This window comes from Ovis canadensis, chromosome 11 (genome assembly GCF_042477335.2).
Source record: "Ovis canadensis isolate MfBH-ARS-UI-01 breed Bighorn chromosome 11, ARS-UI_OviCan_v2, whole genome shotgun sequence".
Classification (NCBI taxonomy): Eukaryota; Metazoa; Chordata; class Mammalia; order Artiodactyla; family Bovidae; genus Ovis; species Ovis canadensis.
In genome coordinates, this window is record NC_091255.1 from 63,028,133 (window position 1) to 63,088,889 (window position 60,757).

Genomic DNA, 60,757 nt, shown 5'->3' on the forward strand with positions numbered 1-60,757 from the left:
TATTTTCCATGAATCGAGTTCTCACTGCCTTTGAAAGAGGAGATGAGAGGGACCATTTGCGAATGCAGGGACCTATTCCTTAAATAGGAATATCACAGAATGCAAACCATAGCCCACAGGACAAGGACGGATGTCTCCGCAGCAGCTCAGAGGAGAAGTGCACAAAGAGGAGCGTCAGTGCAGCAGGGGCTTCGTTCAGGGGCTGCGTCCAGGTTTATATGGCATCGGGAGCTACCATGCCAGTCCGAGTCCTCTCACATCCCAGGTCCGGTCTTCAGGCACACAGAAAAGAGGCAACTACCACCAGGATGCATTTGCAAGAATGGGATGCCCTCTGCAGGGCACGCGAGGACAGGAGCCGATCTCCCTGAGGTTTCTTTCCTTCAGGACTGAAACCAGCACAGTAATTCCTATACACTCCCTATCTGGAAAGAGACGCATTCCACCTGGAACTTACGAATGTGGCAAGCAGTAAGGACTGGGGGGCCACAGGGCCATGGCTGAAACTTCTGACCAAGCATTTGGAACTCACCTGAAGCTCTAGCTAAGGACTAGGGGTATTTGGCTGCCCAAGGACATGAAAACAAACTGAGGTGGACCTGGTCTTATAGGGCCCCCATCTTCATGACAAGCAGAGCCTGTACTGGCTAGGGACTTCCCTGGTGGTCCAGTGGCTAAAACTCTGCACTCCCAATGCAGGGGGGCCAGGTCAATCCCTGGTCAGAACTAGATGCCATATGCTGCAAATAAGAGTTTGCCTGACGCAACTTAAGATCCCACATGCGGCAACTAAGACCTGGAGCAGCCAAATAAATAAATAGATTTTGTGCTTTGTTTTTTCTTTAATAATCTGTCCTGGCAAATAGAAATCCCAGAGGCCCTTGTGTCCAAACCCTCCTTATCAGATGAGAAAACCCTGTCTGAGAGTGCCAGTGGCCAGCCCAAGACCCCCTACAGAGACCAGAACCTGGGTTTCCCTTTTGTCATTCTTACTCTCCTACCCGTAGGAGTAAGCACCAACCCCAGGAGGGAAGAAGGAAGTTTGGAAGAGGACATCTGCCCCATGGTCTGACATCTGGAGTTCTCAAATTGGTTTATTGTAGGCCTGCTAGGACCTGCAAGCCAATTGCATCCTCTCATAAGAAAGTTCTGTTGTATTATCTGGGCAAATCCTGGCTTACCCCTTGTCTGTAGTTAACAAGTGCCCCCACCTCTAAATGATGCTGTGTAGACTGAGAACTCTAGGAGGGCAGAACTGTGACTTTTGCTCCTTAATACACCATAGTGTATTGGTGTATTAATACACTGCAGGTGGGGGGCGGGGCAGGGGGCAGTGTGGTGGGTGCTTTCCTGGTGGCTCAGTGGGTAAAGAATCTACAATTCTCCTGCAATGCAGGAGACACAGGAGATGCAGGTTTGATTCCTGGGTCGGGAAGATTCCCTGGAGGAGGGCATGGCAACCCAGTCCAGTATTCTTGCCTGGAGAATCCCATGGACGGAGCAGTCTAGCGGGCTACAGTCCATAGGGTCAAAAACAGTCGGACACGATTGAAGCAGCTAAGCACAAGCACACGCACCATAGTGGGTGCTTGGTATTTGCCGAATTTATCTCAGTAAGTGAGCATGACTTAAACATTCTTCATACAGCTGGGAGGATTTTACAGTGACCTACTGCAAGTCTCTCACTTGCTCTGCCTCAGGACAAACAATGTACTAGACAACTGACCAGGGACGTCTCTGATGATCCAGTGGCTAAGACTCCGTGCTCACAATGCAGGGGGCCCGGGGTTTGATCCCTGGTCAGGGAACTAGATTCTGCACGCCACAACTAAGAGTTTGCATGCTGCAACCTAAAGTTCCCGAATGCCGCAACTAAGACCCGGCACAGTCAAACAAATATTTTTAAAAGAATAGATAACTGACCAAAGTTGTAGATGCTGGGTGAAGCTGCATGGATATTGCACCAAGCTGATCCTGACATGCAAAGTGTTCCCCATGGTCCGCAATCTGCATTAAAAAGTAAACTTCAGCAAAACTGCTCTATATGATACTATAGTAGTGGATGCATGCTACTGTACATTTGTCCAAACTCACAGAACCACCAAGAGTGGACCCTGGTGTAAACTGTGGATTCTGGGGGACAAGATCGGAGTTTGTTCATAAATGTCTCACTCTGGTAGGCATGCTGATAGTGGGGAAGGTTGTGCATCTGTAGAGGCAGAAGGCATACGGGAAATCTCTGTACTTTCCACCCCAATTTTGCAATCAACTAAGACTGCTCTTAAAAATTAAGTCTATTAGGGACTTCCCGGTGGTCCAGTGGTTAAGACTTCGCCTTCCAGGGCAGGGGGTGTGGGTTTGATCCCTAGTTGGAGAGCTAAGATCCCCTAAGCCTCACAGCCAACAAAACCAAACCATAAGATAGAAGCAATATTACAACAAATTCAATAAAGACTTTTAAGATGGTCCACCTCGAAAAAATAATAATAATAAAAAAGATGCTTTCAGATCACCCAGGAGACTGAAAACCATGGTGACAGGGACACACAAGGCCAAGGCTCCCAGTGACTCTGAGGCCCTGGTAGACACAGTGAATCTCTGTGGCACTGAAGTCCCCAACGTGGCACAGACCCTGCTCCTTCCTCTGATTTTTCCCAACACCTGTGAGTCTGGCTTATTTGCCCAGTGCAGGCACTTGAAAGTACTTTATTGCCTCGAAATATTTTAAATCTCATTTTTCTTTGCATGGAATGAAATTCACTCTGCAGTCCCCTCAAGGCCGTTTTTCATCTCTTCCCCCCTGGCAACACCGGTAAAGCGTGCAGCGAGACATTTCGACAACAGGCTCTGTCATTTTCCCCATTTTCGAGCATAAGTGTTAATGCTTGCAGGCTCGACTGGGTTTAAATCGGCTTAACTGTGGATGCTTTGCCATTTCCAATAACACAGAGAGACAAGTGGTGAGAAATCTGCACGGAGGAGCAGGATATTGGAGAGAAAGACAAACGAGATGGAGTCAGCAAGTGCTGGGACCCGCAGGCCACTCTACCCGCTTGAGCATCTCAGCCCTGTGCTTTAATTTCAGAGGCACTTGGGATATTTAAACAATTTACTCTCTCCTAGAGGTTTCTGAAATCTTCCTAACCTACTCTTCTCACCTGGTAATAAATATCCCAAACATTATTGGAACTTCAATAAACCCTGGCCGCATAATGGGACACTCCCCACGTCTTGATAAAGCAGCGCTTCAACAAGCCACTCTGATGCGCTCAGTAACTAAATTCTCTTAGACTGGATCAAAGAAAAAAAGATACCTTATGTGGAACTTCCTGGGGGGTCCAGTGGCTAAGACTCCAAGTTTCAAAAGCAGGGGGTCCAGGTTCAATCCCTGGTCATGGAACTAGATTCCACATGCCGCAATTAAGGAGTTCACGTTGCAACTAAGACCCACCATAACCAAATAACTAAATAAGATGCTCTATGCCTTTGCAGCTTGTGAGATCTTAATTTCCCAATGAGGGATTGAACCTGGGCCCTCAGCAGTGAAAGAGCAGAGTCCTTACCCACTGGACCACCAGGGATGTCCCAGATATGCTCTTAATTCAACTTGTAGAATTCTTGAGCACCTGGGCAAAGGCGCTGTTGAGAGGCCATGGGGCCAAGGGCAGTTGTAAGAAGCCTTTTATGAGCTGGCTGTGCCACTTCCCTGCCCTCCTGGGCAAGCCTCCATCTCTCTGAATTCAGTTGCGAGTCACAATATTAGATGCTGACCCCCTCTCTCCTAACTTCTGTACTGAGTTTTTGGGAGTCTCCATGAAGAAGTGCTTGATGGACTTAGAAATTATCATTCTAAGAGAAGTAAGCCAGACAGAGAATGACAAACACCATACTGATATCACTTACGTGTGGAATTTAAGAAAATAATACAAAAGAACTTATCTACAAAATAGAAACAGATTCAGAGATATAGAGAACAGATTTGTGGTTGCCAAGAGAGAAGAGGGTGGAGGAGGGAAGGACTGGAAGTCTGGGATTAGCAGATGCAAAATATTATATATAGGATGAATGAACAACAAGGTCACAGGGACCAGTATTCAATATACTGTGATAAAAAAAATGGAGAAGATTATGAAAAAGAATGCATACATGTGTATAATGAAATCACTTAGCCATACAGCAGAAACTAACACAACACTGAGAATCAAGTATACAGTAATTTAAATTTTTTCAAGCAAATAAATACATTTAAAAAAAGAAGTCCTTGAAAGAGCTCTGCAAAATTAGGTCACATAAATGTGAATTCTTATTCTAGAGGTAAGGTTGCAGGAGGATAATAATTTTCACCCCAAAGCATAGAAATGGAAATTCCTTGGCAGTCCTGTGGTTAAGACTCCATGCTTCCAATGCAAGGGACCCAGTTCAATCCCTGGTCAGGGAACTAAGATCCCACCGAAGAACTCATGCTTTTGAACTGCGGTGCTGGAGAAGACTCTTGAGAGTCCCTTGGACTGCAAGGAGATCCAACCAGTCCATTCTAAAGGAAATCAAGCCTGAATATTCATTGGAAGGAGTGATGCTGAAGTTCCAATACTTTGGCCACCTGATGAAAAAGAGCCAACTCATCGGAAAAGACCCCAGTGGTGGGAAAGATTGAAGGCAGGAGGAGAAGGGGACAACAGAGGATGAGATGATTGGAGGGCATCACCAGCTCGATGGATATGAGTTTGAGCAAACCCCGGGAGATGGTGAAGGACAGGGAAGCCTGGCGTGCTGCAGTCCATGGGGTCGCAGAGTCGGACGCGACTGAGCGACTGAACAGCTAGCCACAGCTGAAACAAGAAAGCACAGACAACAGAAGTGGCTGCAGCCCCTGACCCACACAGAACTCAAGGGAGAGCGTGCAGCCCACACCTGAGCTGGACTGAGCTGGCCTGAACCCTAACTGCAGTTTTTCTGAGTGGACCACCAGGGGAAGTCCCAGCTTTTTCTTTTCCAAAAAACTGTTTTGCCAATTCCAGGTCCTTTGCATTTCTCTATAAATTTTAAAGTCAACTAGTCGATTTATACACACACACACACACACACACACACACAAATCCAGCTGAGATTTTGATAGAGATTGCCTTGAATTTATCATCAATGAGGTGAGAACTGCCATCATTAAAAATATTGAGTCTTCCAATCCATGACTGTGGAACTTCGCTCCAGTTACTTACAGCCTTAATTTCTCTCCCGCAACGCTTTGTAGTTTCCAGAAAACAAAAATTACATTTGGGGGTTAAATTTATTACTGAGTATTTTTTTCTTATTGTGACTAGAAATGCATTAATTTTATTTGCAGACTGCTCAGTATTGGTATATAGAAACACAATTGATTTCTGAATGTTGAGCTTGTGTCTTGCGGCTCTGCTTAACACATTAGTTCTAGTAGGTTTGTGTGTGTGTATTTACATTCAAGGTTACTTACATTCAAGAGTAACTCATCACTGATTGACAGTTTCGTTTTTTATCAATCTAGATGACTTTTTTTGGTCTTAGTGCAGAAGTGGCAGAAGTGTATTCTTTGCCTCTTTGTTTATTTGTTTCTTTATGGCTTTGCTGGGTCTTTCTTGCTTGTCTCGGGCTTTCTCTGGTTGTGGCGAGTGAGGGCTTTTCTTAGTTGCAGTGTGTGGGCTTCTCATTGTGGTGGCCTCTCTTGTTGCCACACGCCGGCTCTGTTGTGCTGCAAGGGCTTAGTTGCTCCAAGGCATGTGGGATCTTCTTGGGTCCGGAATCGGACCCGTGTCCCCTTCATTGGCAGGTGGATTCTTATCCACTGTGTCACCAGGGAAGTCCTACATTTTTGCCTCTCTTTTTCTCCTGATCTGAGGAAAAGAACATTCATTTTTTCACACCAAAGTTATTAGCTATGGGCTTGTCCATAAATGCCCCATTTATACCAAAGCTCTCTATTCTTACCTTAATGAGAGGTGTTTATTTTTTGTTTGTTGTTAATTATGAATGGTGTTGGGTTTTGTCAAGGGCTTTTTCTGCAGTGTGAATGGTCATGTAGCTTTGTCCTTTATCCTATTAATATGATGCATAACTGTGGTATAATAAAAAATACATCTATCTGGTCTTTGTCCTGGATTCCTGGCACAGAGTTCCTAAAATCTTTGGATATTGGTGCCTTTTAATACGCTGTCTAGGTTTGTCCACCAAATAAAACATGATTCTCAATTGTTAGGTTGTAAGAAAAAAAAAAACTCAGATTGTGCACTTTTTTTTTTTCAGTCACTAAGTGAAAGGGAAATGGAGCAGGACCCGGTGAGGCCTTCCGAATACAAAGGCCTTTCTTGTTTGTAGAAAAAGGCTTTAGTCTCCTGGGCCTACTCAAATTCCAAAGAGCAAATTCAAGAAATTACTAATTAGGGAAGTGAGGAAATGCATGGATAAAGGAAAAGCAGTCAGGAAACAATAGCTCAGCATAAAACAGAGTCCCAGTTCCTCCTCAAGGGATATACATCACCATCTGACATGCATCTTTGAATCCTGCAAGACCTAAGGCCCCTGGTCAGGCGGAGGAAGGTAACTATAGGATCAGATCCCAGATTGATAGGAAACTAAGCAATGGTAATGTTGACCTTTTTCTGACCCTTGTGACTTCAATCAGCTAAAGCTTGGACTCTGTTGACCTTTGCCCCAATTCTAGGCTGAATTCTCCAACCCCTTCATGAATAGCACCCTTAGCTGAAAGTTTCCCGGATTTTGTTGTTCAGAGAAAAACGGCTTCAGGAAATATCCCTGGTGTTCTCCTTACTTGTTGCAAACAATAAATCCTTCCTTCTCCTACTGTTTGGCTTGCTTGTGTCTTTTGGCTCAACAGCCAAGAGATAAACCTGGTTTTCGTGCAACGGAAGTTTGCTGCTGCCACGGGGGTGACCTGCAGTCTTAAGTAAGTTTCGGACACAAAACAAGTCATTTCCCCTCAGAAGTAGGCACCAAGGGGTAGCTACAGGTGCTCCTGCAGGAGGAGACCCAGCGTGAGGCAGGAGAAAGGTGGGCTCCAAGTTAGACACTTACAGCTGGCCTCCTGTTTCTCTTTCTTGGGGCACAAAGAAGTGGGCTTCAGGCTGGATACTTAACAACTGTTTGCATTTCCTGAGACAAGAGATAGATAGGCCTCCGTTCAGGCATTTACAATCAGCCTCCCTTTGCCCTCCGAAATGGAGATAACAACAGAAACAGGGTAAATAACCAGTCTTTGTCTCTTGTAAACACCTTACGGTAATAGTCACGGTGCTAGTCAAGATAATAGTGAAACAGAGCAGGACCGTGCGGTCCTTGCCCCCCACCCCACCCCCACAGGTCCTTTGCCTGCCTTTTGTCTGTGGACAACTTTAGTCAAAGAATATGTTTAATCAGAGAACTGAGAAATGCAGAAACAAAGGAAATCAAATAATAATAATGCAGTCATTAAGCATCGTCAAGGCGATTTAGTGCCTTCTCAAGGGTTATAGATCGGAGAAGGCAATGGCACCCTAACTCCAGTACTCTTGCCTGGAAAATCCCATGGACGGAGGAACCTGGTGGGCTGCGGTCCATGGGGTCGCTAAGAGTTGGACACGACTGAGCGACTTCACTTTCACTTCTCACTTTCATGCATTGGAGAAGGAAATGGCAACCCACTCCAGTGTTCTTGCCTGGAGAATCCCAGGGACGGGGGAGCCTGGTGGGCTGCCATCTATGGGGTCGCACAGTGTCGGACATGACTGAAACGACTTAGCAGCAGCAGCAGCAGCAGCAAGGGTTATAGATAGTATTCTGAACCATATCCTGTGAGCTGTCTTATAGTGAAAACCTCACCAGGTGGAAGAAGTTAACTACATGATGACCAGGCTATAGCTGTGACATTTAAGCTGCCATGATTCCAAGAACTGGCCTCAAAGTAACGGAAAACAAACTGACCCTGGAACTGAAGATTAACTGTACCTAAAACAATCAAGATAACTCCGGTCAGAGCACCGATGACCAACTTGAAGGTGACTGTCAGAGCTGACCATGCTGTTTCTACACGTAGCCCCTCCTTCTGTCTTTAAACGCTCTTGCCCCACTGGTTGCCAGTGAGGAGGAGTTGACCTATGGACAGATGTCCACCTACAGCACCCCCGCTGCCCCCGACGCCCCCGCCCCTCGCAGTTGCCGGTGTCTGAAATAAAGCAAACTTTCCTTTCCACCAACCTGGCCTGTTTATTAGCTTTTGAGCGGTAAATAGCCAGACCCTTCACAACTTTCTGACAATAGTCGTGGTAAGGACAAACAGGGGGCAAAATCCTGTTTGAGTAAAAGATTAAGGAATCTCCACTTCCCCTTTTTGGGAGAAGGGAGACACTACACATGTGCAGAAAGGCTCCTTGTCAAAAGTCAGGGGATAATGCCAGGCCATGAGTCTTGCTCCTCCCAGCAGCCTTCACTTAGGGTACCATCTTGGCTGATAGGTGTGTGTGCACCCAGGGAAGGGCCCCAGGGTAGGTCAGGTGTGGAAAAATAAACCAGATAATTGGCTAAAGGTAAACAAAGACCTGGAAGAACTGCCTTATAAAAATGACTTGCCGGCACTTTCCTGTGCTCCTCCTCCCTAAGGGGGACGCCCACACCCTTTCGCCCTTTCTCTCTACCTTGCTTCTAGCTTAACTAAACAACTCTTTTTCTGTGTGCTCTCCCACATGTTGTGCTACAGCTCTAGTAATGAACTTTGTACCTGCATTTACAGTTTTTGCCTTGCTGCCTTGCCAAGATCAAACCCAGACCCCCGGCACGGATCCCTCTGAAAGCACCGTCTAACCAACAGTCTCCTTCCCCAGCACGTGAACCGAAAACATTTGCTACCTCCTCTTTTGTTCAAATAGTGGTAACCACACAAAATAACTCGAGAAAAAACAAATCTGCTTCTTCCTTCCCGGTGTCTGTGGGATGACTCATCCAAAGACTGCTTTTCAGTTTATTTGACAATTATCCCAAAAGATCCTTTTTAAAACGTGAAATAGAATGAAACCATTTTTTTAAAAAGTCAAACAGACTTAGAATATAAACAAAGAAGATTGAAGAATTGGGAATATTTGACAACATTTCAGGGAAGAAAACAAGAAAGGAGGACCAATGAATTGAAGTTAGAAAGAAAGGCCTAAATGAGCCTCTTGTGGATCTGATGTCTATAAAACAGCAATCAGCTTTCCTTAAAATTATCCATCTCAGTTCACACAGAGTTGGGCAAAACTACTCATGATAAGAACATCAAACCTTCTAGATTTAATAGCAGTTCAGGAAACCAACCAGTCACAACCAAATGCACCAGGGAAGAGCTGATGGCATCTTCAGACCACTTGTGCACAAAGTTGAAAACAATCTCAGTTTGAAAGCCACTGTGAAACATAGTTTCTTGACTTACCAGATGAATAGAAATGTGCTTCCCAGTAATTAAAATTTAGTGTATTATGAACCAACAAAAAGAAATCACTCTCAAGAGAGTGAGAAGATAAGCCATGAGCTGGCAGAAAATATAAAGATACACCTGATAGGGACTTCCCTGGTAGTCCAGTGGATAAAACTTTGCACTTCCTACACAGGGCGCCACAGGTTTGATCCCTGGTCAGGTAACTAAGATCCCATATACCACGCAGCTCAACATCTGATAAAGGACTACTATCCAAAATATAAAAAGAACAGGAATTTAACAGACATCTCACCAGTGAAGATAGTGGCAAACCAGCACCTAAAAAGATGTTCCACATTCTATGTCATCAAGGAAAAGCAACTGCGAAATAAAATTCATATTTTATGGCAGAACCAGAAAAATTTTAACATGAAGAATTTCCTCTGCCCTTGAACCTCCTCTCTCCCCGCTCCTGTGCATTGGGCATCTGCCCTGGGCATCAACCAAACCTCCCCCAGCAGCAATACTTGCTCAATTCAAAAAAAGCAGCGCTCTCCTAGCATCAACAAGGCAATTCCTTAGAAGACAACATTCCTTGTTTATCTTATAAAATGCCACAGGAAGCCATTATGATCTGATGACACTCAGGTCTGGATTGTGTAAGCTGTCATTAATACATCATTTAAACTACAGCCCTCTGTCTCAGAAGGAAAAAAAAAACTCATATACCTGTGCCACGGGCAGAACTATTCTCAGAGCTTTCTGAGATGCTCTCTCGGGTTTTATAAAATCCTCAAATTTGGCTTGAATTAAAATTTCCATTTTCTTTCTTAGATGGACTGATTTTTGTTGAAAGTAAAGAAGTGAAAGTGTTAGTCGCTCAGTTGTATCTGACTCTTTGCAACCCCATGGACTGTAGCCCACCAGGTTCCTCTGTTCCTCTTGCCTGGAATTCTCCAGGCAAGAATACTACAGTGGGTTTCTGTTTCCTTCTCCAAGGGATCTTCCCGACCTGGGGTCTCCTGCATTGCAGATAGATTCTTTACTATCTGAGAACCAAGGGAAGCCATTTTTGTCGACCCAACTGAAAACAATGAGATCCCACTGCACACCTATGAAAATGACCAGAATCTGGAACACTGACAGCAGCAAATGCTGGCGAGGATTCAGAACAAGAGGAGCCTCTCACTCTTTGCTGGGACGAAGGCAAACGGTACGACTGCTTTGGAAGATGGTTTGATAGTTTCTTGCAAAACTAAGCATCCTCTTTACCGTAATACAATGCTACAATTGTGCTCTTTTGGTACTTGTCCAAGACAGTTGAAATTTATGTCCACACAAAACTCTGCACACAGATAGTTAGAGTAGCTTTATTCTTGTCAAAACCTGGAAGCAACCAAGATGTCCTTCAATTGGTAAGTGAATAAACTGTGTACATCCTGTTAAAAGGTAAACCAAGGCATATAAACATTTTTAAGTGTTTGAGCAAACACTGGTTTGAAACAGGAAGCATCCAATCTAGCAGATAGAAAGGTGGTCTGAGGAGCTTCACAAAATGAAGGACTTGGGCATTTCCTGGTAGTCCGGTGGTTAGAACGCCACATTTTCACTGCACAGGGCACGGGTTCAATTCCTGGTCAGGGAACTAAGATCCCATAAGCTGCACAACGCAGCCAAAAAAAAAAAAAAAAAAAGTAGAGAAAGACAGAGGAAGTAGGAACAAGGAAGTTATACTAGGCCAAAAAGCAAGTCGGTTATTGAGAGGTTATTTTTCTTTAGTGGGTGGCAGGGGTCAATATCAGGCAGATTACCTAACTAGTATTGGTCAGGCAATTCCTGATTGACTCGTTTAAGATTCCATTTCTGGGAGAGCTGAAACTGAAATTAGTCTCCGTCTGGGGACGCGGAACTTACCATGCTGCTGCTGCTAAGTCACTTCAGTCGTGTCCGACTCTGTGTGACCCCATAGACGGCAGCCCACCAAGCTCCCCCGTCTCCGGCATTCTCTAGGCAAGAACACTGGAGTGGGTTGCCATTTCCTTTTCCAGTGCATGAAAGCGAAAGGTGAAAGTGAAGTCGCTCAGTCGTGTCTGACTCTTAGCGACCCCATGGACTGCAGCCCACAAGACTCCTCCGTCCATGGGATTTTCCAGGCAAGAGTAATGGAGTGGGTTGCCATTGCCTTCTCCCAGAACTTACCACAAGCCACTCTCTTTGGGCCTGATGTCTTGTTTTTTAACAATCCATACAATGGAATAATATTCAGTGCTAAGAAGAAATGAGCTATCAAGCCATGAAAAGACATGTTGGAAACTTAATACGTATTACTAAATGTAAGATGTCAATCTGGAAAAGGTTACCTACTGTATGATTCCAACTATATGACATTCTGGAAAAGGCAAAACTATGGACACAGTGAAAAAAAAAAAAGTCAGTGGTTTCTGGGGGTTGGTTACCAGGGAGAGAGGGAAGAATAGGAACTCAGGAATTTTAGGGCAGTGAAACTACACCATATGATAGATACTATTATAGTGGATACCAGTCATTATACATTTGTCTAAACTCATAGAATGTACAACACTGAAGTGAATCCTAATGTAAACTAAGGACTTCTTAAAAATATTTTTTATTTATTTATTTCACTGTGCCAGGTCTCAGTTGCGTGTGTGGGATCTAGTTCCCTGACCAGAGATGGAACCTAGGCCCCCTGCGTGAGAGCCTGAAGTCTTAGCCACTGGACCACCAGGGAGGTGCCGAAGCTAAGGACTCTGGGTGATGACAAGGTGTCAATATAGGATCATTAGCTGCAACAAATGTACCACTTTGGTGCAGCATGTTGATAAGAAAAATCTCTGAACTTTCTTCTCCATGTTGCTGTGAATTCAAAGTTACTCTAAAAAATGAAGTCTACTGTCAGGAAGCATTTAACAGGAGGCTTCCTGCGTGCTGTTTTGGATCTGTCATGAATCCTCTGTCCCTTATTAATTCCTGAATATTCAGGAATTAACAGTAGTTGGTAAACCACTCCTGGAGCTTAGGAATGCAGGCATTTCCTTCATTAGTTTTTCCATATGGTGATAAGTAATTATTTACGACCCTCTTCCTTTTTATGAACCATAGGTAAAAGTGATTATTCACAACCCTCTCTGTTTGATATGGATTGCCTTATGATAATTTGGACTTTTGATTTTTATCTTTGCTGAAAATAGCTACCTTGTAAGACAATATATATACCTGCACTATGTTGAATAAAACACCTTTGCTCCATCAGAGCTTGGGTCCCTGTGTCTTTCTTTCTTTCTCTCTCTCTCTCAGGCTAATTCTTTGGAGCGCAGAAGCCCGCTGAGCTCACTTTCTTGCCTGGGCTTCTAAGACCCTCTCGAGAAGAGGCACTGTGCCTTCACCCCCTCAAGAGAGTGCCTGGTGCCTATGTGTAGCAGTGCAAGCTCTGTGTCAAGAGCTTTATTGGTTTTCTGCGTAAACCAAGGAATATCAGCCTCTTTCTCTCTCTTTTACTTTCTTATCGTTGACTCCGCACCACCAGGTTCCAGTCCGTTAAAGGACCTCAACAGTCTACTTTAAAGGAACAGAAAGTGAAAATGAAAATAACATAAAGTCAGGAATTCCCTAGTGGTCCAGTGGTTAGGACTCAGGGCTTTCACTCCTGGGGCCCGGGTTCAATCGGGGTGGGGGTGGGGGAGAAATCTACCTTTTTACAATTGAGTAAAATAAAAAGTTTATAAAGAAACAAGCCAAAAGAATCACACAAAATTTCAAGAGTCAGACCATTTTCGTGGACTGTGTGTCCTTATTTTTTAGAAAATAAAATTTTTTTCTTAAGTAGTATGAGTTGAGTTGTAAGGAATTGTTTAACCATATTTTACTTGCTGGAAACCAAACCAAAAGAAGCCAATGAAACAAGCCCAAGTATTTATGTTAATGAGACATCTTGGCTAATTATGTAATTAGACATTAACTTTTTTTTTTTTTGGCTGCACCTTGCAGCCTGAAGGGTCTTGGTTCCCCAACCAGAGATGGAACCTGTGCTGTCTGCAGTGGGAACACAGATTCCTAATCACTGGACCGCCAAGGAAGTCCCTAATTAACTTTTTTAATCAAAAAAATTTTTTTGAAATATAGTTGATTTACAATGTTATGTAAGTTTCTGTTGTACAGCAGTGATTCAATTATACATGTGAAAAGTGTTAAGTCGTTCAGTTGTGCCTGACTCTTTTCGACCCCATAGACTACCACCAGGTTCGCCTGTCAACGGAATTTTCCAGGCAAAAATACTGGAGTGGGCTGCCATTTCTTCCTCCAGATCTTCCCGACCCAGAGATCCAACCTAAGTCTCCCGCATCACAGACGGAGTCTTTACTACTGGGCCACTTGGGAAGTCCCAAACAATGTGATTTATGCTAAATAAACACCTGCTTTCTCTCTGCAAGTCTAGAATCCTGGCAAATGCCAGGCAGAGGCTGCCTGCAACCAGCCCCTGTAAAACCCTTGGGTGCGTCTCTAGCAGGCTTTCCTGGTCAGAAACATCGCATGCGTTGCTACATCTCTGATGCAGGGGCAAGAGGAAGCTCTGGGTGACCATCAGGGAAGGGAGAGAGAAAGCCTAAGAAAGCTTGCACCTGGATTCTTCTAGACTCCCCTCCAGGGTCTTTGTCTCTGATGACCTGGCTATGTATCCTTGCCAGGTCACTGTAATAAACCCTGAGAGTACCCCTGATTCCTGCTAGCAAATCTCCCAATTTACAAGTAGTCCTGGGGTCGCCTGAGACATATCATGCAGGGCCACACAATTTTAGTGTTTTTTTGTTTTTGTTTTTTTGCCACACCTTGAGGCTTGCAGCAATTTAGTTCCCTAACCACAGATTGAACCTGGGCCACGACAATAAACGTGCTGAGTTCTAACCACTGGCCCCGCAGGGAATTCTGTTAAGCTCTTACCTTAATGACTATGTCCACATATTCCAGTTACTGGGCCTCCTTGGACTGTGACCCATGGAGACAGCCGCTGCCATTAGGAGATGGTGAGAGGGGAAGAGTTCGCTGCTGCTTCAAGGCTGGGCCTGGCCTGTAGGCAGTCATGGGGAGGGCCTTGGAGCTCTTGAGACCCAGGCCTTAGCCTTTCCCCGGGCCCCCAGCACACTTGCCGGCCCAGAGACCCTGGAGAAGCCGACTGAACAGGACCCCTGACCCCGCCCTCAGGACAACCAGCTCTGTTCCTGTTACAGCTCTTGTTCAGTCACTAAGTCATGTTCGAGTCTTTGCAACCCCATGGACTGCAGCCCGCCTGGCTCCCCTCCACCATCTCCCGGTGCGTGCATGCTGTCGCTTCAGTCATGTACAGCTCTTTGCAAGCCTATGGACTGTAGCCCACCAGGCTCCTCTGTCCATGGGATTTCCCAGGCAAGAATCCTGGTGTGGGTTGCCAAGCCCTCCTCCAGGGGATCGTATCTCCCCAAGTTTGCTCAAATTCAAGTTCACTGAGTTGGTGATGCTATCTAACCACCTCATCCTCTGCCGCCCCCTTCTCCTTTTGTCACCATTCTTTTACTGCTGAGTCACCAGGGAAGCCCCCTATTACAGCAGCCGGCAGCACACTGCTGTATGTATAGGTCTCACTCTATCCATTCATCTACTGATGGACATGGGTTGTTTCCACCTTTTGGCCATTGTGAACAATGCTGCTACAAGCATACAGTACAAATACCTCTTCAAGTCTGTTTTCAGTTCTTTGGGGTGCACACCCAAACAGGAAATCAGTGGATCAGATGGTGACTCTACTTTTACATTTTTTTTTTTTCTGGTGATGGATTTATTAGAAATCATTGAATTGCACGTTTGAAGCAGCTGATTTTTATGCTGTGAAAATTATACCACAATAAAGTAAAAGTGAAGTTGCTTAGTCATGTCCAACTCTGAGACCCCATGGACGCAGGCTACTCCATCCATGGGATTTTCCAGGCAAAAGCACTAGAGTGGGTTGCCATTTCCTTCTCCATACTTTTACATTTTTTAGGAACTACTTTACTGTTTTCCATAAAGGCAGCACCATTTTACATTCCTACCAAGGATTCAGTTTTTCTTATGTCCTCACTTTATTAACTGGCAACTTTTTTTGTATTTTGAGAACTTAACTCCCAGAGGAAAGCAAGCCTCAATGTAAACAGCCAAAGCCAAAGCCTAGGTTTTTAGGTATTCAAGCCTTCGGGTATAGGGGAGAAGAGGTGGGTAGCGGGACTCCCTCACACAGAGTAAAACAGTTGTGACTCAATAAAGGTTGCTCCAGGGCTAAGCCAAATTTCAATATATAGAAATCTGCAGCAAAAGAACAGCACACTCATACACACACTCACACCCATGTGACACGAAGACTTACTTACCCAGAAGCATAAATTATTTGACAGAGTATATAAGACAAGCATAAAAATTAAATTCTTTATTTCATACCACATTTCAAATTCAAATAATGATACAAATTCAAACATGAGCTGTTATCAGTCAAATAAAGAGCCCACCAAGACCAACACCATTTACAGACATAAAGACTGAGTAAAAAACAAAACAAAACCCACCCAAACACAAAATGTGAGTACAGAACTTAAGGCGAAGAACATCACACATAACAACAGGAGGGAAGCGGCCCAGAATTCGTGTTCCTGACAGACTCCCCTCACTCCCTTTCGTTTCTCTTGTGAAAGCAGTTACCAGGAACCTTACCAGTGGTGATAAGAGGCTGCGGCTGCCCTGGGAGAATGTACTCAGTGGTATTAACAGAGGCTACTGAACCTCTGCAGCCCAATTCTGCAGATCTATCACAAGCAAAGGGAGCCTGAGCCTGGGAGAGGGAGGAACATGGGAGTGCAGGGCCCAGTTCCCAGCTGAACGTGAGACAGGCAGCCTTGTGAGATGGTCCTGGGGATCCTGGCTCTAGTCACTCCCTGGTGTAACCCCACCCCCTTCCGTGAGTGTGGCCGGGAACTAGTAACTTTCATCTAGTGAAGAGAATACAGCAAAAGTGATGAGATGTCACTTTCAAGATTAAGTGATAAAAGACGGTGACTTATGACTTGCTGGCACTTCCCTCTTGCTTTCTTTGATGCGGACAGCCGTGAGAAACTAAAACTCCTGGTCCAACAGCCTGTGAGGAATCAACTCCTGCCAGGATGAGAGTAAGCTGAGAAGCGGGTCCTCCCTGGGTGACACCTTGGCTGCAGCCTTGTGACAGACCCTGAGCTGGCTGGAGGACCTGGTTCAGCCATGCTGAGATTCTAGACCCACAGAAACTATGAGAGAATACATAGGTCTTGTTTTTAAGGGTTGAGTTTTGGGGTAGTATGTCACACAGAGATAGACAACAAATACATCTGGGTAAACAATAATGTGCTTAGTGAAAAAAACTGTTAGTTGCTCAGTCATGTCTGACTTTGTGACCCCATGGACTATAGCCTGCCAGGCTCCTCTGTCCATGGAATTCTTCCAAGTAGGAATACTGGAGTGGGTAGCCGTTCCCTTCTCCAGAGGACCTTCCCGATGCAGGGATCAAATGCGGGTCTCCTGCATTGCAGGCAGATTCTTTACTATCTGAACCACCAGGGAAATGGCTAAGTTTTGGAGTAATCTGTCATACAGTGATAGAAAACAAATACATCTGAGTAAACAATAATGTGCTTAAAGAGATAATAAATTCATTTCTATTAATTCTGAAACAGCATTTATAATTTATATAAAATCAACTATCAACTGAGTTTATCTCAACTTCAAGAAAGAAAACCAAAATTTTACAACTTGGAGCCAAAGAGTTTAGTGTTCCACACAAATGCAATTTCTCCAAGGGTTCCAGCTAACCACAATTCCCTGCAATTGCCATCAAGTCTGAAAGTCACACTCCATAAAACTGCTAAGCAGGTTTTTAAAAATAATAGAAAACAAAATATTGCTTGTCTTCTTGATTAAATCTACTTTGCCATAAAACTCTTGATTTGTACAGTTAATTTTCAATCTTAAAAGTGAGCTTTCCCATTTAGAGGGAATATCCAGAAGCAAATCCACAGAGACAAGAAACAGATTACTGACCACCGGTGCCAGGCGAGAGAATGGGGAATGTCTGCTAGTAGGCAGGGTAGTTCTTTTTGGGGTGATGAAAATGTTCTGGAAAAGATAGTAGTGATAGCTACATAACCTTGTGAATGTACTGAAACGCCACTAAACTGTATACTTTACAATGATGAATTTTATGATTTCTGAATTATATCTCAATTAAAATAACTGTTTAAAGCTCTTATGGATTACAGTTAACATTTCCATTCTAAACATCTCCCCAAATAGTTAGAGTCCATCCCCAGACATGCATATGGAATGGTGCTTCTTAGTGACAACAGTCTGCCACCATAGCTTAGACTTCACTACACGCTCTGGGTTTGTTTGTTTTTTATGCACTAAATCCTCTAGAAAAATTACTAGCAAAAGCCTCCACCAGTAAATGTGTATTTTCTTAAGTGTCTTTCTGTTCATTTACAAATGTAAGATTTCCATTTTTAAAACTTAAAGACAATTTTTACCTCATTTCGTAATACTTGATTAGTACCCCTCTTGCTATGAACTACAAGAAAAATTACCAAAAATGTGCAAATCTTTTCAAAGATCCCATTTCAGTGTTACATGATTTACTTAAACGTCATTCCCAGAAACACATGGGGTGGCACATGCTCCCTGTTACTACATAGTAACACACAGCCACACCCTGTAGGAGTCTTCACATGACATACGAGTCTTCATACACATATGGCCTAGTAGTTTCAATCAAAGCATGATCTCTCAACGAGAACAGGGGGCAGAAGAAAACATTTACATTTATAACATGATCATAAGGAATGTGAGACAGATGAACTGAAAAACAACATCTTCGAACAATATGACTGACAGAACAAGTTTCCCTTATTTCACTAGTTTTTAAACAATATTTGTAAACCTGAATACCAACTCTGGCAGATTTAGCAGTCTTAGATCTCGGAGTTTCCATCCTAAACAGCCTCCAAGGTATGGTGAAGATGAGAGCGGCCTCCTCTGCCCAGCCCTGCCGCTCAACCGAGGGTCTGGAGAGGCGGCCTCCTCGCACTGGCGCCCTTCTTCAAATACTTCGGTAGTCAGAGCCCCGGGCTACAATGGCAGCAGCTTCCCACTCCACAGTGAAGAAAGAGACAGTTCCAAAAAACCCAAATATCACCATGACCAGGAGTTGCCAATGAAGGAGAAGGTAGTTACTGTAGAAAAACGCCACGGCGGCACAAATGGACTAAGAATAAAGAAGACAAAACAGATCATGAAACGTGCACAGGTGACCAGCCGACCCACAACAAACCCCACAGCTCTGACCCAAGGCTTCTTGTCACTGCTCCCTGCTCTTTCTGCATCTAGAGGGCACCTCCTTAGTCACTAGCTCACAGACGCACACCATCAAGTCCCGCTGAGAGTTGGGAATAATCAAGTAAGCTATAGTCTGCTGTGAAGTCGCACGGTTGTGTCCGACTCTGCAACCCCATGGACGGTAACCTACCAGGCTCCGCGGTCCATGGAATTTTCCAGGCAAGAATACTGGAATGGGCTGCCATTTCCTTCTCCAGGGGATCTTCCTAACCCAGGGATCGAACCCAGGTCCCCTGCATTGCAGACAGACGCTTTACCGTCTGAGCCACTAGGGAAGCCCCATTTAAAATAGTATTTTGTTAAAAAAAAAAAAAAAAAAACTGGAGTGATCGGATTATGTGCAGGCACAGTGAGACGCACACTTGTTACCTGTGAACACCATGAATCCTAGCATCTACTGAAAGAAGTCTGAGTCGCAGAGGCAGGAATGTAAAATCTCTTATACAAGTGATGGGACAAACAAGATCACAGTACTTATTGTCTCCTCATTCTGATCAGAAATCCTTTTAAAGGACCTCCTGGACTTTCATTTAAGAAACATTAAGAAAATGAAGTTATAGCACTTAAAAAAGACCCGCCTTTAAACACAGTCTAAAGAATTTACCTGCACAAATTTAAAGACAGCAAAAGCCGGGGCACTGTCTTCAGAATAGAGAAAACCTAAAATACTAAGCAGCTGGGTATTGAAGCAGCTGTCTCCAAGACCCAACAGGAAGCTGCAGAAGATGGCAATTTCTTTGCTGATTAAAAAAAAATTGAGAGTCAGCATTAATAGTAATATTTGTTAGAGTCATTTAAAACATAACAGAAACTCACCCACAAAAACATTTTACTCTCCAATTTAAACAAGTTTATGAAACAAGAATGAATAAACACTAGAATTTACAAAGTAAGAACTTAGGCCCAAACGCTGTCACCTTCACAGTCTAGTTAACTATCAGGGAAGCAAACACTGTGTCTGGGACAGGGCTGCCCTTGGCTTGTGGATCCAGACATAAATGCCTACGTTGACAATGAATTTGAGGGTTGAGTGCAATAAAATGACACCCGCAGAACTGCCATAAATACTGTTAAAGGACTGGGCAGCCGACCCAGCAGACAGATCACCCCTCATTCCTCACTGCTCTGCCTTGAAGCCCAAACTTCTAGAGATTTCAATGCTCAAAAGGCAGAGATAAAAAATCCAAATCAGACACTTACATGATCCTACACAGATCAAGAAAAAGATTTAGTGGGGAGAAAGGTTAAAACCAACAATCACGAAAATAACTTGAGATTCTCTATGGATTTCTATTCAAACTCATTCTGGCTCCATTAACACATGACAAATGACCTTATAACAGACTTACAGAAAAGGACTGATTGCTCCATTCTAAATTCCAAGCCATCCTTTACCTCCTGCCCTTCCTTAACTTACTAGAAAAAGGGCCGCCACTGTACCTGGGTTTGATGTAAGCGCTGCTGTCAGTGCCTTCAACAGGAGCAATGGGGGCATCCCCAGGCATGTTGAGGAATATTAAATAAAAAGCTATAAAATGCACCAGGATGCCCAACAGCACAACTGGATTCCTACCAAAACGATTATTTTTGCTCAGCAGGCCAAAGAGGCTTCCACCTATAAGATCAATGAACAAACAAAAAAATCCAAGGCCAAGTTAACATATCAAAAATTTAGTTTTGAAAAAATAAATGGACAAATAGTGAATTTAATAAAATAAGAAAAAGAAAGCATGAATATACAAAATAAGAAATAACTGTTGAAACAAAGGAAATTGTAAAAATCAGGACAGACTTCTAGGTAAGACGGAATAGCAGGAACTGAATTTACCCCCAGTCTAAAAAAAAAAAAAAAAACCAAAAATATGACACAATAGTTTTGAAGACACAGGTTCTCAGGTTACAAAGGGCAGTGATCTCGGAGAGACAGAAAACAAATGAGGTGAGGCCCACAGCTGCCCCAGCTGACTGAGAGGCTATGGGCTTGGGAAAGGGGGAAGGCGGAAGCAGGGGGGGAGGAGAAGGGAAGGAGACCGGGAAGAGGGGCAGAAGGGGAGGGAAGGCAGGAGGAAGGCCACAGTCTCCCTGAGTCGAGGAGACAGAGCTCAGGGTCTGGGGAGACCAAGGTGCCTGAGTTTCCAAGACAGGGCATCAGAAAGGAGAGCTGATCAGCACAGGATGTGAGCAGAAGAAATCAGAAAGAACTTTCCAAGAGGATTAGTGGCATTAGTGCCCCACCCTGGGCTGGGAAGAGTACCTGGTCCCACCAGCCAGATGGAAATATTATTCACTAGGTATTCATGAAAGGGTCTTCCCCTGGGGTAGAGAGATAATCAGCCCTCCTCTGAGCACTACTCTGGTTCCATCCAACACACTTTAAAGGCAAGACTCAAAAAGTCACACTGTTTCCAAGTAAATGAACCACATCCAAGAACAAACAGAACAGGAACAGGAATGTAAAAGTTATCCCACACCCAACAAGGTAAAGTTCACAATGGCTAGTATCCACATTACCAGGCATGCAAAGAAACAGGAAAATAGGACCTGTCATTAGACAAATCAATCAAACACAGAGTTATCACCTGAGCCAGCGATTTCAGTCCTAGGTTTACATAAAACATAAGATCACACAAAAACTATACAGATATGTTCACAGCAGCATTATTCATAATGGGCAAAAAGCGAAAACCACCCCAATGTCCATGACACGATGAATGGATGAACAAAAATGTGGTAGATCCATGTGACTAAACATTATCTGGTAATAAAGAGGAATGGAGTAAAAAAGAAAAAAGAAATGAAGTACTGATACATGCTACACCATGAAAAAACCCCGCAAACACTGTGTTAAGTAAAAGAAGCCAGGGACAACAGAAAAATACAAATTGTATGATTCCATTCACATGAGATGTCCGGAATAAACAAATCTACAGAGAAAGCAGATTAGCAGTTGCCTGGAAAAAGGCAATGAAAATGTTCTAAAATTAATTATAGGGAACAAAACAATACACCAACCTCCCCCCCTTTCTCCACAGTGCTTATCACTTTGACATTCTAAGTTTCAGTACTTTTTACTGCCTGGGTTCTTCCCCCAAAATATAAGCTCCATGTTTTGTTCATGCAATGGATGCACAGAAAGTTTGGGGAAGCTCCTCACAGGTTACACAGCATCCACTACTGCAGCTGTTGCATGGGTCACTGCTACAGGAGTAACTGATGGCATAATCAAAACAGAGGTGTGGTCTTAGCCTGTCCTCTTCTCCCCGCTTTCTGGCATAGAGCTCCTAAAACCCTAGGAGTTTCCTCAGTGAAAGGAGTGTCTCTAGTTATCTTAACTAACCCCTTCCAACCACACCTGAGTTAATGCTGACCCCTGAGGGACTGTGGGGCTGGCTCTAGTCAAGATGGAGGGTGGTTGCCAGAAGGACCCAGTCTTGGTTAGAAAACTAGAATGTTCAGCCCTACTTCCCATCTCAGGGGAGGGGAGGGGGGCTAGAGATTGAGTCTGCCATGGGATTTAATCCATCATGATGAGATCTGCATAAAAATCCCCACACAACAGGTTTGGGAGAGCTTCCTGTGATGACTACATCATGTGTCGGGAGGGTACCACATCCTAGACTCCAAGGGGACAGAGGTTCCTACACCAGGGGTCCTTCTGGGCTTTGCCCTAAGTAGCTCTTCATCTGGCTGTTCATCTGCACCCTTTATTAATAAACTTTAACAGTAAGTATAGCATTTCCCAGGGGTGTTGTAGGAACCCTTGAATGTATAGCCAAGCTGGACAGAAGTGAAGGTGGCCTGGGGACTTGGGACTTGGACTGGCGCCTGAACTGAGGTTGGCCTTGCAGGATTGTACCCTTGAACCTGTGTGGTCTGCTGCTAACTCTAGGAGTTAGTGTCAGAATTGAACTGTACTGCTGGACATACAACTGATGTCAGAGATTCAGAGAATAAGAAATTCAGGGATTCTAATACACCTTCCCTAAGTATTTTAAGAGGAAAATCTGGGAAACATAAAGCAAAAATCTTTATGTTTTCCTACTTATGGCTTTGTGTTGAATTACTTGGCAAAAGTTTTTATAATTTAGTTTTAGAACAGTGATAATAAAAGAAAAACCAGACATACCCAAGTGGATAAAAATAAGCAAAGAAATAGAAATCCAAGGACAGAGAAGTGAAATATACTTAAAATTTCCATTGTAACTGTGACAAACTGATTTAATGCAAAAAAAATTTTTTATACCAACCTAAAATTTCTCCAATGCCGATGAAAATGCCAGAAAGTCCAATGAGGCTTTTCTCTTCTGTTCCAAATTTATTTATAGCACCAATACAGGTTCCATATACACCAGAGAAGAAAGTCAATTCCAGACCTTTAGAAAAGAATCAGATTTGAGTAAACCAACTGTGGATCACAAAGCTCTGGATTTTGTATTGAAAAAACAGTCTCCCTTTCCTGGTTTTTTCTTTGTCTAGTAGTATTTGAGCTATGCATGTATAAAACAAAATTCACTCAGACTGAAATGCTACTCCCCTAGCAGAGCATATTTTACGTGACATAACTGATGAAAAGGAATTAGCCACGAGATGGCAGTTGTCACATATTTCAGGTTAGAACATACAACTCAAATAAGCAAAGGCAGCATGATGTTAAAACAGTCACTCTGCACAGTAAGGGGGTAGACAGAGGACATAATTAACATAAACTTGTAACAAGGACACTAAAGTACTCATTATCCTTATTAATGGCTTTCCAAGGAAACAGGAACATATGATGGCAAGACTAATACCTCCTATCTACTTTTGCTTAAAGGAAAAAGTTTTAACTAAACATGTTTTCCCAGGAAAAGAAATTTTTAAAATTTGGGTAAAAAATTAGAGCCAATCAGTAGAAGACCCGATTCCTTAACGTCACAAAACCTTACCTGAATTTTGAAGACATTTAATGCTCATTCTATTTGACCTAAAAATAAGATGTTTCTACCTATACCCATGAGGCACATAGGGCTGAACCCTGCACAAATCAAGCTTGAACTGTGCAGGCCCCTGGAGTGCTACAGGGGCCACAGTTGGCCGACTGTGCAGACCAGGAGGCCCAGGGCTGACTACAGTCACACGAAGACTTCTGATCACAGGGCAGGTCAGCACACCCAATCCATCCCTTCACTGTCCAAGGGTCAACTGTGAAGGCAAAAGTAATGACTGACATATCAGAGCAACTTTTGACAAGGAAACAGATTTCCTTAAGACTAAGCCTATTCCACCTATTACCATATGACATTATCACTGGAAGCCACAGAATTCATCCTGTTTTATTGGAAATTATCTTAATTCATACCCAAGTTGCAAAGATTTACTCATGATTATTTTCTGTAGTACTCCATTTTGTCCTAAAATCACTGGTTGAGATGAATCAAGCCTCCTGCTTTTCAAGCCCTTGTACAGAATCCTCCCCTACGTGAAATTTGGGCTGACCCTGTGATTTGCTTTCACCAACATGGGAAGGAGTCACACAAATGCTGCGACATGGAGACAGATGAGATCCAGCTTGCATCAGACCCCTCCAGACCTGCAAATGAAACTACCTTGGAAGTTTTAGCCCCAGCTACACTATAACTTCAGTAGCCACAAGAGACCCCAGCTGAGACCATCAGAAAAACCATTTCACTGAGACAGGTCAACGTACAGAATTGTGAGAAAGTAAGTGAAAGAGGAGAGCGAAAAAGTTGGCTTAAAGCTCAACATTCAGAAAACAAAGATCATGGCATCCGGTCCCATCGCTTCATGGGAAATAGATGAGGAAACAGTGGAAACAGTGTCAGACTTTATTTTTGGGGGCTCCAAAATCACTGCAGATGGTGACTGCAGCCATGAAATTAAAAGACACTTACTCCTTGGAAGAAAAGTTATGACCAACCTAGATAGTATATTCAAAAGCAGAGACATTACTTTGCCGACTAAGGTCCGTCTAGTCAAGGCTATGGTTTTTCCTGTGGTCATGTATGGATGTGAGAGTTGGACTGTAAAGAAGGCTGAGCGCCGAAGAATTGATGCTTTTGAACTGTGGTGTTGGAGAAGACTCTTGAGAGTCCCTTGGACTGCAAGGAGATCCAACCAGTGCATTCTGAAGGAGATCAGCCCTGGGATTTCTTTGGAAGGAATGATGCTAAAGCTGAAGCTCCAGTACTTTGGCCACCTCATGCGAAGAGTTGACTCATTAGAAAAGACTGATAACGGGAGGGATTGGGGGCAGGAGGAGAAGGGGACGACCGAGGCTGAGATGGCTGGATGGCATCACGGACTCGATGGACGTGAGTCTGAGTGAACTCCAGGAGCTGGTGATGGACAGGGAGGCCTGGCGTGCTGCGATTCATGGGGTCGCAAAGAGTCGGACACGACTGAGCGGCTGGACTGAACTGAACTGAACGCAGTTACTGTTTCCGACACTTACTGTGATTACGCAGTTTCAGAAAACCAATACTGTAATCGAGTCCATTACCTGTGTAAGCAGTTGTAACGCTAAGAAGGAGCATCTCCTTGGTGACACATAACTTCAGAGACTTTTCTGCCCAAAAAAAAGAAAAAAAAATTAGGAGTACTTAACTAGATTTTAGTCAACCAAACAAAAATTCTAAAATATTCATTCAACTAATTCATTATTACTTGTTGTCAATAATGCCAATAAACAGAGACACTGGGACACAGGTTAATGATTCAGATTAAAATGCTTAACATATGAACTAAACCTGCCCTGTAAGTAAAATGTTGATTTCAACTGTTTAAATATATTCTAGAGTTGTGTTTTCTCTAACACCTTTTCCAGCGCTCATGAAAACAAATAAAACATGAAACAGAGAAAAGAAACAGAACAAAACAACAGACTGTTCCAACAGACTTGATTAAAGGTTAGGGAGTCAACAGTTGGCAAAGTGCTAACTTCTCTAAGCAACTGTCCCAGGGCAGCTTTAAGGCTGGACTCAAGGTCAGAGTCAGCCCAGAGGTTTTTGAGCACCCCAAGCCGGGATAGCACCACTTCCTGAGATTCTCAGTCTCTGGATCTGAGGACTGAAACCTTAGTTCTGCTCAGTTGTTTCTGATCCCTTTAATTTTTAATTTTTGTTGTTTAACTGAGTTGAAATCTACAGTGGAAAATGCATTTCTAAGAGCTGCACATTTTAACTGTCTTGAACCTGCTCACATTTCATAACTTAAGGCCACTTATCTAGGATCCTAAACTAATGGGGGATCCAGATTTCAGTTCCTACTCAGTGGATGACTAGGAAACTCACATCAGTCATAGACACTCTGTCCTGAATTTCTCCATAAAATCAGTAAGATATTTTCACCAATCATTTTCATATATTTCCAGAAAAAAATACTTGATTAACAAAGTTTAAAATAGTATTTTTAATTAGAAAAATCATATTAGCAAAGCATATTTGCTTTTGAGTAATCAGAAGATTTAGCTAACAAAAGGAAATTTTAAAACACAACCTAAAAAGAAAAATAATCTAGTATGATCCTGTATGGTGAATTCATGTCCTCATACATTTGTCCAAACCTATAACACGTACACCACCAAGCAGGAACCCTAATGTAAACAACAGACTCTAGGTAATGATGCTGTGTCACTGTGCATTCATCGGTCGTTAACAAAAGTACAATGATGGGGGACAACGGTAAACAAGGAAGGTTACACATGGGTGAGGGCAGGACATGTATGGGAAATCTCTGTCTATTGACAATTTTGCTGTAAACCTAAAACTTCTCAAAAAAAATCATTTATAAAAAAAAAAAAACCAAGATAATTCATTTGAGGAAACTGGCAAACTGATCCTAAAATTCATATGCAAATTCAAAGGACTGATAACAGCCAAAATAATCTTGAGAAAGAACAAAGATGAAGACTCAAAATTTACAATAATCAACACAGCATGGTACTGGCATAAGAACAGGCATATTGAGAAATAAACTACATTCACAGTCATTTGATTTTTAACAAGGGTGCCAACACAATTCAATGGGAGAAAGAACAGTATTTCTAGCAAATGGTGCTAGAATGACTGATCTCGTGCAAAAGAATGATGCTGGATTCCTACATCACAACATCCATAAAACCCGACTCAAATGGATCACAGAACAAAATGTAAAAGCTAAAACTATAAAACTCTTACAAAAAAAATACAGGAATAAATCTTCGTGACTTGGAGTCTTCCTAGGACACCAAAAGCGCACACAACAGAAGATAAAGTAGATAAATCAGACTTCATCAAAAATTTAAAAATTCTATGATTTAAAAGATGCTACCAAGAAAAAGAAAAATCAACCTAAAGAATAGAAGAAAATATTTGTAAATTATATATATAAGGGACTTTCATCTAGAATTTATAAAGAACTCTTACAATTCAATAATAAAAAGACAAGGAATTCCCTGGCAGTTCACTGGTTAAGACTCAGCACTTCCACTTCTGAGGGCAGGGGTTCAATCCCTGGTCGGGGAACAAGTCACACGGTGTGGCCAAAATAATAATAATAATACAAATAACCCAATTAAAAAATGAGCCAAAGATCTGAGCAGAAATTTCTCCAAAGAAGAGATGAAATGCCTATAAGCATATAAAAATACGCTCAACATCTTAGATATTGGGGAAATGCAAATCAAAGCCAGAAAAAAAATCACTTTACACCTACTAGGACAGTGCTAGTCCCTCAGTCGTGTCCAACTTTTGCAACCCTCTGGACTATAACCCACCAGGCTCCTCTATCCATGGAATTCTCCAGGCAAGAATACTGGAGTGGGTTGCCATTTCCTTCTCCAGGCGATCTTCACCCAGGGATCGAACCCAGGTCTCCCACATTGCAGGCAGATTCTTTATTGTCTGAACCATCAGGGGCTAGTAGGATAGCTATAGTCAAAAAGATAACTCTAGAAAGTGGAGAAATTGGAACCTTCGTCCATTGCTGATGGGAATGTAAAATGGTACCGCCACTTTGGAAAACAACCTGGCAGCTCCTAAAAGATTTAACACAGAGATACCACAGAGCCCAGCAAGCCCACTACTCCTGGGTACACAGCCAAGAACTCTGAAAACAATGTCCACACAAAAACTGATGCTAAGAATCCCGTCACAGAAGACCACTAGCCCTATGATTCCACTTATACAAAATGTCCAGTATAGGCAAATCTGTAGACAGAAAGTAGATTACTGGATAACTAGGGCGGGGGTTGGGGTTGGGAGAGGAAATGGAAAGTGATTACTAATGGGAAGAAAATGGGAACTGACTGCTGATGGTCAAAGAGATTCTTTTGGGGGTGATAATTAGGTTCTGAATTTTTAATTTTGGCCATATGTGTACTGAATCCTAACCACTAGACCAGGTAACTACCTGAATAGGTTTTAAAGTCGATTATGGTGATACCTGCGCAACTCTCTGAATATACTAAAAACCACTGAATTATCTAAGTGGGTGAACTGTATGCTATGTGAATTACATCTCAATAAAGTTATTCTATGAAGGAAAATAACCATAATCTAACACCTTAATGAGTCTCCTCCTAGGCTTTATGCTATTTAAAAAGAAATTTCACTACTTTTACTGTTTTACAATTTATTTTCATATAACAAAGCAAACATTTTTTAACTAATTCGTAGTAATCATTTTAATGGCTACAGTAATCTATTGGATAGCTGCTTTGTACTTAAATATTTAAATTATTTCTATTTCTCACTAATATAAATAGTAACTAAATCTTGGGGAAAATTCTTAATTATTTCCTGAGGATAATCCTATTAGTGGAATTGTTGGAGTAAAGGGATAAACATTTTTAAGGCTTTTGATTCTTACTGATAAATCTATCTTCAGAAAGTAATACAAGGACTATATTCTTAACAATGTGGTCTTGTGCATTTAAGTACCTATAGCCTATATACTGAGATTTATCTATCTTTGGAAATTTAACAGAAAACTTCTTACAGTTTTTAATAACTTTCCTTTGTTTATAACTTTTTTTCTACTGGAGTGTTTATGCCTTTCTTCAGTTCAGTTGCTCAGTCGTGTTGGATTCTTTGCGACCCCATGGACTGCAGCACGCCAGGCTTCCCTGTCCGTCACCAATTCCCAGAGCTTGCTCAAATTCAAGCCCATTAAGTCGGTGATGCCATCCAACCATCTCATCCTCTGTCATCCCCTTCTTCTCTGGCCTTCAATCTTTCCCAGCATCAGGGTCTTTGCCAATGAGTCAGTTCTTTGCATCATGTGGCCAAATTATCGGAGTTTCACCTTCGGCATCAGTACTTCCAATGAATATTCAGGACTGATTTCCTTTAGGACTGACTAGTTTGATCTCCTTGCAGCCCAAGGGACTCTCAAGAGTCTTCTCTCCAACACCACAGTTCTAATGCATGCCTTTCTTATTGGTTCATAACCCTTTATCATATACTGTAAATATTTTCCCTGCCATTTTAATTTTATTGATTATTGTTAAGAGATCGAAAGTTTATATTTTAGGTAAAAAAGAACATACTTTACCCTTACTGTTTGACAGACCTGTGAAAGGCTTTCCTCTACCAAATTAATTTCTATTATGGTTTCATTTTTACATTTAATCTACACGGAATTTTAGTATAAGATGGGAAGTATGAGTTCACACTTTTCCCATGCGGTCAGCTGTCTGGCCTTGCTTTTAAGACTCTTTTACAGTATTCCACGTTCCTTTATGAACACAGACCTGCGTCTAAACTTCTGTTCCAGTGCTGTCTGTATTCCAGTGTTTTCAAATGAATTCATAATAGGTTTTGATATTTACTACGGAAAGTTCTTTTAAAAAATTCTGTTGGCTATTGACATGTTTATTCTTCCAGAGGAACCTTTTATCAGGACCAAAAAATAAAATTTAAAAATCCTCATTAAAATTTTCTAGAATTGCATTAAACATATACATTGAGCTGAGGAACTTAAGTGCCTTTAAATAAGCAGGAATCCTTTCTACTCAATACCTACTACAGCATCAACTGAAGGAATATCATGATTAAATAATAAACGAAACATTGGCTCACAAGCAAATTAAAGCCTGGACATTCTTTTCCCTTTCTCTTTACCTTCAGCTTCATTGCCACCTCCTAACTTCATATTCCTCCCCACCTTCCAGGAACCATTGCCTAAATTTAAATTTTCTTGCCCTATAACACCTTATATGCCTTATCTTTTTTAGCTGCTGCCTTCTTTCTCCCCATTCAAACTTAACAGCCCAATATCCTATTACTACCAAATCCTACAATAGGTAACCAACCAGCTCTGTGATAAAAAGCAGGAGGCCCTCACTGTGTTAGTGTCTCCTTTTACAGAGAAGTTGAGGCAAAGCTGGTACAACTATCTAGAAAGTACATCCCGAATCTGGCTAATATTAAGAGACATCCAGAGGCGGGGGTTCAGCGTACAGAGGCTGCATCCAGTCTTACTGAAGCTGGATGAATCAGCCCATAAGCCTGAAGGTCATCACCCTCCCTTTGCCTGACTGCATGTTCACCAAAGCAGCCAACATGTCTTTCTAGGCCTCTCATAACAAGAAGGAAATTCCTTGTTTGACCTTGAGTAAATAATTTTGCCAAAGCCTGTTTTCTTTTCTATAAAATGGAGATAATGATATATATGTATTATATGATACTCACAGATTTGTCCTGAGAACAAAATAATACATCAAGAGGTTTAGCCAGGAAGAACCCTCGACAGATGAGGATAATTGGTCTTACATATTATTGGGTCACCTGAGCCTCTGCTCTCTTCTAAGGAGTGACAAGCAATGCTTGAAGACATGGTCTGTGTCCTTACTTCCTCCTATAAACTCCTAAACCTCTGCTGCCTCCTCCTCGGGCCTCCCTCACACACGCACTCAGGTAGGGCACTGAATTATTCTCCATCCCTCACAGGCCTCATGTTAGAGATACTTATTGAGAAGACAAGCGGATTTCAGAGCAGTATACCTAGAAACGTGAAAATACTGGGGTATTGTCAATGCAAAGCTACCAGAGAAAGGGGGAAAGTTATTCCTGAACAGTTCCTGCACTTCCGATACAGAAAATACTTACTAAATGCATCTACTGCCTTTGTCATGTTGTTCTGGGGAGACCTGAAAAGATAAAAAGAAAAAAGTTTTTCCCCAGAAAATTGAAAAAGAGAACAAACCAAAAAACGACCACATTTTCATTTAAGTCTGTAAAAGCTCTGTTCTCTATGTGGTCTAGTAAACACTTCAGTGGCCTTGATGCTCCCTGCTCCAAGGTGTCCTTGCTTCAGAGACTATGAGTAAAGGGCTACTTGGGTGGCTCTTTATTAACCACAGAACATGATTCGCTCCCATTAAATTTATGACACAGAGTCATGCATGTCTTTTTCAGAAATGGTACTTCTCTGCACGCTCTACAGCCTGTCAGGAAAAGCCCATGCACGGCAATGAAAAGCCCTAGCCACAACGAGAGAAAGCCCACAAGCTGTACAAAGACCCAACCCAGACAAAAAAAGGAAAAAAAATTTAAAAGGAAAGAAAGAAATGATACTTCAGGCAGGACAAAAATCTCTACCTTGCTATTTCTAAACTGTAAAAACAAATCGTGAGGGCTCAATTTCCACCACTCCAACTACATAAAAAATTACTCTGTGGTTCTTCAGTGTTAAAAGCAATACCATCACCAGCTATATGGGTTTGGGCATAGTATCACCAACTGGTTAAAAACGTGGGCTTCGATGTGGAGTCTTGCTTTGCCACTTATTAGTTGTGTGGTTTTAGACAAGTGGCTTCATTTCTCTTTTACTTTCTCATTTATAAAACAGGGACACTATCACTTACCTGTGAGAAGGAAACGAGATACAGTAACTTAAGCGTTAAGTGTTTGCAGGTCATGGTAAGAAAGTCTGTAAGAAATTACACTTCTCATCCTATCAGCCAAGTCTACTCCTAGATCTTGAAAAGATATCATTTACAAACAAACCGAAAGAAAAAAACCTAAAGGAGAGCAGGTGACTTAAATTACTGACACAAAAAAGGTAATATGTTCTAACCAATAGGAAAACATTTTCCCCCACCATAAAAACTCATGCCTGAGGGAGGCTCAAGAGGGAGGGGACATATGTATACCTATGGCTGATTCATGCTGATGCATGACAGAAACCAACACAACGCTGTAAAGCAACTATCCTTCAATTAAAAATAAATTAAATTAAAAAAAAAAAACCCACACCTCATGCCATCCCCGGAAGCGAGTACTCTGCAGACTCCATTTAATGATAGTACCCTCATCTTGTACTTGGATAAGATTGGGTGGTGGTGGTGGTGTTTTAGCCGCTCAGTCGTATCCAACTCTTTGTGACCCCATGGACTATAGCCTGCCAGGCTCCTCTGTGATTTCCCAGGCAAGAATACTGGAGCAGGTTGCCACTGCCTTCTCCAGGGGATCTTCCCAACCCAGGGATTGAACCTGCGCCTCCTGCTTGGCAGGTGGGTTCATTACCACAAAGCCACCAGGGTGGATATATTATTTCACACTCCAGGCCCCAAATAAGTAGGAACTGATTTGTAGGCTATAGACTATTGAAATATAATCAACTCACTGTAAATCATTCAGAGTGGACTCCACTTTATGGAACCTTTAAAGTCAGACCCCACGCATGTCCTCAGTGCCTTCTGATCATATCAAGAACAAAATCAAAAAAATAATAATAAAACAAAATCCAAACTCCTGCCATATCCTGATGCAGTCATCTCTGTCCGCTGTGGATGCTCCCACTTGCACTGTGTGCATCCCGCGGGCCCTCCAGCAGCCACCACACTCCCTTCCACACTTGGCCTTTGTTGCAACAGACATCAGCTGATCTTCACACCTTCTCACCACCCTGCTCTCCACCACCTCCCCCTCTCACTGTCTGGTAGAACTCACTCTGCTGTTTTCTTAACATGCATGGTGACTACCAGCCCGTCTACAATTAAGTTTCATAAGAAGAGGGACTTCTCTGTCTTGCTCATTACTTCTTCCCTACCTTTTGGAAGACGGCTGGTGCATGCATGGTGCTCTTTATAGAATAAAGACATAGAAGTTTCAAGACTGGGAAGACAATTCAGGAAGAGAGAAAGATCTACAAGGTGGAGCAGAACCACTCCGCACTGCACCTTATGACAGTTACATGATCCCTTATCTAGCAATGAAGTTCCCTGAACACAGGGATGGATTGTATTTGTCTTCACAGCCCCTAACATTTGCTGAATGAATGTTGAATTTTTGCTAAATTTGTGTCATTTGGAGACCCTTTCTCCAATATCCATTGGTTTACGCTTTTAAAAATATGTGATATATATACATATGTATACTCGTATAAACACCTCTCTTTTGCTTGGAACAGTGCAAATTCTGAATGCTTAATGATCCTGTGACTGGAGAATTTTATGCCCTTTTGGGGCTTTAAAAAGGCAGCACAGAAAGTTCAATGCAAAATTTTTAACAACAGATAAAATTCTATAAGGCAAGATTCACAATTTATCAATTCACGTAACACAAGAGTGGTAAAGACTTCTTATTCCCCTTTCTTCAAATCTAGATAATGACCTGCAGAGAAATCACCTGCAAGGTTTTAGATAGTTTTACTTACAACTTAAACAGGCCCCTGCTTTCAGCGGCAGGACCTGGGAAAGGGGCAGAAGGCGCCATGTCTGGCCTTGAAGATGGCAAGCAGCCGCTGAAGCAGCCCAAGAACCAGGCCGAGGGGATGGATGAGGAAGATAAGAGATTCAAGCAGAAACGGAAAGAAGAGGTCTCAGGGAATGGCCCCCTGGCCACAAGTGGAATTAAGAAATCTATTAAAATAAAAAGCAAGCTGTTCCTCGTGCCTGAGGAAATAAAGGCCCTTAATTCCATTCCTATTTAAACATCTGGATTTCCAGCTATGACATCTGTTGCCACCTATAGCTAGAATGAAGTGTTGTTTTAGAGCCTGCTGTACATTTAAAAATAAACTTTTGTAAAAAAAATAATAATAATAATAACATGGGACTTCCCTGGTGGTCCAGTGGCTAAGACTCCATGCCCCCAATGCAGAGGACCTGGGTTCAATCCCTGGTCAGGAAACTAGATCCCACATGCCACAACTAAAGAACCCACATGCCACAACTAAAAATCCCTGCATGCCGCAGCTAAAAAATCCTGCATGCCGCAGCCAAGATTTCACATACTGCAACTAAGACCCAGCACAGCCAAATACATAAGAAATATGCTCAAGGTTATTCACAATTTTTAGAAAAACAGGACTATGTACTTATTTCCCTGCAGGGATTATGTCAGTGGAAACTACCATCACAGGTTAGTGCAAAATCCAGAGCGTGGGTGTAACCACGGCTCATCTATGATGACTGTTGGTGGCCTTGCCACTCACTTGTACCACATGATTGGAAATGTTTAAGCCTGGATCCAAGAAAGTGACCGAGGACTATTTTCTATTTAACTTCATGAGCCCATATGCTCACACATTAAAACACAGAAGATGTCTGCTGAACTGAAGGAGGAAATTGAGGCCTAGAGAAAGTCAGGGGAACATTGCTACTGTCCAGGGTCACACAGGATGTGACCTGGGATGAGACTAAAATCCCTCCACAAACCTTTTAGCTACCTCCCCCACCTCTATCTTCCTTTCCCTTCTTCCTCCCTGACAGCTCCTCTTTATCTTCTTTCTCTGCTTATTTGCTTTAAAACTTTCCCCTCATGTCTGCCCAATGCTGGATATCAGTTAGGGCTATAACAGGTTTGTAATTTCTAGACTGTTATCTATTCAAAATATAGCTTAAAATAGAAAGGAATGTTTCCAACTTCTTACTCGTTGATGTCCAAGTCCTGGTCATCAGAAGATTCATCTTCTCCCAGGACATTTTCAGAATCTGGTTTCCGAATGAGAAAGAAAAGTACTGTCCCCACAAGGCTAATCACTGTTAGGGCGATAAACACTGTTCTTCGGTCACTCTCTAGGGAGAAAAAAGAAGATGAAAGTAGACAGCACTAGCCACACAAACAATTCCAGAGTCAGTATCACGTTCAGTATTTTGTTTATAACTATTCATATACTTTATCACTAATTTTACTGCATCAGTAAAAACCTAGGACAAAGAGATAAATCCACTTCTGTCTTTCAGTTAGAGAAATACTAATAAGCCAAAAGAAAAACAGCATAAGAACTTATTCATATTCTTTTAATCAGAGAATAGACAAAACAACTGAATTAAAAACTCTTGACAACTGATTAGTCTACCCACACATATATAATCTTCTCCCACACTTTGAGATGCTACTTGAAGCACAGTCACAAGCTGTAAATCCTAGTATAATAATATAATCCAAGGGAAGATATTAAAAGCAAAAATCTGAGAGGACTTAAGAGTACCAACGTTCACTAAAATAATCTGAACCAAGCATACTGGGAATTTTCATGGAACTGCTATTTTGCTTTGAATGTATCTGAATAAAGCACAGTGAATAAAACAAACCTGATATCTGAGTTTTCCCTTGCCAAGCAAAATATATGTAGAGATTTCCAAAGAACAAGCTGGGGGAAGAAAAGGAGGGAGAGGATGTTGGGAAGTTATTTTCATATTTATGGGCTTTAAAATAATTTTTCCATTCCTTGTTAAAAAAAAAAAAAGAGAGAGAGAGGCCTACACAATGAAGTTATCTACCTGCCCTAAGTCATTTAGAAGTACCGACTTCACCCTCTTTCTGAAAAACTCAACTGACCCAGAGGGAACTCAGTCTCCTTCCACATGACAGCAACCTGATTCAGCACTGGCTTCCAAAGACCTGACTCACTTTGAAACATGTGATGTATTGGAGTCTGGAAATGACACCCAGGAAACAAGTTTACTCTACCTCTAAAATTCTGTAAAGAACTGGTGAAAATACCAATGATTTCGTTAATCTGCATCTAATCAAATACTTTATTTAGCACTTTCCTCGGGAAAAAATCAGGCTTCCCTGATGGCTCAGCGGTAAAGAATCTACCTGCTATCCCTGGGTTGGGAAGATCCCCTGGAGAAGGAAATGGCAACCCACTCCTTTGTTGTATTCTTACCTGGGAAATCCCATGGACAGAGGAGACTGGCAGGGCTACATTCCTTGGGGTCACAAGAGTCAGACAGGACTGAGCGACTAAACAGCAACAGGGAAGGAATCATTCACTTACACTCCAGTTTCTTAATATACAACCCCTTAAAACAATATTCATACTTGTTAAGCCTTCAGTTCAGTTTAGTCGCTCAGTCGTGTCCAGCTCTTTGCGACTCCAAGGACTGCAGCATGCCATGCTTCCCTGTCCTTCACCAAATCCCGGAGCTTACTCAAACTTCTGTCCATAGAGTCAGTGATGCCTTCCAACCATCTTATCCTCTGTTGTTCCCTTCTCCTCCTGCCTTCAATCTTTCCCAGTGAGTCAGTTCTTTGCATCAGGTGGCCAAATTATTGGAGTTTCAGCTTCAGTATCAGTCCTTCCAAAGAATATTCAAGACTGATTTTCTTTAGGATGGACTGGTTGGATCTCCTTGCAGTCCAAGGGGCTCTCAAGAGTCTTCTCCACAGTTCAAAAGCATCAATTCTTCAGCGCTCAGCTTCCTTTGCAGTCTCTCACATTCATACATGACTACTAGAAAAACCATAGCTTTCACTAGACGGACCTTCATTGGCAAAGTAATGTCTCTGCTTTTTAATATGCTGTCTAGATTGGTCATAGCTTTTCCTCCAAGGAGCAAGCATCTTTTCATTTCATGGCTGCAGTCACCATCTGCAGTGATTTTGGAGACCAAAAAAATAAAGTTTTTGATTCCACTGTTTCCCCATCTATTTGCCATTAAGTGATGGGACTGAATGCCATGGTCTTAGTTTTCGAATGTTGAGTTTTAAGCTAACTTCTTCACTTTTCTTTCACTTTCATCAAGAGGCTCTTCAGTTCTTCTTCGTTTTCTGCTATAAAGGTGGTGTCATCTGCATATCTGAGGTTATTGATATTTCTCCCAGCAATCTTGATTCCAGCTTGTGCTTCATCCAGTCCAGGATTTCTCTGCATATAAGTTAAATAAGCAGAGTGACAGTATGCAGCCTTGACGTACTCCTTTCCTGATTTGGAACCAGTCTGTTGTTCCATGTCCAGTTCTAACTGTTGCTTCTTGACCTGCATACAGATTTCCCAAGAGACAGGTCAGGTGGTCTAGTATTTCCATCTCATTAAGAATTTTCGACAGTTTGTTGTGATCCACACAAAAGCTTTGGCATAGTCAATAAAGCAGTAGTAGATGTTTTTCTGGAACTCTCTTGCTTTTTCGATGATCCAACAGATGTTGGCAATTTGATCTCTGGTTCCTCTGCCTTTTCTAAATCCAGCTTGAACATCTGGAAGTTCATGGTTCACGTACTGGTGAAACCTAGCTTAGAGAATTTTGAGCATTACTTTGCTAGTGTGTGAGATGGGTGCTGGTAATGCTTCCTAAGGCCCACTTGACTTCGTATTCCAGGATGTCTGGCTCTAGGTGAGTGATCACACCATTGTCGTTATCTGGGTCATGAAGATCTGTTTTGTATTGTTCTTCTGTATATTCTTGCCACCTCTTCTTAATATCTTCTGCTTCTGTTAGGTCCATACCATTTCTGTCCTTTATTGTGCCCATCTCTGCAATGAAATGTTCCCTTGGTATCTCTAATTTTCTAGTCTTTCCCATTCTATTGTTTTCCTCTATTTCTTTGCACTGATCACTGAGGAAGGCATTCTTATCTCTCCTTGATATTCTTTGGAATTCTGCATTCAAATGGCCGTATCTTTCCTTTTCTCCTCTGCCCTTAGCTTCTCTTCTTTTCTCAGCTATTTGTAAGACCTCCTGAGACAATCATTTTGCCTTTTTGCATTTCTTTTTTTTGTTAAGCCTTATCAAAGCCAAAATTTTAGGCATTTAGGATATGAGGGTAAATCCTCAGGACAGATTCCATGACAGCATGCCTGCTGTTGCTTTTTACTGTGGAAATATATAACATGCTGTATCCTTCAGTGGCCATAGAGTTAGTCTCTGTTCGAAAATTTAATTGTTAACAGTTGTCAAGTAGCATAACTGGGTGGGAAGGACATGGCCTTTGGAATCTACATGATTGGATAAGTTATTTAACTTTTAGTTAAGCTTTTGTTGGAGATAATACCTTCTTATCACAGGAGATTGTAACTATTACTGAGATTAAAGAGCCCAGTAAGTAAGTAAAGTCACTGAGTCGTGTCCCACTCTTTGTGACCCCGTGGACTGCAGCCCACCAGGCTCCTCAGTCCATGGGATTCTCCAGGCAAGAATACTGGAGTGAGTTGCCATTTCCTTCTCCAGGGGATCTTCCCGACCCAAGGACTGAACCCGGGTCTCCTGCATTGGAGGCAGATGCTTTAACCTCTGAGCCACCAGGGAAGCCCTAAAGAGCCCAGTAGTATGTAAGATATATACAAAGTATGCATGCCTGCAAGTCACTTCAGTCCTATCTGACTCTTTGTGACCCTATGGACTGTCAGGTTCCCCTGTCCACTGGTGTTCTCCAGGCAAGAATACTGGAGTGGGTATCATACACTTGCTCCACAGGATTGAACCCAATCCGCATTGGCAGGCGGTTCTTTACCAGTGAGCCACCTAAAGTATAGCAAATGCTATATACATTATGGTGAATATTATTTTCCATTTGCTAATAATAAATTTCAATGAGGTAGATCCATGCATCTTTAAGTAATCCCATAAAATTTTAAATCTCTATGACATGTACCTAGGAACTTAACTTGTGTAAAAAGAAGATTTGAGTTCTCAACACAATCGGGATCTAAAAAGATGGTCTGACCAAAAAAAAAAAAAATTATAGGAAAGATGGAGCCATAAGAATTATTACCTAAATTGTAAGAGTGCCCAGAAAATTCCACTGTTTCTCCCAATAGTGTGCTCATCTGAATTTATTGTCAGGCAGTTTCCTTGTGCTGTCCAAAGTACTAAAATTCAAATCAAAAGTTTATCAAGGGAATGAAAGCATTTAGCTTTATATATTAAACATATAAACAATACTCTTAGACTCAGAAAATAGAAATCAAAATGCTTACCAGCAGCTGCAATTCCAATGAAAACAGAGGCTGTGTAGAAGGACCACGGGAAAGGCTGGATAAAAACGGCAATGTACATGCTAAAATATAACAGGTCAACGTATTACAGTCAAACAATACCTGAAACAGAATGTCAATTATGCCTTCTAGGAATCAGTTCTGAGGGATCTCTTCTTTCAAAATTCAAGCTGTAAAGGGCTTCTCCAGTGTTGGAAAAAAGAGGACGAATGTCATTTCTTAACTTACTATTTCAAATTTGTGAACTCAAACACTGAATGAAGGTTTGCAACTGGCCTTCACCAAACAGCTCAGCACACAGTGGGACTACAGTTCTGTATCCCACAAAAAATTTAATTCCCATTAATCTACTTGATACAAAATAAGATTATTACCTGAGTTCTTTCCAAGCCTATAGAAAGGTTTTTGGATATTATATATATTAGTGGCAAAAGAAAAGCAAACATACACAAATCCCATCACTTTAAAACAATAGTACCACTAAGCATCAAGGAGAGAGCCAAACCTCTAAAAAGCTACCTATAATCTATTCCAACCAAGTCAGCAAGTTCAAAGCACAAGTTTACTATGTGCTTGAAAGAAGCTGAAGGCATTCTAATTAAATGAAAGAAAACGGAATTACTTACCTGTAAAATAAACCACTAGCAAACATAGAGAGTTGGGGTCCTACAATGGCAACCACTGATGGTGTAATCAAATTTGAAGCAGAGAACACTCCATAAATAATTGCCATGCTGCACACATAACATACAAAAGGGAAAAAAAAAAAAACTCTTGAAACACTGTCTCAAAGCTCAATTTTTTTCAAACCTAATTAGAGTCTACAGTTTTGTGTTTTTTTGTAATAACCACTCATTTAGTCAGAATTCATAACTACATCCTTACACTGAATGTCACATTAAAGCTTTCACTTGTTCAAAATATTGAAGTCCTATCAAATGAAAAGAATCAGTCTGCCTTGGACAATCTGATTTTTAATGTACCAGTGAATTATTATAGCAGCTAACACAACTCCATGAAGAACATGTTATTTTTTATGGAAAACAGAAGTGAAATACAGAGGGGTCAAGTAACTTGTCAAAAGTACAGCTGGACAGCTAGTCAATGGTGGAACCAGAATCTCATCCCTGGGAATCTGATTCCAGAGGTCCTCATCAACCAGTCTGCCCTATAGATTTAGCTGACAACTCCTGGCAGTGGCATGAAATCTCACTGCTATAAATAATCATGTAGCTATAACTTGTTTAAACCAGAATGTGTTTAACTCAACGTAATGGCTCACTCTTGAGAGTCCCTTGGACTGCAAGCGGATCCAACCAGTCCATCCTAAAGGAGATCAGTCCTGGGTGTCCACTGGTAGGACTGATGTTGAAGCTGAAACTCTAACATGTTGGCCACCTGATGCGAAGAGCTGACTCAGTTGAAAAGACCCTGATGCTGGGAAAGATTGAGGGCAGGAAAAGGTGATGACAGAGGATGAGACGGTTGGATGGCATCACCGACTCAATGCACATGGGTTTGGGTGGACTCCGAGGAGTGGTGATGGACAGGGAGGCCTGGCATGCTGTGCTTCAATTCAGTTCAGTTCAGTTGCTCAGTCGTGTCCAACTCTTTGCAACCCCACAAATCGCAGCATGGATACGATTTTAGGATGGATTGGTTGGCTCTCCTTGCAGTCCAAGGGACTCTCAAGGAGTCTTCTCCAACACCACAGTTCAAAAGCATCAATTCTTCAGTGTTCAGCTTTCTTCACAGTCCAACTCTCACATCCATACATGACCACTGGAAAAAGCATAGCCTTGACTAGATGGACCTTTGTTGGCAAGGTAATATCTCTGCTTTTCAATATGCTATCTAGGTTTGTCATAACTTTTCTTCCAAGGAGTAAGTGTCTTTTAATTTCATGGCTGCAATCAACATCTGCAGTGATTTTGGAGCCCAAAAAAATAAAGTCTGACACTGTTTCTGCTATTTCCCTATCTATTTCCCATGAAGTGATGGGACCAGTTGCCATGATCTTTGTTTTCTGAATGTTGAGCTTTAAGCCAACATCTTCCGCTCTCCTCTTTCACTTTCATCAAGAGGCTTTTTAGCTCCTCTTCACTTTCTGCCATAAGGGTGGTGTCATCTGCATATCCAAGGTTACTGATATTTCTCCCAGCAATCTTGATTTCAGCTTGTGCTTCTTCCAGCCCAGCGTTTCTCATGATGTACTCTGCATATAAGTTAAATAAGCAGGGTGACAATATACAGCCTTGACGTACTCCTTTTCCTATTTGGAACTAGTCTTTTGTTCCATGTCCAGTTCTAACTGTTGCTTCCTGACCTGCATACAGATTTCTCAAGAGGCAGGTTAGGTGGTCTGGTATTCCCATCTCTTTCAGAATTTTTCACAGTTTATTGTGATCCACACAGTCAAAGGCTTTGGCATAGTCAATAAAGCAGAAATAGATGTTTTTCTGGAACTTTATTGCTTTTTCCATGATCCAGCGGATGTTGGCAATTTGATCTCTGGTTCCTCTGCCTTTTCTAAAACCAGCTTGAACTCAGGGAGTTCATGCTTCACGTATTGCTGAAGCCTGGCTTGGAGAATTTTGAGCATTACTTTACTAGCATGTGAGAATGCAAAAGAATGCTCAAACTACCGCACAATTGCACTCATCTAACATTTAACCATAGAGAAATTAAGAAATCTGTTTGTGTTTATATGCATGTATGATTTACATTCCCAACTTCAATCACAATGTACTAGTGACCTATGAAGAGCTTTCCACTTCATTTTCTCCACCTGTAAAATTGCCACTAAACACCTTAAACACCTTAACTGAAACCTAAAAGCTCCTGATGACAGTATATTAATAATTATGAAATTAGAAAAACAAGAAGACCAACAAATATTTCAAGAGTCTTATAAAATATCCTCTGTTTAGGATTGGGAAGATGTAATTATGACAATACTTGAGTGCTTATTAAATGCCAGCCACTCTGCTAAGTGCTTTACACACATTAACCTGAGCAAGGAAACTGATCACATAGAAGCAATTTCCTAAAATACCACAGCAATTAAGTTTTGAACCTCGTATTTCAAACTCAGTGTCTAATTCTACTTGAAACCTAAACTCATCACCTTTATCACATTATGTTCCCCTAAACAGACTAGATACAGAGAAGAAAAAACAATCCAATCACAGTATCTTATGTTGTCTGTGACTCTGATGAACTTTTAAGCAATTTCTAGGATATACAATGTAGAACCAATCATACAGTACCATACCTGGTATATCCACTGCCATGAAAATCTGTACTATTTAGGCTCCTGATGACAGTTTGCTGTGCAGAAAATAAAACTAATCAATGAAAACGTTTTGTAATCTCCCACCCCCTCAGAAAATCTGTCTCCAAGTAGTGAGAATAAAGTAAAAATTCAAGATGCTGGATACTTAATACAGAAATCCCAACAGGAGAGAAGGGAAAGGACTACAGAATGGAAAGCAAACCAAAGGCTGGCAGGTCAGGTGGGGAGGGCTGGAGACCATCTATAACTAGGCTTTACGTTTATTCCCTTAACTGTCCAAGTACTAATATAGTCAATACAGATAACAAAAATGAATAGGTCAATATATAAACCCCAAATCAGATCAGAGAAATAAACGACCCCACTAAGAGATGAAATCAAATCTTATCATGGAAAGCGAGGAAGTGTTAGGTGACAAAATACAAGGTGAAACTTAAGCGTACTATTAGACATAATCATTTTTGGAATGCATTATGACAAACACTGCAAAGGAGGGAGAACAAAGTCCAACTCACCGCTACATTTCCACAAGTTTGAAAGGCGGTGAAGATAAACATAAAGGCAATTCCTAAAATAATGATGTTGAAAAGCTTTTTAGATTCCGGGGACATTTTGGCTCAACTCTGCTGGAGGTCAGCAGTATCCCAGGGCAGTCAGTCAGCTCTCCTCCAGGTGAACCCACTGCAATCCTGGGAGAAGAAATGAGATGGTGAGAGGAGGCAGATCCAGGAGCAGGGCAGCCAAGCTGTCAACTTCCAGGTCTTGGAGTAGAATCCGGGGCTTAGGGTGAAGTTCTCCCCACAGGCTTAGCTAGGACCTTCCTAACACACGATTCGAGTACGGAAGGACCCAACACCTTGAGAAGAGGAAAGAACGTTCCTGCTCCAAGTTGAGGAGCCAAGAGAGAATCAAGAGTCAAGGGCGAGATGTAGCAGCCGGTACGGCCCCGCCGCCTTGCCCTGACTCACCTCAGGTCAGGCGACTCGGTCACCTGACCGCAGCCGAGACGCCGGCCGCTAGGCTCGCTGGGAATTGTAGTCCAGGGCGGTCGAGGAAGCGCAAGCTCGCGGCTAGGGCTCCCGCATGCACTCGGAGGGAGCAGGGAGGACCTCGTAGGGCTCCGGAAAGGCGGAGGCTAAAATGTGGAACCCAGCGAAGGAGTCAGGAATTGAGGAAGGAGGCCTGGAGGCCGCGAAGCCGGTCTGAGGAGACGGAAACACAGAGGGGCAAGGTGAAGGAATACCCCTTAACGGAGAGGGCGGAGGTTCCAGCAGCAAAACTGAGAGATTAGAAACTGGCACGAAAAGAAGGCGGAGCCCAGCAGGGGAGCCCCTCCTTTTCCTCCTGTCACAACGGGCCTCGCAGCCGGAAGGAGCGTTTCGCGGGCTTTCCAACTGTCGGCCAATCCCGCTCCCCCTCCCAGCAGCAGTGACTCCGCGCTTTTCGACCCGCCCGCCGACTCTGCGCAAGCGCGCCGGACAGGGGCGGGGCGCGTGGCAGGGACGTTGAGGGGCGGGGTGAGATGAGCCAATCAGAGGATTCATTTCCGGGTGGTGCAGGCGCCATTTTGTGAGGAGGGATATAAACGGGCGCTGCAGCCGCCGCCGGCCCAGTTGCTTCTCTGGTGGAGTCGTTTGGGTCCTTTTCTTGTAGACGTTTCCAGTTCGGCCTTTCCAAACGTCTCCACGCGGAAACCAACCGCCAGGAAAGAGGCGCGGCGTCGAGCCGAGCTAACTTGAGGAAACCGCTGCCGCTGCAGCCGAGCTCGCGGGCCCGCCGGGGCGTTAGTTCGTCGGCGCGCAGCCCCGGCCCGACTCTCCAGAGCCATGAGTTACGGTCGCCCGCCTCCCGATGTGGAGGGCATGACCTCCCTCAAGGTGGATAACCTAACCTACCGCACCTCGCCCGACACCCTGAGGCGCGTGTTCGAGAAGTACGGGCGCGTCGGCGATGTGTACATCCCGCGGGACCGCTACACCAAGGAGTCCCGTGGCTTCGCCTTCGTCCGCTTCCACGACAAGCGCGACGCCGAGGACGCCATGGATGCCATGGACGGAGCCGTACTGGACGGCCGCGAGCTGCGGGTGCAAATGGCGCGCTACGGCCGCCCCCCGGATTCGCACCATAGCCGCCGGGGCCCCCCGCCCCGCAGGTACGGGGGTGGCGGCTACGGACGTCGGAGCCGCAGGTAAGCACGCGGGCGTCGCGGCCGGGGCTCCGGGAGGGCCTGGCTGACTCACAAAGGCCTACGGGGACACGTGGTGGCGGTCGGGCCGAGTCGGCGGGGCGCGGGAGGGTGGGGACCCGGGCTCGCGACCAGGGAAATGGCGTCTGGCGGCGAGATAATGGCGGCCTGGGCGGGCGGGAGCACGCGGGCGGGGCCGCCGAACCCTGACGCGCCGCTGTCCCTGTCCGCAGCCCTAGGCGGCGTCGCCGCAGCAGATCCCGGAGTCGGAGCCGGTCCAGGTCCCGGAGTCGATCTCGCTACAGCCGCTCCAAGTCCCGGTCCCGCACTCGCTCAAGATCGCGATCCACCTCCAAGTCCAGATCGGCGCGAAGATCCAAGTCCAAGTCCTCGTCGGTCTCCAGATCTCGCTCGCGGTCCAGATCCAGGTCTAGGTCCAGGAGTCCTCCACCCGTGTCCAAGAGGGAATCCAAGTCCAGGTCGCGATCTAAGAGTCCTCCCAAGTCTCCGGAAGAGGAAGGAGCGGTGTCCTCTTAAGCAAATGGTAAGGTTCGTGCGACTCCGAGACTTAACGGCCCGAATTCAGAAATGGGGTTTGGAGTAGTTGTTTTGTTCGTATTAACATAAAATTGGCTCCTGATGTTAGGAGTACTGCTCTGAGCTAACTCGGCTTTGGGAGTTATACTGAAGAGGGGTCTGCAGAAAGGATGTGTATAAAGCTTAGATAATGGCTGTTTCATGAACTGTTTTGAGACCTATTAATGAAAATGACTATTTCTTGCTGTTTTTATCCAACGTCTGCATTTTCCCCTTTAAAGCTGCGGTCTCCTGTTTGATAAAAGAATATTGGCCAGTATTGCAGATTTTAACTGATTTGGCTGATCCTCCAGGGACCAGTTTCTGTGGGCGTGTATTGGAGCAGGTTTGTCTTTAAATGTTAAAGATGCACTATCCTCTTAGAGAAAACAATCAGTTCAACTATTGTTGTACTGACTGGGACTTCATATTTTAATGGATGTGGCAAACGAATTGTGAAAAAGAAGCAATGAACTTTTGGAATCAAAAGTTTACAGGTATTGATTGCACTGGGTGGGGAAAGGATAGTGTGTCTTTAACTCTCAAATTGTTTGGTCCTATTTTTTAAAAGGAAAGGGCCCTAAGTAGCTCAGATGTTAAAGCATTCTAAAATGCCAGTGGTTTCATTTGAAAACTAAAAACTTAAAATATACTAATTGTTTTGTTTGGATACAGCCCAACCCTCCCCCCTCCTTTTTTTTTTTCTACTTTTTTTATCCCCCCTTACCATTTTTCACCTTGGTCATTTGGCCAAGAATACATAACAAACACACATTTTTAGTGCTGATGGTAACCTTTGTGAAAGTTTCCTAATTGGGCCTTAAAAAAAATGGATAATGGCTGGTTGGAACCTTTCTGTAACCTACTGGTTTCACCAGATCCTTAGTAAGTACTGAAATTGAAACCATGTGCACTTTTGGTGATTTTGTTAATGGAAGGTAAACTGAGCTTGTTTCTTTTCAAACCTAGATGTGTCGACAAGCAACATAAAGAAGGACTTGGGGGAAAGGACCACTTACCTGGTAGTACTCAGTCCATCAGAAGAGTCCTTGGAACAAGCAACTGGCTATTGAAAAGGTTATTTTGTAACATTTTGTCTAACTTTTTACTTGTTTTAAGCTTTGCCTCAGGTGGCAAACTCATTTTATGTGCCATTTTTTTTGCTGTTATTCAAATTTCTTGTAATTTAGTAAGGTGAACGACTTCAGATTTCATTATTGACTTGGATATTTGAGGTAAATTTTCCTTTTTGTTTATATAGTGCTGACTTTTTTTGTTTGGAATTAAACAGATTGGTAACCTAATTTGTGGCCTCCTGACTTTTAAGGAAACGTGTGCAGCCATTACACACAGCCTAAAGCTGTCAAGAGATTGACTCAACATTGCCTTCCTACCTTAAAATTAAAAACCTACAAAAGTTGGTGTAAATTTATTTGTATATGTTATTTACCTTCAGGTCTAAATGGTAAACAGAACCCAAATTTATATAAAGACTTTTCAGGTGAAAAGACTTGATTTTTTTTTTTTTTTTTTTTTTGGGAAGGATTGTTTACCAAACACAATTCTAATCTCTTCTCTTATGTATTTTTGTGCACTAGGCGCAGTTGTGTAGCAGTTGAGTAATGCTGGTTAGCTGTTAAGGTGGCGTGTTGCAGTGCAGAGTGCTTGGCTGTTTCCTGTTTTCTCCTGATTGCTCCTGTGTAAAGATGCCTTGTCGTGCAGAAACAAATGGCTGTCCAGTTTATTAAAATGCCTGACAACTGCACTTCCAGTCACCCGGGCCTTGCATATAAATAATGGAGCATACAGTGAGCACATCTAGCGATGATAAATACACCTTTTTTTTTTTTTCTTCCTCTTCCCCCCAAAATGGTAAATCTGATCATCTTCATGTACGAACTTAAAATATGGAAAATGTTAAGGAAGCAAACAAATGGTTTGTAATTTTGTAAGTACTTATAACATGGTGTATCTTTTTGCTCATGAATATTCTGTACGATAGCCACTGTTTCTGTAGTTTAATTAAAACGTTTTCTTGGTGTTAGCTTTTCTCAGAATATGTGTTGATCTTTTTTCCCCTCATTTATTTGAAAGACCTGTGCAATTATCTTGTGAATGTTACTGACTGTATAGAATGAAAGTGAATGTTTGGTAGTTGATTCCACCCCCCCCCCCCCCAAGTTAAAAAGTGGAAATGCCAGGTCAGCACCTACTCTCCTCAATGCTCTAAGGTAGCACTTTGTTAAAAGTTGAATAACCCCCTTCTTATAACCTAATTTATGCCCTATTTTAATAATTTAGGAACAATCCGGGTCCTTTTTATTATAGTTACAATTTTTTGTCTTAATGGTTATGTGACCCATCAGTCTAAAGCCAGCAGATCTGACCATCTTCAAACCCACTGTACTCAAGAAGCTGAAGTGGTCTGAGTCACATAGTTGGCTTGCCAGGTTTCTGAGCAGTATTGACATTGTCCCGAAACAGTTTTTAGGTGTAATTCAGATTGTCCTTTGCAAAGGAGATGACCAGCATTTCAACAGTATGTCTTCCTGGAAGGGCAGATTCTGCTATATCTTCTTTGTCTGCACCAAAATACTCCAGAGGAATATGGACACATTTCATGTCCCACTTGTAGAGCAAAGCTTCAAGTGACCAGTCAGCACTGAAAAAAAATAAATTACTTATAAAAAACCAAGCTTTTCTTGTTTTACTTTAGATATGTTCTCATTTTATCCTTAAGTTAGACACTGAATGAGTAGTAAGGCTTGCATTAACTTTAATAAAACTAGGAGTAAACCAGGATTCAGGCTTACCTTCTTACCTGGTAAGTAGACCACAATTTCACTTTGGGGTTCTTCTGCATCAAAAAGTAAACTGTAGTTAGAATGTCCTCAAAGTCTGGGAAGAAAAGACTTCTTAATAGACTTAATTTCATTGTATCTGTGGTTAAATTGACTTGAGAAGAAAAAAAGATTTACCTTCTGGTTCAAAGAATACATCAGATGCAAGAATAATGTCTTGTGGTGGTAGAGCCAGAAGATCTCGAGATACATGACCCCAGGTGAGTCCTACAACATGGACTTGAGGCAGATTATTCATTTGGCAGCTTTGCCGACAGATTTCTAGGCAGTGAGGCAACTCTGAACTGTCTGACAGTGTAACTTCAGCACCACATTTTGCAGCCACAATTCCTGGAAGGCTCACTCCAGCACCAATCTAAGAAGTTTAAAGGTTTTGCTTAGAACTGCAACAAGTTGTGGATCTTGGCAAATGATTTCTCATTTCATGCTTGCATTGGCCTTTTAAGTACAGGGTCTGTGTGAAAATTTGAATTTTCCATGTCTATAAAACATTCAACACTGCTTTACTTCCTTTAAACTTATCACAGTTCTAACTGGGTCAAAAGAGTTGGTCTATTTCACCATTTTAAAGGGCCCTCAACTGCAATTACAGGTTTGAACTGGGAGGTTCTTGAGTCGGGATGTGGGAACAACCACCTGTTTTACGTGGATTTTGAGTTTTGTGGAGGGTGGGTGCTCCAATCACTGAGCTGTTTGAGGATCAACCATTTCCAAATGGGACCATATCTTGAGCAGTTCCATTGCTTAGGATGTCCAGGGCATTATAGCACTAGTGACCTTCAGTCACTTTAGTTCTCATGATCTATAAGGAGCTCCTAATTATACCAGGTCTCTAGAAGCTCAGTGGGTGACTTGAATGTACAACCAGCCATTAAGTTACTACCAATTTTAAGTAACATGGCTAAAGTCTTGACAGGTCTACAGCATGACTTTACTTGGGATTTTTCCAGTTGGGTCTTTAGAGCAGCAAAGAACTTAAACATACTTTGCATAATACCAAGAAGTCCCTTCATAAACATTACTATTGCTATGGATTGAAACACTTCCTGTTCAAGGATCAGCACTCAGATTCCCAACCTTTTTTGAGTAGCTAAAAACCGTCACTACTTTGAGCCCGAATTATGCACCAAATGCCTTCATTTCATTTACATGCTTTTGCAAAAGATATGTGTCCTTAAGCTTCTGATTTGTCTTCAGCCTTTGGGTTTAAGCATAGTACCATTTCTGCAAATGACTTAAGTTTACTTCTGTAACCCTTCAGCAGTCTTAAGCCAGGTGGAGTAGTGAGAAAGCACTGGATACATTTTAAAACTAATCTCAAGATTTCCAAAGATGAAAGCAGTTTTTCAAGAAAGGCTGCAGTGGTATAGTAGAGCCTGGATGACCCTGTTGGGACACCCTAGAAAGATGGCCTCAAAGACTGCTTCCACGCCAAGATTCCTTAAGATTAGTCAATGGTTTTCACTTACACTTTAAAAAGTGTTTTTAACTCACCTGCCATGGAGACTGGCCACACCATCCCTGACTTAAAAATATCTAACAAAACACAATAAGCAGCATACAGACTTATCTAGGATTTTTGCAAACCTCAAGGGCACTTTTACCTCTAAGACAGCCTTGCCTGGCAGAGATCCTCTGTGAAACCACAAGTACTGGGCCAGGACCACAGCACAGGGCCAAACATACATTCCATATTGAAGATGCAGGACCTGAAAAGAAATTTTTTGTATCCCATAAACAACAACATAAACAACATGCTGGAAGTCAGAATATTTATACAATTACTGAGTGCCTGGCACTGGCATCCATTACAAAAATGACAATTCTTTGTTCTCTAGTTTACCTCCTATGGGTGGGTAAGTGAAGTGAAAGTCGCTCAGTCATTTCTGACTCTGCGACCCCTGGACTATAGTCCATGGAATTGTCCAGGCCAGAATACTGGAGTGGGTAGCCTTTCCCTTCTCCAGGGGATCTTCCCAACACAGGCCTCCCACATTGTAGGCAGATTTTTTACCAGCTGAGCCACAAGGGAAGCCCAAGAATATTGGAGTGGGTAGCCTATCCCTTCTCCAGTGGATCTTCCCGACCCAGGAATTGAACCAGGGTCTCCACTGAAGCGACTTAGCAGCAGCAGCAACTCCTGCATTGCAGGTGGATTCTTTTAACAACTGAGCCATCAGAGAAGCTCCTTGCGTGGGGGAGAGGGAATATAAAACTATAATACAATGTGATAAGCACTTCTTTTCCTTTTTGTGATAAGCATTCTTTTACTCAACTAGAATTTATCCAGGGCCTGAGTGGCTTGTGGCTTAGTGGCTATTTTAGGCTAAGGATGTAACTCATGGAATATGTGTGTATATATATATATATGTATGTATGTGTGTGTGTGTGTGTGTGTGTGTGTATCTTACTGTGGAGAGACAACAAGCAAATATTTTCAGTAACAATGCTACCAGCACAGTGTAACAGGGTGATGTGAGAGTAATGGGGGTGGGCAGTGACCACAAAGTGGTTGCTCAAGATAGGGAGAGGATGATTCAGGCAAAGGCCAAGGCCTCTCCCAGGGCCCTCTCCCTGGCAGTGTGGGCCTGAGGGCTGGTGGCAGGGTTGCATAGTACAAGCATAGGTCAGAGGGGAAGCAAAGACCAGACTTGTGGTGTCTTGTAGGCCACGAGAAGTTTAGCTTTTTATTAAGTGCAGTGAGAAGATACTGGAGGGTTTTAAGCTAGGCATAACCTGGTAATGGGGTAATGGGCTTCCCTGGTGGCTCAGGTGGTAAAGAAGCCACCTGCAATGCAGAAGGCCAGGCTTTGATCCCTGGGTTGGGAAGATCCCCTGGAGAAGGAAATGGTTACCTACTCCAGTACTCTTGCTGGGAAATCGCCTGGACAGAGGAAGCTGGCGGGCTACAGCCCATGGGGTCACAAAGAGACAAAACTGAGCAACAGCACAAGCAGGAACGTGATAATGCTAAGGAGGAACAGGGTGGTTCTAGGATGGCATCTCAGATGAGGTCTGAGTAGAGCTGTCCTGGAGTTAGGAAGGCAGGCAACTTGTAAAGCGTTTGGGGAGGCACTGAATCATGAGGATGGTGTTTAGGGAGGCAAGGTAACAGCTCACAACTCTGGAATAAGCCTGCCTGAGTTCAAACTTGAGAAAGGTAATTTATCAATACTAGCTGTCTGACCTCACTCAAGTTATTTAACCTGTGCTTCAGTTTCCTCAACTGCAAAACACTATCTTCATAGAATGTCAGGGAAATTCAATGAAAACTAGTCAGTACAAAGTATACAAAGTTAGTGACTGTTAAACTGCAAAACTGTGAGTCTGTTTCGTAAAGGGTGCCCCTGCCAGGGTGATAGGCTGAAAAGGTAAAAATATCAAAGGTGAAGGAACTGAAGGTCTGAACATAATCATTCAATACACTCAACAAAAATATTAGTGTCTAGGCTGCACTTGCCCACTGAAATGGCCCACTCTTGTCTGTGGCGTGTGTTTCTAAATAAATACACTTCTTACCTAAAAAAATATACTAGGTGTGAATAAAACAAAAATGCCTGCCCTGGTGGATTTTACCCTGGAGTACAATGAAGGAGTTCTGATTTCAAGTGTGAGTTATCCAGATTTAGGTAATTAAAGAAAAAAGACATATCTTCAACAATACCCCATTACAACATTTTTTTTAAATTAAAGATGTATCTTTTCACAAGGTGTATCTTCACGCACTTCCTAAATCTGGGAAGAAATCCAAAGGAGAATTTTAACACGAAGGCTGAGACTGCCAGAAACGGATTCCACACCAGCCTTCAACTCTTAACCTGTTTCTCATATTCAAAACCGTTACTGCCAATGTCTACCCCACCAGCTGCTGCTAAAATCAAATGAAAAGCTGCAACGTGAAAATGCTTTGAAAAATCGGACGCATAAGAAATATATAATTGCTATTGAGAATTTGGGGGCAGCCATGAGCTGAAAAGAAGCAAGGCCAAGCCCCAGAAACTTTATTTGATCAATGAGTGTTGGAATCCCCTGTCCCAGATAAACCTCAGTTAACACGCCCTTCAACAAGATTTAAAAAATTAGGTGTCAAGAATGTCACTTTCCCAGCAAGAAGTATTAGGTATGGAGAGGTTCCCCTTCTCGACATTTAATCTGCCAAAAGGCTTCATACCAAACCGTTTGGCTCTGCGGGTTCACCCGAAGGCTAGATGAAAAAGCCCCTGACCCCCTCCCCTATACCCGTCCCTACAGCCCCAGGCCGGCTGAGAAACATTACCGCCCCAAGGCGATTCCCGCCGGGTGCCTTGGCACGCACCTGCGGGACGCACACCTCCAGTATGGCGCCCCCCTCATCTCCCAGACCCGGCCCCTCCGAGAACCGAAAGCGCTGGGCCCGGACCACTTGCCCTCGGAGGCCACCTTCGTCCGAAGAGGAGTCGGTGGGCTCCGTGCGGGCCGGGAGCAGGGGAGGGCGCCGGGCCGCCAGGCTGCCAAGCTGCACGCGCGAGGGTCCCCGGGTCGGCTCAAGCCTTCTCCCCGTAGCACGTCAGGTCGCTACTACCCGACAGCAAGCGGGGGAAGCACCCCTCGAGCGACGAAACGACCACGCGGCGAGAACAGACCCCCACACCAGGCAAACGAGACACTGAGAACAGGTGGAGCGGGCGGCTAGCCGGCCGGAAGAGAGCCAAAAAAGACACCTAGGGCGGCCGGAAGTGACCGACCGGAAGCGGGCGCGGGAGAGGCGGGGCCGCACGAAGAGTTAGTTTGACTGGGCTGACCTTCCCAACATGGTGGATATCCGGCCTGTGTGAAGGCTGGCCCCGGAGACGCAGAGGCCAATGGCTTATCGCGAGAGGCCGGAGGGCGGGGAAGACAGCAGCCACTGGTCCAACCGGAGGCTCGGGAGGTGGTTACGGAGTGAATCTTCTGGAAGGCGACTTTAAAGGCGCCGGGCTGGAGCGAAGGGCGTTTTGGTGCTGCCGTCGCCCGAGTCTGGGAGTGTGTGTGGGGGGAGGGGGGCGGCGCACTGGTGGCAGGAAGCGAGCTGCGCCGAGGTCGTCGCGGAACCAGCTGGTGGTGACCCTGCAGGATGAACCACAAGAGCAAGAAGCGGATCCGCGAGGCCAAGCGGAGTGCGCGGCCGGAGCTGAAGGACTCGTTGGACTGGACCCGGCACAACTACTACGAGAGCTTCCCACTGAACCCGGCGGCCGTGGCGGTGAGCGGGCCGCGATCGCGGGCCGGGCGGACCACGGGCATCCGCCGGGGGCTGTGCCCACCTCCCCGGGGACCGGGTTCCGATGGCCTCGCCCGCACCCAGCGGAGGTCGGGGTCGTCGGCGCCCGTTCCAGGGCGGGCCTCCTTTCTCCTCGCCGCAGCCGCGCCTGCCGGGGGCATCTGGAGCCCCACGCCCTTGACGCCCTCCACGAGGCCTGTCACCCCTGCACCCCTTTTGGGCAGCAGGGCCATAGGGAACCTGGGTGTTCAAGGCCACAAGTGGGAGACGCGAAGCCCCGCTTCCTTGGTGGGACGGCGGTTTTGCTGTGCCCGAATGCACGCAAGTCCTTTCCCCTCCCTAAGAGGAGCCAGAACTAGAATCTGGCTCCTTGGGCATATGATTGCTAATTGGCTTTGGGGAACACCCTTACCTGCCACCGGGCTTTTCTTTCTCTCTCTCTTTTTTTTAAAATTCGATGGGTCTTTTCTGATTCCCTCAGGACAATGTGGAAAGGGCAGACGCTTTACAACTGTCGGTGGAAGAATTTGTGGAGCGATATGAAAGACCATACAAGCCCGTGGTTCTGCTGAATGCCCAAGAGGGCTGGTCTGCGCAGGAAAAGTGGACTCTGGAGCGCCTCAAAAGGAAATACCGGAACCAGAAGTTCAAGTGTGGCGAGGACAACGACGGGTACTCGGTGAAGATGAAGATGAAATACTACATCGAGTACATGGAGAGTACCCGCGATGACAGCCCCCTTTACATCTTTGACAGCAGCTACGGGGAACACCCCAAAAGAAGGAAACTTTTGGAAGACTACAAGGTGCCCAAGTTTTTCACCGATGACCTTTTCCAGTACGCAGGGGAGAAGCGCAGGCCCCCTTACAGGTAAATACTGGGCAGTGATGTGGTTATAATCTTGTCTCTGGCAACTAATCTTTTTTCTGAAACAGTGAATGGTTCTGCCTTGGTTGCATATGGAACTTAGAGGGCTTCCCATACCTGCCCAGGGACTTCTGCCTGATGCTGCCTGGGCATCAGATTTCTGAAAGCTCCCCCACGTGATCCAAGCATGCAATTAAAGTTGAACCAGTGATCTGTAAGGGACATTTTATTTTACTTAAATATTTATTTATTTTGGCTGTGCCAGGTCTTGGTTGCGGCATGCAGGCTCTTTTAAGTTGTGGCATGCAGGATTTAGTTCCCTTTTGTTGTTGTTTAGTCGCTCAGTCGTAGCCAACTTTTTTGCCACCCCAGGGACTGTAGCTCTCCAGGCTCCCCTGTCCATGGGATTTCCCAGGGGAAAATGCGGGAGTAGATTGCCATTTCCTACTCCAGGGGATCATCTCAATCAAACCGCCATCTCCTGCATTAGAGGCGAATTCTCTACTGCTGAGCCACCAAAGAAGCCCCTAGTTCCCTGACCAGGGATCAAACCTGGGCCCCCTCCATTGGGAGCTCATAGTGTTAGCCACTGGACCATCGGGAAAGTCTCTGTAAGGGACATTTTAATAGCTAAAGTCCAGCAGTAAGCCACATCAGTGATTTTTCTGTTAGGGATCAGCCCGTGTATTATTTACTCAGCATTTCTGTATATCAGAATTTGCATAGTTTTCAAAATAACATTTGTATAAAACTGAAAGCTGCTTTTGTGGCATGTATGTAGTTAAATTACACTGCACATCTTGGATGCTTCCATCCTTTAGGTGGTTTGTGATGGGGCCACCACGGTCCGGAACAGGAATCCACATCGACCCTCTGGGAACCAGTGCCTGGAATGCCTTAGTTCAAGGCCACAAGCGCTGGTGCCTGTTCCCTACCAGCACACCTAGGGAGCTCATCAAGGTGACTCGAGAAGAAGGAGGGAACCAGCAAGACGAAGCTATCACCTGGTTTAACATCATCTATCCCCGGACGCAGCTTCCAACCTGGCCACCCGAATTCAAACCCCTGGAAATCTTACAGAAACCAGGAGAGACTGTTTTTGTACCAGGTATACTTTCTTTGATTTCAGTAATCTGTCATTTTGGAGCACAGTTTATACACGGAGTCAAAGAAATCCCTCTGCATGCTGACTCTGGGTGAACTGACTGGGGCCTGCCTCTGGCTGTGTAATCACCTGCTCAAGGGGCTGCTGTCCAGCTTTCTTGTAGCCTGTGTGTATGATGACTATTGAGAAACTTCTCATCTGCTGGAGAGCCTATTCATGTTTATTCCTACTAGTTACCCAGTGTCTTTGTGTGTGTTCAGTGACTTGTGCTTATTTCCATAAATGGGGTTTTTGACACAGTGTAGCACTGGGTGGATTGAGTCAGGAAACAGTTACTTAAAAGCCAAGAGGCGGGAAATCCCACACCTGAAAATTACGCTTTGTTTTGATAGGCTAAGTGTTAGAATTGAGGGTATTTAAGATATGCACCCTCTTCCTAGAAACCGAAGAACTTGCTGCCTTTACAGTTTTGGTCACAGCTTTGGGTGGACAGGGCTGGACACATTTGTTCTGTAAAAGAGCCAGAGAATAAATATTTTAGGCACTGCAGGCCGGATGGTTTCTGTCAGAAGTGCTCAGCTCTGCCCAGGGGGCAGGAAAGCAGGCGTGTCCAGGCTCCAGTGAAACTTTGCACAAGCAGGTGGTTGGTGGCTCCTGCCTCAGGAAGACTGCTAAGCACACCGGGTCCTGGCTCTCTTAAGACTTTCCTTTGTGGACAGGAATCCCCAGTTTCTGAAGTTTGTGTTACATGTTATGTGAAATTTGTGTTGTAGAGCGATTGTGTGTAGAGCCCATTCCTGTTTAACCGTTTATTTGTTGGATTTCAGGAGGCTGGTGGCACGTTGTCCTCAATCTTGACACCACCATTGCCATCACCCAGAACTTTGCCAGCAGTACCAACTTCCCTGTTGTCTGGCACAAGACGGTAAGAGGGAGACCAAAGTTGTCAAGGAAATGGTATAGGTGAGAGACATTTTTGTTTTCTTATTTTTTGCTTTTGCTCCAGCTTCTACCCCAGATATACAATGGCAAGAGTCCACTGCTGCTATAACATGTGCTGAGTTTAAGTCAGGCCTGGGAAACACTGGGGCTGCAAAACCTCATGGGTAGAAGAGAGTGGGTCCAAGGTCAGGGCCAGTTCTCAGGATGCTTGCCAGCCTCGAGGTGACAGGCTCAGAATGCATGTTTGATCGAGGCCAGGCAGTCCCAACAAACACGGTCATAACTGGGATTGTTCGTCATTTTCTGTTTTCGTTTCTTTGGTTTTGGTTTTTTTTTTTTCCTCAAAGCTAGCTTTAGCAAAGGAAGCCATTTTTGTTTGGGTTTGATTTTGGTTGTTTTCTTTTCCTTATTCCAAAAGCTTTACCCCCATTTGAACTTATTACCTTCAGTTCTCGTGAGTGAGGTGACTGCCCTGGAGACTTAGCTCCTCTGTTTATCCACAGAACAGATACAGCACGGGCAGCGGCAGTGCAAGCCACCCCCAGCCACCCCGTGCCACTGTGTCCCAACCCTGACCTGGAGGGACCAGCTCTCGGGGTAAGAGAGGGATCCCGGCTTGCTCAGTGCTCAGCCTCCCTGCTGAGAGGGCCAGCAAGGGTGGTGGCTTTGTTCTCCCCGGACTCTCGGGCGTCCGAGGCCCACTGACTCCATCCCTCAGGCCGCTGTGTGCTGCCATCTGGTCCTTCCGAAAGGCCTTCCCGAACAGTGTGTCTTTTGTCCCCGGTTGCAGTGGCCGCCAGACGAGGTCCCTAAGGGGCGGGCTGGCGGCTGCCCCCCGACAGTCCCGTCCAGCTTTACCTTCCAGTGAGGGGGGACCCTCTCTGTCACCCGACGCTTCTTACCTCTCACAAACCTCGTTGTTTCTGCTCTTAACAAATAGAACATTAACCGAGCCCAGCTCCCATCACTGAGCACTGTGCTGTGGAAAGGAGAGGTTAAAAAACATCAGCTAGGAAGGTGCAGGGAAGAGTACGAGGGAGAGAGACTGTTTCTCCTGAGACTGACTCAGGGACGTGCGGCCTCGTGTGGGCAGCACACGTGGCTTGTGAGCTCAGGTAGCAGCAAGTCGCGTGCGGCTAGTTTTCCTTTCAGGAAAGCCTGACCAGCAGGGGGCTCTGTGCCCGGCCTGTGGATCCGTGTCTATCCTCAGCACCGTGCCGGCACGTCTAGCAGAGGCAGGGCGCAGCCCTGAGTCTGGGGCTCTGTGGGTGGCTGTCGCCGCACTGAGAGCACGTGTCTCGTCCCTCAGGATCTTGAAGCAGGAGCACCCAGAGTTGGCGGTCCTGGCTGACTCCGTTGACCTGCAGGAATCCACAGGGATCGCCTCCGACAGCTCCAGTGACTCCTCCAGCTCCTCCAGCTCCAGCTCGTCCGACTCAGACTCAGAGGTGAGGCTGCGCTCACTCCCCAGTCGTCCAGGGCAGGGCACCCTGGAAAAACCAGAGGGGACTTTGTGCCTCCTTCCCAGGAGGGAGCGGTGTTTCACCTTCTTTTTCCAAGAACTACAACTGCCCCCAGTCCTTCTGTGGGGTAAAGTTTGCCCATTTTATAACTCTGAAGGTGTTTGTTAATCGTTAAAATAGTCACTGGGCTTCCCAGGTGGTGCTAGTGGTAAGGAACCTGCCTGCCAATGCAGGAAACACAGGTTCGATACCTGGGTTGGAAAGATCCCCTCAACCCACTCTAGTATTCCTGCTGGAGAATGCCGTGGACAGAGGAAGCTGGCGGACTATGGTTCATAGGGTCTCAAAGTGTCAGGGATGCCTGAAGCGACTTCACCTGCACGCACACGTGCACGCAGAGTGGTCTCTAGGGGTGAGAAGTAGCTGAAGATTCGGTGAAGTAAATGATAACGGATGACACAGCTGGGGACAGTGGGGTCGGGAATGAAACGTCAAGCATTCTCCAGACCGAAAGCCCACGTTAGGAATTTCCGTGGATGGTAAATAATAAGCCTAGAGGGAGTTGCCTCGTGTCCAGTGGTTAGGACTCTGTTTTCACTACTGAGGGCCCAGGTTCAGTCCCTGGCTGCCTCCAACTGACGCCCTGTTTTTCTCCTTCCGCATCCAGTGCGAGTCTGGCTCTGAAGGCGAAGGCACGATGCACCGCAGGAAGAAGAGGCGGACATGCAGCATGGTGGGAAACGGGGACACCACCTCGCAGGATGACTGCGTGAGCAAAGAGCGCAGCTCCTCCAGGTGACCGCGCGTGGCTGTCGTCTGTGTGCGAGGACGCGCCTGCAGCCTGCGGCAGGGCCCCGGGGCAGCCCCGTGGGTCCTGCAGACCGGGGAGGGCCGGCGAAAGCCAGAGAATGAGGACCTCTGGGGCACGGGAGCCGTTCACTCAGTGTTTGCAACAGTAGCTTTCTTCTCTGCTACCGATGCAAATGCACGTGGCTTGTTTTATGCATAAGGATGAGGATCTGTGTGAATGGTGCCAAGGGAAACCTTGACGTTATTTAATAAAAGTTAAATTCATCTTATATCTTTGAAATTTTTTTTCCTGGAGAACACCAGAATCTCCTCTCATTGCTCTTCTTGCTGTGACCTTGGGAGAAAAGACTGACTCTGCTGGTGGGTGGTGGCTGCCCTCGATGGGGAAATGATGATTCATTATCGCAGTAAAGGGGGAAACGCTGAAAAGTTGTCCCCAAGCTTCTGAAGAGTCTGAGGTGTGGCCTCCTGCTTTTTCTCCCAGTTTGCCACTGCTCTATGGAGCACTTGCAGATTTTTTAAATAAAATCTTAATCATGTCTCCAGCGGGGTTTTGTTTTTGTGTTAAACCTGAGTGAGAGAATTCCCTGGTGGTCCAGTGGTTAGGACTCTGAGCTTTCACTGCCAAGGGTCTGGGTTCAGTCCCTGAACTTGGGGAACTTAGATCCCACAAGCCTAAACAAACTAAATTATTTTTTAAAAAATCAATTGGATCTAAATAAGTTAAAACTTGAGATAAAATCAATAAGCTAACCTTTTTGCAAGTGGCTACCCCAGTGCTGCACACATGCCAGGCTCCCACTGAAGTGTGCAGACCCTGCCTGCGTCCCAGGTCTTTAAACCCCAGAGCCCTGTTGTCCACGTGCTGCTAGCTGAAGTGTCACTGGGGCGGCATTAAGAGGGATGGTTTCTGGGAAGACAGTGAAATCCTGAAGCTGTTGGGATTCTGTCCGAAGTCCCTACCTGCTGCAGCTGATGCCGCTGTTACGTTCTTGGTGTCTCCAAGCAGCCTGGCACTTGCTTCATTGTGACAGCAGTGGAGGACCCACATTCCTCTCTGTCATCTCTTCCTCATTCTCTGGGGTCTGGTTGGCATCCCGTGGGGGCTATTCGAGTGTCCTAAGCCGATGAATTGATCCCACTGGATCATGCAGTTCTCAGCCTTAGTTGTCCTTTCCAGCCTTAGATTTCTCTTCTTGCCTGGTTTCTAATGTTGTAGACTTTTATCTGCCCCTGGGGTATGACTTTGTATTCATGCCCTGTAAGGAAAGTCTTTGGAGAAGGCCCTGCCATTGTTTCAGCCGGGGCCCTCGGGGTTCTGCTTGTAACCTTTCCTTCCCCTTTGCAGCAGCCCTGCTGTCCACCTGCTGATCACCGGCGGTTGTACTTTCCTTGACAGGATTAGGGACACTTGTGGAGGCCGCGCTCACCCCTGAGCTGAAGCTCTCCCTGAGGGGGCTCCGTGGGAGCTGTTGGCAGCCACTCACCTGTCTTCCTGTCTTCTGCTCCTACCTTCTCCTTTGTCTTCTTTGAATTTGGATAATCCTCTCTGGCCCAAGCTCATGTCTCCGGTCAAATGCTGTGTTTTCTCTGCTGACTGAGACTAGATTGTCAAGAAGTTAAAAAAATTCAGCACGCTCGGCGAAGCACCGAAGGCTGCTGTGACGTCAGGTGAGAAGGTTCTGTGCTTCTTTAAAACCGCACTGGTCGACCAACTGCAAGCCTGGAGGGCTCTGGTCCTCTGAATGCTTTGCCGCCTTGCTGGTGTTGGTGAGGGACTCCCACCATCCACACATAGCCAGCTGCACGCGAGCAGAGATGCCAAGAGTGGTGAGTGGACTCTGAGTCCCGTGTGAACCAGTTATGGAAACGAAGGACCCTGAGAGCACCGCCTTCCTGTGTGCCATTATCTGTCCAGAAATGCAGTTGGCAGGAGAAACCCGGCCGGGGGCCAGCGCCACTCACTCACCCACTGCCTAGGGCGGTCTTAGCGTTCATCACCTTTTCTCTGTGGTCAGAGAGGCTGTGAGATTCCAAGGATATTTTCATGTGGTGTGTTTTGTGGGGGAAGGATGACACATCGGGTTTGTTGGGTTTATGATCAGAGTGGGAAAGGTGTTCAATATGTTGTCATCACAAAACTGAAGTTATAAACAACCAGGTTCTTACAAATTTGTTCCCGTCTTTCCCGCCACGTGTGTGACCCCTGAGTCAGAAGTTTTTCGCTCTCTAAGAGGCTTCATAATTAACAGCCTCATATCTTGGACCTGGAGACATTAGTCGGGCAGTCCTGTTAGCAGCCAGGAATAAATGCAGAGGTGGTGCCTCTGGTCTTTGGGATCTGTTTAGGTTTCTAAATAACTCTGGTTTAAATAGAGGTTGACCAGCAGATTCCATCTCTTGCCCTCTCGATTCA

General features: G+C 44.2%; 4 protein-coding genes across 16 annotated transcripts; 2 read left to right on the top strand and 2 right to left on the bottom strand.

The window, feature by feature from the left end:
- Window positions 1-15,848: 15,848 nt before the first annotated feature.
- MFSD11 (major facilitator superfamily domain containing 11) lies at window positions 15,849-43,720 on the bottom strand. 3 transcript variants are annotated; one of them, XM_069542160.1, is made up of 14 exons: window positions 43,262-43,720; window positions 42,809-42,982; window positions 42,273-42,328; window positions 39,625-39,732; window positions 38,981-39,060; window positions 38,776-38,872; window positions 35,370-35,428; window positions 34,706-34,850; window positions 30,937-30,977; window positions 25,350-25,415; window positions 23,098-23,223; window positions 20,291-20,465; window positions 19,455-19,590; window positions 15,849-18,719 (listed from the first exon to the last, which is right to left on the bottom strand). In XM_069542160.1, the coding sequence occupies exons 2-14, from the start codon at window positions 42,902-42,904 to the stop codon at window positions 18,555-18,557; spliced, it is 1,350 nt and encodes a 449-aa protein (XP_069398261.1). In that variant the 5' UTR covers window positions 42,905-42,982; window positions 43,262-43,720; the 3' UTR covers window positions 15,849-18,554. The 3 variants fall into 3 exon arrangements, with proteins under 3 accessions (XP_069398261.1, XP_069398260.1, XP_069398262.1); XM_069542159.1 differs by having other exon boundaries at window positions 43,150-43,270; XM_069542161.1 differs by lacking the exon at window positions 43,262-43,720 and having other exon boundaries at window positions 38,981-39,100; window positions 42,809-43,259.
- Window positions 43,312-47,108, top strand: SRSF2 (serine and arginine rich splicing factor 2). Of its 4 annotated transcripts, XR_011246885.1 has the most exons (5): window positions 43,328-44,481; window positions 44,712-45,022; window positions 45,297-45,400; window positions 46,024-46,131; window positions 46,653-47,108. XR_011246885.1 is itself a non-coding variant. In XM_069542187.1 (3 exons), the coding sequence occupies exons 1-2, from the start codon at window positions 44,120-44,122 to the stop codon at window positions 45,013-45,015; spliced, it is 666 nt and encodes a 221-aa protein (XP_069398288.1). In that variant the 5' UTR covers window positions 43,321-44,119; the 3' UTR covers window positions 45,016-45,022; window positions 46,024-47,108. The 4 variants fall into 4 exon arrangements, 1 of the variants encoding a protein (XP_069398288.1); XR_011246884.1 differs by having other exon boundaries at window positions 43,312-44,481; window positions 46,024-47,108; XR_011246883.1 differs by lacking the exon at window positions 45,297-45,400 and having other exon boundaries at window positions 43,325-44,481.
- METTL23 (methyltransferase 23, arginine) lies at window positions 46,288-53,738 on the bottom strand. 5 transcript variants are annotated; one of them, XM_069542195.1, is made up of 5 exons: window positions 53,567-53,738; window positions 49,520-49,624; window positions 48,033-48,270; window positions 47,868-47,952; window positions 46,288-47,716 (listed from the first exon to the last, which is right to left on the bottom strand). In XM_069542195.1, exons 2-5 carry the CDS (start codon window positions 49,601-49,603, stop codon window positions 47,542-47,544), a joined length of 582 nt encoding a protein of 193 aa, XP_069398296.1. In that variant the 5' UTR covers window positions 49,604-49,624; window positions 53,567-53,738; the 3' UTR covers window positions 46,288-47,541. The 5 variants fall into 5 exon arrangements, with proteins under 5 accessions (XP_069398296.1, XP_069398295.1, XP_069398294.1 ...); XM_069542194.1 differs by lacking the exon at window positions 53,567-53,738 and adding an exon at window positions 52,697-53,000; XM_069542193.1 differs by lacking the exon at window positions 53,567-53,738 and adding an exon at window positions 52,231-52,650.
- Window positions 52,651-58,610, top strand: JMJD6 (jumonji domain containing 6, arginine demethylase and lysine hydroxylase). 4 transcript variants are annotated; one of them, XR_011246882.1, is made up of 7 exons: window positions 52,690-53,136; window positions 53,636-54,024; window positions 54,843-55,129; window positions 55,954-56,051; window positions 56,572-56,665; window positions 57,378-57,516; window positions 58,199-58,610. XR_011246882.1 is itself a non-coding variant. In XM_069542162.1 (7 exons), the coding sequence occupies exons 1-7, from the start codon at window positions 53,008-53,010 to the stop codon at window positions 58,328-58,330; spliced, it is 1,263 nt and encodes a 420-aa protein (XP_069398263.1). In that variant the 5' UTR covers window positions 52,812-53,007; the 3' UTR covers window positions 58,331-58,610. The 4 variants fall into 4 exon arrangements, 2 of the variants coding, with proteins under 2 accessions (XP_069398264.1, XP_069398263.1); XR_011246881.1 differs by having other exon boundaries at window positions 52,784-53,136; window positions 55,954-56,089; XM_069542162.1 differs by having other exon boundaries at window positions 52,812-53,136; window positions 56,577-56,665.
- Window positions 58,611-60,757: the final 2,147 nt, after the last annotated feature.

Excerpts from the sequence above, each read along its gene's own strand:
- MFSD11 (XM_069542160.1), bottom strand. The coding sequence starts at position 42,904 with ATGTCCCCGGAATCTAAAAAGCTTTTCAACATCATTATTTTAGGAATT. Across the intron at positions 39,061-39,624 it reads GCTAGTGGTTTATTTTACAG|CATGTACATTGCCGTTTTTA; the intron begins GTAAGTAATTCC and ends GTTATATTTTAG. Across the intron at positions 23,224-25,349 it reads CGTTACAACTGCTTACACAG|GTCTGGAATTGACTTTCTTC; the intron begins GTAATGGACTCG and ends TCTTTTCTAAAG.
- SRSF2 (XM_069542187.1), top strand. The coding sequence starts at position 44,120 with ATGAGTTACGGTCGCCCGCCTCCCGATGTGGAGGGCATGACCTCCCTC. Across the intron at positions 44,482-44,711 it reads TACGGACGTCGGAGCCGCAG|CCCTAGGCGGCGTCGCCGCA; the intron begins GTAAGCACGCGG and ends CCCTGTCCGCAG.
- METTL23 (XM_069542197.1), bottom strand. The coding sequence starts at position 52,268 with ATGAGGGGGGCGCCATACTGGAGGTGTGCGTCCCGCAG. Across the intron at positions 48,271-49,536 it reads TCACAGAGGATCTCTGCCAG|ATTGGTGCTGGAGTGAGCCT; the intron begins GCAAGGCTGTCT and ends TAAACTTCTTAG. Across the intron at positions 47,953-48,032 it reads TGTATTCTTTGAACCAGAAG|ACTTTGAGGACATTCTAACT; the intron begins GTAAATCTTTTT and ends TTTTCTTCCCAG.
- JMJD6 (XM_069542162.1), top strand. The coding sequence starts at position 53,008 with ATGAACCACAAGAGCAAGAAGCGGATCCGCGAGGCCAAGCGGAGTGCG. Across the intron at positions 53,137-53,635 it reads TGAACCCGGCGGCCGTGGCG|GACAATGTGGAAAGGGCAGA; the intron begins GTGAGCGGGCCG and ends TGATTCCCTCAG. Across the intron at positions 55,130-55,953 it reads AGAGACTGTTTTTGTACCAG|GAGGCTGGTGGCACGTTGTC; the intron begins GTATACTTTCTT and ends GTTGGATTTCAG.